At 38.2% G+C, this 60948-nt stretch overlaps 1 protein-coding gene and 1 long non-coding RNA gene across 7 annotated transcripts; one reads left to right on the forward strand and one right to left on the reverse strand.

Moving 5' to 3' along the window:
• Positions 1-5780: 5780 nt before the first annotated feature.
• Positions 5781-42493, reverse strand: LOC112179809. 3 transcript variants are annotated; one of them, XM_024318289.2, is made up of 8 exons: positions 41383-42492; positions 41113-41169; positions 39971-40495; positions 37697-37828; positions 18370-18468; positions 7503-7550; positions 6990-7411; positions 5781-6595 (listed from the first exon to the last, which is right to left on the reverse strand). In XM_024318289.2, exons 1-8 carry the CDS (start codon positions 41708-41710, stop codon positions 5975-5977), a joined length of 2232 nt encoding a protein of 743 aa, XP_024174057.1. In that variant the 5' UTR covers positions 41711-42492; the 3' UTR covers positions 5781-5974. The 3 variants fall into 3 exon arrangements, with proteins under 3 accessions (XP_024174057.1, XP_040367096.1, XP_024174059.1); XM_040511162.1 differs by lacking the exon at positions 37697-37828 and having other exon boundaries at positions 41383-42493; XM_024318291.2 differs by lacking the exon at positions 7503-7550 and having other exon boundaries at positions 41383-42493.
• Positions 42494-42934: 441 nt separating this feature from the next.
• LOC112180883 lies at positions 42935-44789 on the forward strand. Of its 4 annotated transcripts, XR_005804155.1 has the most exons (7): positions 42984-42998; positions 43079-43109; positions 43206-43272; positions 43506-43593; positions 44045-44233; positions 44410-44462; positions 44755-44789. It is a non-coding gene; the product is annotated as an uncharacterized LOC112180883 (long non-coding RNA). The 4 variants fall into 4 exon arrangements; XR_005804153.1 differs by lacking the exon at positions 43079-43109 and having other exon boundaries at positions 42935-42998; XR_005804156.1 differs by lacking the exon at positions 43506-43593.
• The last annotated feature ends 16159 nt before the right edge of the window (positions 44790-60948 follow it).

Raw genomic sequence — 60948 nt, forward strand, 5'->3', positions numbered from 1 at the left:
ACCAGGTAAGCGTAGCGAGAGCATCCGCTACTTATCTATACACACCGATCGGGTCGTCATTGCGATTGCTCACAGTCCAACCGGTGTAGCTAACCCTCCGGAGGTTAAGGGGATCGAACCCAAGGAAGTCAATGCCACCTTTCGCTCTTAAGCCATCACATCTCTCACGATTTGGTGAGTACGCATTGCATTTTAACATAACCAAACCACAGACTTAACACGCATCATTTCTAAAAGCGTAATATAATAAAACCACTAATCAAGGAGAGTCCCGAATCCCCTACCTGGATTCTGATGCTTTCTTTCACGTACTCCGAGAGTCGCAAACCTTCCATTCCTCGGGTAATTGGAGTCCTAAGTTCCGACATTTCGACAGTTAATATATCATTAAACTAATAATTGAAATCTCAACGATTAAATAAATCGTACAACCAACTTTTCCTGTTTTGACTAGGAGTTGACCAACTTTGACCTTTGTTTGACTGACATTTGACCAATCGAGACAGGTTCGATAATTATCTCAATTACCGAACATTTACTTGAAATTGCAATATCGACCAAGTATATGTATTAAGTGCACCCCATCAATGGCGAATCCAGAAAATTTTTTCAGGTAAGGCAAGACAATGGCAGGTTGAAGGAAAAGGGGAAGGGAGGAAAATTAGAGGGAAGCTATAGATTTTGGAGGCAATTGTGAAAAGTTTGCCCTGGTTTTGCCCTATTTTTGCTATTTCCTTCAACAATTCACTAGATTTTGCCATATTTCTGTCAATTTCACATACCTTGCTTATACCAAACTTGTATAGACTCAAAAATCCAGTCTAGGCAAGTGCCTAAGCTGGCCTGTATGTGGATCCGCCGTGCACCCAATTTACTAAGGCTACCAAATATATTAATTTCTTTTCTTTACTATCACTTTGACATATGCATAGGCAACGGAGAAAATCATCTCAAATTCCCTAATTTCATTAACAAATGATCTCAATTCATTCAACACTTAACTTTACGTCTATTTCAAATCGCATAATAAGTCGACAGAATTACTTTGGACACCCAACACAATTTTAATCTCAAATATGAATATGGTGTACCCAAAACACTAAGGACACCCAGGGTCATAACTTGACCATTAAATCCTCATAACCAATTCAAAACTTAAGGCTTTAACAATCGACTAAACATCAAGCTTGCAGACCGGAAACAACTCAAATTACCATCTTTCACTACAGGATATGATTATCATACAAACACCAGCAATCAACTACAAGGAAATTTCCCAGAATTTCTCCAAAGTTTGTGTTCCGGGTCGGAGAGGTGTGATCCTCTCTTGAGTTTCTGGATCATTCCACTGATCCCAGGCCTATTTATAGGCTCCTTCAATTATTTTTGGACGGCTGTGATCAAGCGGTGGCTAATAGATGGCCACGATTGCACCGTTGATTTTCTTTTATCTTCTAAAATCTTAAAAGTTCGGAAAATCACGATAAATAGCTCGGATATCCGGAAATTTCTCGAAAATTTTCACGAACTCATCGTGTCGTGTACTTTATGATCCAACTCTTGAATCGAGGATTTCACTTTGTGAAAATTTCTGAAAATATTGTAGAGTATTTTGATGTTTATCGAAATCGTTAAAGAATTTATTTTACGATCTTCACTAAGCTCGATACATTTTTCCGGGGCTCACAGTATTAATTGGAATAACATATTTAAGGAGTAATGTGCTCAACGAAATTGGTGATGCCCTTTCCAATTTTCATTTGGAGTGCATAGAAAGTCATAATTAAGAAAAGTTTGTAACACGACAGTTTTCCTTACAAAACCAGGAGGACAGAGATTTAGAAATAGTACCAAGGACTAAAATATCCTCGTTCTTTGATATTTTCTCAAAATTTCCGTTTTTTACAAGCACCGATATTCATTTGGTGTTTTTTCGATATTTTATTTTTAGTTGATTATGCAACTTTTATCCAAAATCTCAGTAACATTTCCATCTATATTTGATATTTTCTCGATATTTCCATCGAAAATTTATTTTTCCGAACTATCGATATTTCTGTCACTTTTGATATTTTAGTCATTGAGAAATACTAGATCATTGAGAAAAGTCAGCTAACTATTTTAATTGGCAAACTTCAAAACCAGAAATGGAAGAATCGAGAAAATAAATTGTTCTGTTGAGAATATATATCTTAGTGACCCAGGCAAGAGCGGCAGGCTCTGGTTCGGTAGAGAGGCGAACCATGCATAGAGAAAACAAATGTTGAAAGAAACTTGGTACAAGATTTAATGTAATACATGAAACGGTATTTTATAGCAGACATTAATCATATATATATGAGCTAATCACTATGCTTTATATATGACTTTCACGGTCTGAGACTGCTCAAGCTTCTTAAAATTCAACTCTCTGATGGCCTTGAATTATATTTCGTACAGACTCTCAAAATGGTGGAAGTTATTGTCCTTCATCGAACTTCCCATCTGATGAGGTGCTTGTAATACTAAAGGTGATTGAACAAGTTTTTAAAGGAGTAAACCTTAAGTTTGTAACTTAATGGAAGGAGATATCCCCAGTGGTATCATCACTAAGAAATTAGTGGTTAATCAAAGAAAAATTTGGCAACCTACCTGCTATTGGAAAATTTAGTTGATGGATGCTACTTGAGTAATTATATTTTGATTCTCCTACAAAATCACACGAATATAATATATATTAAATATAAATAATTATAATAATATTACTGCCATAATAGATTAAATAACAAGGATTATAGAACTTATCTCTTGGATTTATAGGTTTCCAAATGACATATTACTCAAAAAGAGTTTAAGGTTGAGGAGTGTAAAAACTTCCCTTAAGAGTAGATTTCGCCCCTCGGAGACAATGTCTTGGTGTAGCAAGTTTGTAGGGCCCTACCCTCCAGGGTACAACAATTTCGATCCTTGTAGGTGTACACTCACAATATTCGCATCGTATCGAACAACTTGAAACTTTCTTTTGGAGGAATAGATAAATTAAAGGAAACACATGAATATTTTGAGCTCGGAAAGGAAACAAAGGAGATTGAATTTCTTGTTGTATATTTTGATTTGGAAAGCTAGAGATTATATTGGGCAAGGATGATTAATGTAATAACAATTTGCTAATAGCAATTAAGCTTTGTAACTTATGTAACAAAAATAAATATAATGACATTGATTAGGAAAAATCAAAAGCAAAGGTATCAAATAAGAAATGTACCAATATAATTGCAGAGTTAACCAAATGAATAATCCAAACTGATGAAATCTTTGTAATAATCACAATGAAAGAGAGTTAATGACATAAAAAGAATTAATGACTATTACTATCTGCAAATAAGGTTCAAAGGAGGTTTCAAAAATAGCAAGTATTTTGAAATAGGCCGGGGCCGTGACCACTTACCTAATTTTAGCCCAAAAATTGCCCACTTACTCTACCAAGAGTTTTTTAACCCCATTTACCCAATCTAACAGTGTTTGACAGTATTGCCCTCATTTTAATTAACAAATTACACTCATATCTCTCTCTCCTCCCCCTCATCGATTTCTCTCTCTCTCTCTCTCTCTCTCTCTCTCTCTCTCTCTCTCTCTCTCTCTCTCTCTCTCTCTCTCTCTCTCTCTCTCTCTCTCTCTAACCTCGTCTCAGGCTCTCTTTCTCTCCCTCTCTCTCTAAGCCACCACGCCTACCACTCCACCGTCGATATCGGCCTCCACTGCCGCCGCTCTGTCCCACCGTCGGACCACCAGAGGATGACGCCATCCAACTCCACGATCCCAACCCCTCTGGGCTTCGCCGGTTTTGTTCGTCAGATGTCCGGGAAACTCTCCACGCCGGAATCGGGTCTGGGCTTCGCCAGTTTTGTTTGTCAGATGTCCGGGAAGCTCCGAAGCTCCAAGCCGGAATCGAGTCTGGGCTTCGTTTGTAGGTCTCGGACGACGTCAAAACTGTGGTCTATTGGGGGGCAATAGACAGATTATTGCCCCCCAATAATTTCTTAACTGTGGTTAATTAATCACTGAAATTAGAGTTTTGATAAGTCTTATGTTGTTTTGAGTTTATTAAAGTACAATAATCTGTCAATAATAGAAACTGGTGATTTTTGGGGTGGTCTATTGGGAGGCAATAGACAGATTATTGCCCCGCAATAATGTCTTAACTGTGGTTCATTTATTACAGGTCATTTCAACAAAATGCTGCTAGATTCATTAACCAACATAATTTGGTTTATTGGGGGGGTCATAAAAAGTTTATTGCCCCCCTATAATTTTTTTATAGATGGTCAAAAGTAACTCAGTTTGGTTTTGAATTAGTTTACAAAAGTACAGGTATTCAAATTCAATACTTGGTGAATTTAAGTCCACAACGAATTGGCTTTTTTTCACACTCTCCACTTCACTTGAACCGCTTCACCCTAGGCCTCCCGGGTAGCCTCTTAACAAGAATAAATGCACCTAACAACAAAAGGATCACCCATATTCATGCAAAAAATAACAACACAAATATATTATTGCCCAGCAATAAACAGATTATTGCCGCCCAATAATATATCAGAAATACCAAAACACATTAGAAGCAGTCTTTAACACAAAGGAAAATATCACTGAACACAATTATAGAGACTTTATAACAATTAAGACACATTATTGCCCCCCAATAATATCGACTCTGATTGACGATTTTGCCCACAATTCCAGTCGTTTTGCAACAATTCTGGTTGACCGTTTGCCTTCACACTGATTTGACTCTGAATGCAACGACTCCGGTTGCAGCACGGGACCGGAGATACAATCAAGTTGCGATTTCCGTGATGATCAGTCGCCGGCGAGTGAGACAGAAGCAAATCGAAGACGTACCCGATTCTACTGGTGGTCATCGATTCCTTCAGAAGGTCCAACATGGCCTCGCCGAGCTTCTCAGCGACGAGGACCGTCGGCTTGACGTCGAGCCTGGCTGCAGAGAGTACGACGACGAGTTTCGGCGTGGCGATGGCGAGAGCCGGCGTCCTGGGCGACCTGCTGGAGGGATGGAGGGAGGGAGAGAGAGATCTGACGTCGTCTGGAGAGAGAGAGAGAGAGAGAGAGAGAGAGAGAGAGAGAGAGAGAGAGACTCTCTCTCTCTAAGTGAGAAAGAAGAAGAGGGCAAAAAAGTCCCAAAAAAAATAAAAAAAATAAAAAAAGAATTAATTGGGTATTAGGGAAATAATCCCTTAGAGTGCTTTGGGTAAATGGGGTTAAAAAAATGTTAATGGAGCAAGTGGGCAATTTGGTGCCTAAAATTAGGTAAATGATCATTTCCCCTTTGTCTGAATAAATTCCAACACCTGCGAGCATCAGTACCATTTAAAGCTTGCGGTTCATGAATTGGATGGCTGCCCAGGAGGCTACAATCTTTTACGCTCCCATCATAAATTTACTTTAGAAGACAACAGTACTTAATTCTAACCTGATTTTCACCCTCTTTTACCATTTGGCCCAATCCTACGATTGGAAATTACAACGATTGGAAATTTCACTTCCCTAGAAACACTACAAAACATAACAAAACTAGTTACTTTCATAGACTGCAATTCATTCATTGCATCCCCCTCCCCTACCCCCCACCCCCGGAGATTCGGAGCAGCTTATGAGACTCCCCTGTTTGGCTACATTAGCTAGCAAGGCTAAAAATTTATGAACATTAACACAATACATTGTTCATACTGTTAAATGCTTACTTGTAGCAAGTTAAATTAAAAAAGCATACATGGAGAAGAATGTGCAGGAAATCAATTGGTTACTAATAAGTAATAACCAATTGGTTATTAAAAATATTTATAATACCTTATTACCAGCTCTCAGCAAGTTCATTACAGAACGGCTGTTCGATTTACCAAAAGATATATAAAATATAACTCCAAATTGACATTGGATTTATTAACTCAGTGGCTCGTAGTAAAACAAACGATTAACATCAAATCTTCAGCCAAGGTTTGACTTTTCTATCAAATATTCCTGGTCCATAAGTAGACATGAAAGTCTCGATGAGGAGAGGAAACTGCATCCAAGCAAATGAGGACACTGGCACACTTGCAACCAAAATGCTCATAAGAACGATCCATGAATATTTCCCATGAAGCATAATGATAAGGGCACTAGAAAAAGTGACCATCATAGCAGCAATAGCTAGAAAAAGGGTGAAAAGGCCTATCATTATTTTGGTGGGCAAGGATTTGAGAAAATCATCTTTTGCATAACGCGACGTGAGGATTCCCAAAAATATAATTACCGAAGTTGTGGAAGAAATGAGTGATATAGAATCTGAAACTATAAAAACCATGAACAACTTCTTATCTATGAACACCGGAATGCCTGTGTCACCATTATTTCCACCAGGAACTGTGAATGCTACAGCAAACATGATAGTGACAACGAGAGCAGCAACAACTGTACAAGAAGTTGCCGTTCCTTTCATTGACATTTCTGCCTCCTCCATCAACTTCTTGTGATTTATGGTAAATAGTTCACCCGCTGGCAAATTATTTACATTATCTCCCAAATCATGCATCTCAGAAGGTACCATACTTTCCACTTCCTGCAATTCATTGAGAAGAAAGTTTATGAAGTAACTAATTATTAATTCTGTTTGCACAGAGCACACAAATTAATCTTTGCGACACAGTAAAGAACCAATTGCACACCTTTAAAGACCATTTTCTATTCCAAGAGAGGATCACGACTCAACTATTTTGTGAATGATCAACTAGTTGAAATAACATGATTGATTCAACTTCAGAGTTTAACAAATGATCAATTTGGAATTGCTCAACGCCGCCCCCCCCCCCCCAAAAAAAAAAAAAAAAAAAAAACCCCCAATTGTAGTAGTCCAGAACCCAATATTTTCCACCAAACCCTGCCTCATTTATGAAATGTGTCCTAGCATGGTAGTAATGTTGAAGCTACACTACATCAATTTATGGGTACCTCACCTTAAACCATTGAAGTTCTCTCTGCATTTGCAAACTTGCACCTTGAATATGATTTAGCTGTGATAGTGGAGATAATTGACATGCACTAAATAGCATGGTCTTGGTGGAATTCGTTCCTCCAAATCCAAGCCATTTTCTCGTTTCTTTCTCGAGACCATAGATAAGAGAATAAATTTTTTCTTGGCGGCATTCGATGGCATAATGGAATATGGGGCCTTTTGTTTCATCATAAATTTCAAATAAGAGACGTTTGTTTACCCCACACATATGTCTAACAAACTCAACATGCCCTTTCTCAATAGCTGCGAACATTGACTTTTTAACAATGTCATTATTTTGACTTCCCACAGCTTGGCCCATCCAATGTAGAAACTTAATGATTTGGAGATGTTTAAGTTTCATTTCATATACAGTATTGATTCCTAGGTTGACAATGAAAAGATATTAGTTATGTTTGACAAGAATTGATATTCACATAAATAAGAATGAAACAGCAATGTGGACATTACATACCCAAAAGTTTGAGTAGACCCTTAAGAATTCTTCTAAATAAACTCATCACTGCATTGCAAATTGAGATATGTCGATGAAAGACATTCAAAGGAAATGCCAATTATTTAGATATGTAAAAACAAAATGTAAGTTAAAAATTAAACTCTTCCAAAAATATTGCATGAATACATTGAGACATAATTATAGACTAGCTTCATATAATAGTATACAACTATACGTCAATATTAATATAAATTGATGCTATTCAGGCTCATTTTTCTTTTCAAAAACTATTGACATTCTTTTTTGTGTCTAAATAATGAAGAGGAAAGGGAGTATGAATATCACCTCCCTTAACCTAATGCTGCAATTTAAGAAGAAAAAGAAGTTGCTAGTTTATTTTCTATTGATGATGTATGGTTAGATGAGACTCTTGCTATTATTCAGAATGTTCTCTATGAAGATTATTGTAATAGTAATTCTGTAGCTCGGGGTTCAGGTTTTACGTCCCCCCCCCCCCCCCCTCGATGCAAAATTTTAATTCAATAAATGGAACCGGGCGTGGGGCTGAGCCTCCCAGCTAGGCTGGTTTCCAAACCCTTTCAAAAAAAAAAAAAACTGGTGGATTTCAGGGGTTGTCTATAATACTGGAATGTTTATTATATAGTCATTTACATCTAATTGAAACAAAATTACAACTTAATTGAACCAAATTTACGACATTGACAGCAAAGTTACCACTTTCGTTTTACACCATTTACATATAATTAAACCAAGTTACTACATTGACAACAATTTATTCATAAACTTGTAAAAATGTCGTAGGTGGAGTAACTATCTCTAATAGAAATAAAATTAGGGGCCGAGACCAATTGCCCGATTTTAGACTAAAAATTGCCCACTTACTCCACTAAGAGTTTTTTAACCCCATTTACCCAATCTAACATCTATTGACAGTTTTGACCTTATTTTAATTATTAATTTACACTCATCTCTCTCTCTCTCTGTCTCACACACACATCCGCCGTCATCTCTCACACACATCTGCCGTCTCCTCACCAGACCACCGTCTCCTCACCTAGACCACCGCCGACACCTTGATCTACCTAGATGTGCGTGAGTTCCTCGGAGACTCCGCCAGCTGCGGCAAATCCTGCGACCGTAGCTCGTCCATCTCCAAATCCATGTCCAACGACGAGTCGCTGGACGCTCTCTGCTTGTGCAGGAACCTCCCTATCAGCTTCGATGGCGGATCCTCCTCCTCCTCCTCCTCAGTCTTCGCCGCCGTCTTATTCTTCCAACCAAACTCAAATTCCCCCCCGGAGCAGACATTGCTCCCGTCGTCCTTCCAGAAATCGATACTGGACTCCCGCCAAATCCCGGTGTTGAGTTTCGTGGGGTCGGATTCTGTAGTGGTGGAGGAAGCGCCGCCCTCGTCGATCTTGACGAAGACCTCCCGGCGGTTGCACGAATCAACGACACTCATTGCATGTTGTTCGTTGTGGTGATCCAGTAGAATGGGGAGCTTCTCATGGCTGCTGTGGTCTGCTTCGGCAGAGATGTGTTTACTGGAGCTAAGAGATTTGAAGGATTTCTTGAGTGAGAAATCCATCCCAGGCTGACAGCTATAGCAACTCCGGCTGATAAAATACTCACTGTTATTCTATAATATTATAATATAAAAGTGTAACGTCAGGGAAGTCGCTGGTGTTTGGAATCTGAGATATGATAAAAGAAGAAGGTCTGGTTTGAATGTTCCTAATATGATTATTAGGAGGCAATAATATGAGTATTGGGGGGCAATAATATGATTATTGGGGGGCAATAATATGCATATAAATTGATCAATTGTGCCTGTAGTGTATTAATTTTGGTTTTGGGAGTTTATGCAATTCACTGGAGGGAAATAATATGATTATTGGAGGCAATAATATGATTATTGGGAGGCAATAATATGAGTATTGGGGGGCAAAAATATGGTTACTTGGGGGCAATAATATGGTTACTGGGTATTATTAGGGGGCAATAAATTCAGACGCCGGAATCCGATCACCAGTCCCGTAGCCGGATTCCAGATTCCTGTCATTTGTTGCCGGATTCTGTTCACTGGTCGCCGAAGACCGCGGCGGCCACTAGTCACCGTAGTACAGCAAGGTGGAGGATGACTTCTCTCTCTAAGTGAGAAAGAAGGAGAGGGCAAAAAAGTCCCAAAAATAAATAAAAAGAATAAAAAAGAATTAATTGGGTATTAGGGAAATAATCCCTTAGAGTGTTTTGGGTAAATGGGGTTAAAAAACTGTTAGTGGAGCAAGTGGGCAATTTTTAACCTGAAATTGGGTAAATGATCATTTCCCCATAAAATTACCCAAAAAATGACTCTCCTTACTACAATGACAACAAATTTGTTCCCATATCTTTAAAAGTGTGTATCACATACAGATGTAGGTACCATAGAATTTTCCGTGGATTTCATATATATACAGATCCTATCTAGAGCGGAGCTCTACTTTGAAATTAACGTGTGAAGTTCGAGTTTTGGGTCACTTTTCGGTCGCATATCCATATCTCGACCGTTCAATCTTTAGGTACTAGTGTATAGATCATCGTTAAGGCATTGATAACTGCCTTAAATCTAGTACGGTTCAGGTTGACAGATTCAGTCCGTCTATTGGTTTAAGCTAGTTAGATAACTTAACGATCATCATTTTGGCTGAAAATTTGCAGAGATGATCTATACACTAGTACCTAAAAATTGAACGGTCGAGATGTGGATATGCGACCGAAAAGTGACCCAAAACTCGAACTTCACAAGTTAATTTCAAAGCGGAGCTCCGCTCTGGATAAGATCTGTATATATATATATATATATATATATATATATATATATATATATATATATGGAATTGTTTTGTTCTTTGTAACTCGTGAAAAAAGGGTAATTATTTTGTTTAAAGTTGGGTCTTTTTCGCTCATGGTGTCTGTAACCATTGATTCTAGCAAACTTATAGTGGATGATACAAGTTCTTATCGTTTTTATCTTCAAGATTTGTATCTACTCACTACGAGCATGAACTCAGAGTTTTTCTTGTTTCGTTTGGTACACCTATTACTACATGCTTTTTCAGTAAGTAGATTTTTTTTTTTAAGGAAGCGAAATAAATAACTCCTCTCCCTTATTCAAAATTTTGTTAATATAAAAAAAAAGTATAAAAAGGAGGGAGGACTAAGCCAAAGGCACTCCTTGGAACACAAAATAACATAGAAAATACTTTTAGTAAGTAGAAGTTTGTGGGGGTTGTGAATTTTGTCATTTCTATAGCTTTTTCAATGTTTTCACCAGGAGGTATTTGTTGAGGGTTTGGCCTAGTGGTCTGAATCTTCTTTTTTTTTTTTTAGAGAAATTTATCGGTGTTTTTGTTGGAATTATGACCTATTTAAGCGTTCTTCTGATGTTATTTGTTTCGAATATGACTTCTTGATAACTAGCTTGAAACTTTGGTTTGGAGCTTTTGTAGTTTTGAATTAAAGGAGTCTAATGGATCATGTCGTGGTTAGAGTTGCGTGATTGGCGATTGTCGAGTGTCATCCGAAATCAGTTCGAGTTAAATCTTACTTCTTTGATGGAGGTCTACGAAGGTGGTCGACGTTTGCGTGGGGTGCTTCAGATTAAAGAATCAACCTGAAGGTTGTGCAGGCATGACAGATTCTTCATCTTTGAAGCAAATTAGACACAGTGCTTCAACAACAGAGTCAGCGACAGATGTCTCCAGGGTTACACCCTATATACTGCCTGTGTTTGCTACAAGGTCTAAAACTGTTTTGCATGTAGAATGGCCTGATGATGAAGCTCAAGTGCATCTACACTCCATACTGCCTATTTTGGATGACAGAACGAGGAGGAGGAGATGGGAAGTACATATTTTAGGCTTGAACCTTTCAAGCCCTTTGGTGATTCGGGCTTAGATTCCCAAGTCAATACTTGAGAACCCCTTTGAAAGTCTAAATTTACTATTTAATGGGTTGCCAACTAATTTTTTGACTTCCTGGTGAGGTATATTTGCCCCAATGAGTGTGGCGCTACCTACAATTCTTATGTAGGAAGAAAACATAAGGGAGTTATACTCGAGCCAATCAATTATAGGGCCCATGATTTCATAGTGATGTTTTCATGGGCTCTCAGGAGAGTCCAAATATTGACTTGGGCTCAAGTAGTTGACTGATCATACCACTAGTCCTATTGGAGGCAAATGTCGTGATCGGCCTCCCAGTGAAAGAAGAAAAAAAAAAAACCAAGAAAACCAAAGATGGTGAGCCTGTTAAGGAAGGAAAGAATGGAAGTGCTCTAGGTGTAAAGACTCGAAAACTATATTTGAGCAAAAGGTTGATCATGTCTTGAGTTCAAAGCTTCTTATGGGTATTATTTTAGGTACCCACATGTACCGTCTATATAAAATTCATATAAGAATAAGCTGAATTGTTTATATTGTCACTCTATCTGCCATGCTCGGAGGAACAGGCCATAATGTGTAATTTGTTGTCACCCCCCCCCCCCCCCCCCCCCCCCCCCCCCCCCCCTACACACACACACACACACTTGTTGTAAATATTATTATTGTGTGGCTGTCCACATAATAATTTTGGGGTCATTTTATAATATTCACTAGCATGCACACACACATACACATTTGTTGTAAATACTATTATTGTGTGGCTATCCACATAATAATTTTGGGGTCACTTTGTAATATTCACTAGCTAGTACCTTGATGATGTAATATTAAGAAAGTTTGTGAGTGATCACCAAGTTAGTGTGGTCATCAAGTAACCCAACCCCTACTTAAAGGGAACTAATGAGAATAAGAAGACACACTTCTTTCCCCATCTATTCTACTCTCTTCATATTCTATACTTTCTAATAAGCAAGTTATCTCATTTGATAACACGCTATCAGCACGAATATCTCTACCGCTTTCATAAACTCGATGCTGATCAAAGAGTCATATCGTGCAACATTTTTGCTTTCAAAGAGTGCTCACGATCTATGAGTTCCCAAATATATTTTACATATCTTTCATCTATAAATTCCTTTGTATGATGTGTGATTCTCTCTTGCTAAATTAATCTCAAAAACTATTTCATTATGCAACAAAATTTTGCACTCTTATCTTCTCAATCGGTTGAGGTAAGTAAACATTATTTATCATCTTGATTTATTACCATCTTTGTGCAATCTATATTCATGTCCTTATTCATTTAACAGAACCGGCTAGTCTATCTCGAACCCAAAGTTTCAAGTGCTAAGAGTTTGAACCTCAAGTTCAAACCACCAAAATTTACAACCAGGAGTTTCTAATTGGTCTATCTCGAACCCAAAGTTTTAAGTGCTAAGGATTTGGACCCCAAGTCCAAACCACCAATATATACAACCTTATGTTCTAATAATAAAGTCTCAAACCCGAAGCTTCGAGTACATGACTTATTCATTATCCATTGTTCAAATAGATATGTCAGCGTCAAACCTAAAGTTTCGAGTGAATTACTTCATTCACGAAGTTTAAATTATTTCAATGTCAAGAACCGCAGTTCTAACATTCATGGATTCTGACATATCTCATCTTTTTGGTATAGAAGATGGCAAACTTGGCAAAATTGAAATTTGTCGCGCTCAACATTTCCTGCAAGAATTACCTTTCTTGGGTCCTAGATGCCGAGATACATCTTTAGGCCTTAAACCTTGGAAATACTATCAAAGCGGGCAATACCGCATCCCAATAGGATCGCTGCAAAGCCATGATTTTCTTCATCATCATATCCATGAAGGACTGAAAGACGAATACCTCACTATCAAATATCCACTCGAGCTTTGGAAAGCCTTAGCTAAGCGATATACTCATCAAAAAGATGTGATACTCGCTTTAGCGTGCTATGAATGGACGCACTTGCGCCTTCAAGATTTCAAGACAGTGAAGGAGTACAATTCAACTCTGTTTAGAATTAGCTCCCTATTGAGATTGTGTGGTGAACAAATAAGTGAAGAGATGTTGCTAGAGAAAACATTCTCTACTTTCCACGGTTCAAACATGCTCCTGCAGTAGCAATATCGAGAGCATGGATTCCAGAAATATTCAGATTTAATTTCTTGTCTTCTTGTGTCTGAACAGAATAATAAGCTATTGATGAAAAATCATCAATCACGTCCAACTGGATCACAACCATTCCTAGAAGCAAATGCCACAAATTCTAGTGGGAATTTAAATGGACATGGAGAAAGGCATGGCAATGGTTATAATCGTGGTTGTAGCCATGGTCGTAGATGTGGCTGTGGACGACGTAGTGGTCGTGGTCATGGAGATCATAACCAAATTTGGGACTAAGAAACACTGCCAAGATTAACCAAGGGAATGGCCAGACAAGCAGAGTTCCAAGAAATAATTACAACAATTGTCATAGGTGTGGTTCATCTAACCATTGGGTTCATAAATACCATACACCCAAGCATTTGGTGGATCTTTCTCCCTAGAAGGGAAAAATGTGGAAACAAACCACATTGATCATTCTGATCCTTGGGAATCGTCTGGGCAATTAGATATATCTTCCCTTGATGTTTCAGATTTCTTTGCAAACAATGAGAGCCATGTTGATGACATGATTGGTGGTGGAGTTCAACCAATGTGAAGGCTCCAGAAGAGCTCATATTCGGTTGCCAAGTTGTACTCAATTATCCATTCAAGAGGCATTATACTCCTCCAGATCTGGAAGGAATCTTTTGAGTTTTAAATATATACGCTTGAATGGGTACCACATAGAAACCACAGATGAGAACAATGTGGAATATCTTTGCATTACTTCTAACACTTACAGCCAAAGGCGTATATTGGAAAGATTGGTTGCCCTCTTATCTAGTTCGCATCCAGTCCCTCATATTCATACACAAAATGGCTTAGCAGAAACTCTTATTAAGCATCTACAGATAATCGCGCACATTTTACTAATGATAACAAAATTGCCGACTTCTGCATGGGGACATGCCATTTTGTATGCGGCATCATTAATTCGATTGAGACCCATAGCTAACCATCAATATTCCCCATTACAACTTGTTTTTGTGAATCAGCCCAATATCTCCCATCTAAGAGTTTTTGGTTGTGCTGTTTACCTATTGCACCGCTACAACGTACTAAAATGGGCCCTCAACAAAGGATGGGAATCTAAGTTAGTTTCGATTCACCATCTATCATTAGATATCTAGAACCTATGACAAATGATATCTTTACTACAAAATTTGCAGATTGTCACTTTGATGAAACATTTTTCCAGCCGTTAGAGGGAGAAAAGACTGTTCCTGAAGAACGTCGTGAATTATCGTGGGATGTATCCACTATGTCTTATTTTGATCCTCGTACCGCACAAAGTGAAATGCGAAGTATCCTTCATCTTCAAGATGTTGCTAACATAAGGCCTGATGCATTTACTGATATAGAAAAAGTGACAAGATCACATATCCCAACGGCTAATGCACTTGCGAAGATTGATGCCCAATTGGACAAAATAACGTTGCGGCCAATGAGCTATATATTACACGCCTGAAGCATGGCAGACCTGTAGGTTCAAAAGATTCAGTCCCTAGAAAAAGGAGATCAAAGGCACATTTGAATCATAATGACATCGCTTTTGAAAACGTTGATGTAGGATCCACAATTCATGATTCTGTAATTATAGAGCAAAGTGTCCATGATGAGACACTAACCCTTGAAAAGGCTCAGGTATCTGATAATAACGAAATTTTCATAAATTATGTACACACCAATGAATTGCGGGATCAAAGATATACGATCGTTGATGATGTATTTTCATTTACAGTAGCCACTGAGATCGTAAAAAGGGATGAATTTAAATCTCTCTCTATCACTGAATGTAGACAGAGATATGATTGACTCAAATGGTAAGATGCAATTCAAGCGAAACTAGATTCTTTGAAAAAGCGCAGTGTTTTTGGACTGGTAGTCCAAACACCACACAATGCGAACCCTGTCGGTTACAAATGCGTATTTACGAGAAAGCGCATTGAGAAAAATGAGATTGCAAGGTATAAAGCACGCCTTATTGCACAAGGTTTTTCAAAAAATCCTGGAATTGATTATGATGAAACTTATTCCCCTATTATGGATGTTATTACATTTCGGTATCTAATAATTTAGTAGTTTCAAATAAACTTGATATGCGATTTATGGATGTTGTTACTGCATATCTATATGGGGAGTTAGATGCTGATATATACATGAAAGTACCAGAATAACTTAAGTTGCGGAAGCAACTATAAAATCACGCAACATGTACTCAATTAAATTAAGACGGTCATTATATGGATTGAAACATTCCGAACGAATGTGGTACAACCTTCTCAGTGAGTACTTGATTAAGGAAGGATATGTTAATGATCCTGTATGTCCTTGCGTGTTTATCAAGAAATGAAATTCTGATTTTGCAATAATGGCAATCTATGTTGATGACATGAATTTAATTGGAAGCCCTGAAGAGCTCACAAAGACTGCTGAATATTTGAAGAAAGAATTTGAAATGAAAGGCCTCGGGAAAATGAAGTAGTGTTAGCTCAGTGGTTAGAGCACCCACTACCTAAGATCGAGGTCATGGGTTCGAGTCACCATGGGGGTAGAAGTGAAATCCTTTGATCCTCTTTTACAAATATAATGAAAAAAAAATTATCTCGGCTTGTAGATCGAGCATTTTGCTAGTGGGATTCTTGTCCATCAATCAGCTTATGCTGAAAAAGTTTTGAAAAGATCTGGCATGGACAAAGCCCATCCACTAAGCACCCCAATGGTTGTTCGATGTCTTGACATTGAGAAATATCCATTCCTTCTAAGACAAGAAGGTGAAATTATCCTTGGCCCAGAAGTACTATACCTCAATCCTATAGGTGCCTTGCTTTATTTGGCACAATGCACTAGACCAGATATTGCATTTGCAGTCAATTTATTGGCAAGATATAGCTCTGCTCCAACATTGCGCCATTGGAATGGTGTCAAGCATATTTTGTGCTACCTTCGTGGTACAACGAACATGGGTTTATTTTATACATGTAAATTCACAGATAGTCTGAGTATTGTTGGATATGCAGATGCTGGATTCCTCTATGATCCACACAAAGGTCGTTCTCAAACAGGTTATGTTTTTCACTTGTGGAGATAGGACAATTTCATGGCGGTTGACGAAGCAATCACTGGTGGCTACTTCTTCCAATCACTCAGAAATTCTTTCACTTCACAAAGCTAGCCGAGAATGTGTTTGGTTGAGATCAATGATTCGCCATATTCGAAGCACATGCAGTCTATCATTAATAGCAAACACTTCTACAATCTTACACGAAGATAATGCAGCGTGTATAGCAAAAATTCAAGGAGGATTCATCAAAGGAGATAGAACAAAAATATTGCACCAAAGTTCTTCTAAACTCATCAGCTTCAGAAGCATCAAGAAGTTGAAGTTAAAAAAATTCGATCATATGTCAACTTGGCGGATCTTTTCACCAAATCTCTACCTAAATGTACCTTTTGGAAGTTAGTGAAAGGCATCGGAACGCGTCGACTTTCCAAGATGCTAGAAGATGCATGTTGTGATCAGGGGGAGCACCCAAAGTCATTCTCAATAGGACATATGCGTGTTGTACTCTTTTCCTTCGACCAAGGTTATTTTTACCCACAGGGTTTTTATTACCTGGCAAGGTTTTAACGAGACAACAATATGCGCGCCCAACACCAAAATTAATTTGTGGACATCCAAGGGAGAGTGTTGTAAATACTATTATTGTGTGGTTGTCCACATAATAATTTTGGGGCCACTTTGTAATATTCACTAGCTAGTACCTTCATGATGTAATATCAAGAAAGTTTGTGAGTGATCACCAAGTTACCATATGAGTGATCACCAGGTTAGTGTGATCATCAAGTAACTTGACCCTTATTTAAAGGGAACTAATGAGAATGAGAAGACACGCCTCTTCCCCCTTCTATTCTACTCTCTTCATATTCTATACTTTCTAACAAGCAAGTTATCTCATTTTATAACACCATTTCATTTGTATATTCTTTTAATCTAAAATTTTTACATAGAGTTTCTAGGAATACTACGAAAAATTGTGTACTCTTAAGTCAAGCAGTGTGATAGTTTATGGAAATAACTTAGATTCATACCAATATGAACCTCTGTGTCCAAACTCTCTCATATTTACTGATATTTGGTAATCTAAATATATGATTTAACCATTTAAAAATTAGATCAATCTTTAAAGATCTTTGTAGAAAAAATCAATCTATAAGAAGTCATTTACGCATTCGATTGCATCAAACAAACAAACAATTCTGATGAAAGTTAACAGCCTCATGATGAACCTTCCTAATTTCTTTAATTCAATCAAATGAGTAATAATTTTTATTTACATAGATCTTCTACATAGACGATTTCTAATGATTGATTTAGCTTTTGAACGATTAAATTATAAATTTAGTATGCCGGATGTATGCAAATAAGAGAGAGTTTAGAACACAGGTTTATATTAGTATGAGCCTAACTATTTTTCATAGTTTACGTAATATGTACAACAAAAATGAGTTGTTTAATTTTCAGGTATAACACTTTTCTCCATAATGTTCACATGCTCAATAATTGAGTAAGAATATTATGTTCAGCCACCATTAAGATCTAGATCCATTGGTGAAAATTATTAGTATTTAAGTATGAGTTATTTTATTTTCCATCGTTGGATCGAGATCCAATAGTGGTTGATCATAATTTCAGTGCTCAATTACTGAGAAGGTGAACATGATTACTACTTTCTAGTTAAAATATGAAATATTTAACATCAACATACCTGAGCAAATGCGATTTGTTTTACCTTGATCTTCCTTTAAGTTGAAAACATTTATGGAAATACCAAGACTGTTAACATCAACTGCTTGTATATGTATACCTATCAAGAAAGGAAAGTAAATGCTCAGTTTAAAAAAAAATTACACACACACACACAAAAAATTAAACTATTTGTTTTTTTTTTCTTTTTAATTATTACCAAAGTGGTTATCAATCTATTAACACGTAGTGAGGGGCAAACATTACACAATAATCCGCCTTATGAAGGGCCTGTCAGAAATGAGGTACTCCTAAGAGCTCTAGAAACTAGAACTCTACGTAAAGATGTCTTTGATAGCAACTGAACCCAAATAACCAAGAGAACATGACACTATCAGGAAGGGAACTGGATCAGGCCAAATTCCCAACCCAATTTAATGAATTTATTCTTAAAACTTATGAGACATCCCTACATAGAGTGGGCTCCCCCAGAAGCATCATTTCTGGGCTATAGGCTAAACAGCCCAAAACCCAAAACATACAACTAAGCCCACAAAAACTGCAGCCCTAGCAAAGTCTCACGATGGATGACTGGAGTCCGACGACCGGCGAAGTCTCTGATGACTTTTCTCTCTTCCAGTCTCTCTCTCTATGTGACAAAGGGAGAAAGGGTAAAATTGTCCCAAAAATAAACAAAAAACAATTAAAAAAATTTAAAAAAATAAAAATTTAATTGGGTATTAAGGCAAAAAATATGTAATTTGTTGGATAAGTGGACAATCTTATAACATGTTGGGGTAAATAAAGTTAAAGTAGTTGAAATTTGGGTAAATGAATATTTTCCCTAAGTTTAATGGTATTCTCTATTCTCTCTTTTCAAATTACATTCATTTGCTATTTCTTTACTTTTTCAAATTTAAACATAATACCATATTTATTGTAAATAATAAAGTATAGATAATATATTAAGGAATTTGTTGGAGATACGGTAAATATTTTTTTTATTCAAGTCCTTATAAAATGGATCTTTTAGCGAACTTGTTGAAAATGCTCGGAGGGAGAAAATAAAAATTCAGGTATACAAAAACTCTAAAATTATAGAAAATTGTTTAAGGCCATCTGGTTTATGTGTCTGGACCAAACTCTAATGACTTGTCTAAGTTGTCATAGGATTAGTCTTACAGATCTCCTCGGAGATATCCTACTCATTGTATGATTCAATTTCCATGTAAGACTCATATTCTCTGTTTGTAATCCTCTATATAAAGAGGCCCCTATTATCAATGAAAGTACAACTCATTCTCTCCCAATTCTTGAATTCCTAAAACAAGTTATCAACACGAATCCCTAACCCTGAACCCCTAAATTCATAACCTTGAACCCTAGCTGCCTCTGCTATACACCTTGAAACCCCTAATCCCAAGAGTCCAGAACCGGCGGCAGAACCACCAGAATCGGTCGCCGGAAGTTCTGAATCGGTCTGGTTAGCCTAACCGGTTAGTCTCGCTGCGCACCCGCACGCCTGCCTCTGTGCGCCCCTCCCACTAGCCTCGCTACCCCTCTACAGCAGCCTGGCCTAGTGCCCCCGCGCACCCCCCGCCTATTGCCCAACCCCCCGCACTTCAGGTTAGCCTCACTAGCCTTACTGCCTGCAAGGTTAGCATTGCCAGAGCCAAGCATCCTCGCCTGTAACCCTAGAGCGGCCCCAACGCGCCTGCACCCTCTGCTCTTCTCTGCACGCATCTATCAGCTCTCGTGCAAGCACGCACGCATGCCCGCCTAACAGGTTATCTTCCCCTAGCAACCTCCAGTTGCCTTCCGGCCGGTTTCCGACCACCACCACCGACCAGTGACTTTTCTGGCCATCTCCAGTAGATTTTTCCGACGACTTTTTATAAAAGTTACTGTTTTCAAGTAATTTACTTTCATTTCTTTTCTCGGGGACTTTTGACCTCCCTTCTTCTACCTCCCACTTCTTTTGTGGGAAGACTTAAGCCAAACTGTGAGGGTTCGTGTTATCTCCAAGCTTGGAGAACATACAATCGACCACACATATTATTATTTCGATCTAATCCAAGATCTCTTGGAACTAAATTCCTTGGGAGCGATTACGCTCAGAAATTTCTGTTGTTTTCGTAGCTATTTCCGCTCCGAAACTACCCCTTTTTTTTGTTCCTTTTTTAGGATGGGTAACTTGAACAAACTGGACTTTGCTCCATTGGGACAACTGGCTATGGATATCACAAGTGGGTTCGTGATGTTCAGCAACATCTCAACGCCCAAGGAGTCCTGGATACAATTCTTGAGCCTAACCAGGACGTGCTAACTATTGAGCAAGCTCAAGCTTTGGGAGCAAATAGAGCAGCCTTGGAGGCAATAAGGTGAAAGCCTTCATCCTAATGACTCGTCATATGGATGATTCGCTTCAATACTAGCATCTGAATAAAGAAGATCCCATAAGGTTGTGGGTCTCACTCGAAGAGAGCTTTGGCAACGTCTGTGACTCCTTGCTTCCTGACCTAGAAGTGCGATGGCACAATCTATGCTTCTGTAGTTTCAAGACAGTTCTTGATTACAACTCGGAATCACTCCATATTAAATACTAATTACACACATTTCTATGCGCGTAATTGCACTCTAAATACTAAAATTAAGCTAATCTTTAAGTCAATTATTATGTAATTAATCCATTTTTAGGTAATAAGCTGAGTTGTGGAAATCATGATAAAATGAGGCGAAATTGGAGCAAATTGGATTTTTCCTACAAAAGGACGAAATAGTCAATGCAGATCAACCGTTGTCAATATCATCAAGGAAGCGGAATCCAATTGCCTCTGAGAATTTCTGCAGAAGTATTTTGAGAAGATGAAAAAAAAAATTGAGAAGGAAAGAATAATTAATTAGACAAATGTCTAATTAATTAAACAAATGTTTAATTAATTAAGATTAGTTAATTAATCCAAGTTGGCACGTGGGATGTGTAGCAGCAGAATGAAGAAATGGCAAAGGCTTGATTAATATTAATCATCTGGATCAATGATCAGGTGACACGTGTCCTAGCTTAATCCCATTATCACCCACAGAGAAAGCCATCAACCGAATAACCTCTCTCCACTTTTTCTCTCGACCAGCCATGGACCAAAAGCAATTCTCTTCCTTGCTCTTAGAGACCAACGCCGAGCCATCTTCTTCTTCCTACCCTCTACCACCAAGACCACCATCTCTCTCTCACCTCTCATCTATTCTTCACCATTCCTCAATCAAATTCCATCATTTTGTCAATATTCGGGGTTTAGGTATAAGAGAGAGTATAATTTCAAACTAGTCATGCTCACTCTTTAGTGTAGTTGTGATTAGTGTTGGTCTCTCCCTCTTTTCTTAACTCTCTTCTTGCTTTAATTGATGAATTTCTGTGTAGGTATGTTGATGGATTGTGAGTAGTTTCTTATTTGGGTCTAGGACTAGATGCCCTAGCAATTTTTACCATGTAATGACATTAATTTTTGGTGCTTAATGAAAGTGTATTGTGGTTTTTGTTTATGACTGATGTAGAACGAATGGCAGTCCGAATTGAAGAACAGTTCGATCGTGCAAAAGGAGGAAAACCCAAGTTACTATTGCAACTTTGGCATTCGGTGTCCGATTTGCGATTGCTATTTCCGGAAAGGGAATCGCGCTAGGAATAAAACTCGTCGCTATGCCATGACGTGTGGACTTTTTCGGGCTCTCGGGGTCGTTTAGGGCCTCAAAACTGCAATTTACTATTTTTTAGAATTTTCGGTTTCCTAGTTTGTTTTGGATTTGTTTTATTTTTACCCGTGGGCTTTAGGGTTTCATTGTTAGTCGCCCTAGGGTTTCTTTTATCATATATAAGCAACCATAAACGGCTGCAGAATCTATCTTTTATTCTATTATCAATCAAATTGAGAGTTTTCTCATTTATCTCTGGTAGACTCCAGAATTCTTATTTTAGGTTTATTACTTGTAAACCTAGGGTTACTATTCCGTCTGCGTCAGGTGGTATCAGAGCAAGTCTTCCATATCTCTCCTATTTACCTTAGTAGCAATGGGTGAAGTTACAAAAGCAAATCTTGATGCTCTTACTGCTTCCCTTACCGCAGCGTTTACCACTACCCTCAACACCGTGAACGACTCCGTGAATAATCAGATTGGAGAAATTCATGGATTGTTGGGAGGGAGGAACAACAACAACAACAACAACAACAATCGGAATAGAGGCGGGGAAGGAGGCTAGCGAGGTAAGGCTCCACGTGGTGAAGTTGTTGATAGTAATTCAGAATCTGATTCTAAAGAAGAAATTGTGCAACCTGAACAACAAGGACAAGCTGACCAGGATTACAAAGTCAAGGCTGAAATTCCTTTCTTTTCGGGCAACTTGGGTGTGGAAGATTATCTGGATTGGCAGCTTCAGGTGGACAGGTTCTTTGAGATTATGGAGGTGCCTGAACACAAGTAGGTTAAGCATGTTGCCTGGCGATTGAAGAGTACTGCTGCAGTTTGGTGGGATAAGTTGCAGAATACTCGAAAGAAGTAGAGGAAGAAGGAAATTCAAACATGGCGAAGAATGAAACAACTGATGATGGAGAGGTTCTTGCCAAATGATTATGAGCAGATTCTGTACAGGTTGTATATTGATTGTGTCCAAGGCACTAGGACTGTGGCTGAGTACACTGCTGAGTTCTTACGCTATTCAGAGCGTAATGAACTAGGAGAAACTAAAAGTCAGAAGGTGGCTCGCTATCTCAGTGGGCTTAAGCCAGCCATTCAGGATAAAATTGAGTTGCAAAATGTGTGGAGTGTGGCAGAAGCTTCAAGCCTAGCATTGAAGGCAGAATTATTAGAGAAGCCTTCACGAGCTTCTTCTTTCCACAGGTATACCTATCAAAGGAGCACAGAGTTGGTGAACTCCTCAGTTGGCAAGGGTAAGGCCGTACAGCAGAATACAGATAGTGCTCCTAGGGTTTCCAATCCTCCTTTTAAAGGGACTGGCGGTTCTAGCAGTTCTAGTGGTGCTCAAAATAGGGTCCCAAATCAGAAACCTAATAATCCTTATGCGAGGCCTACAATAGAAATTTGTTATAGATGCAACAAGCCTGGACATAGGTCTAATGTGTGTCCTGAAAGGAGACAAAATGCCCTTATGGATGATTATGATGAAGATGATGAAGAAGTTGGAAGAAGTGATGAATATGAAGGGTTTGAGTTCCCGGTGGAGGAGTCTCCTGAAAAGGTTAATATTATGTTGCAAAGGATCTTATTATCTCCTAAGGAAGATGGGCAGCGGCGCAATATTTTCAGGTCACTTTGTGCCATTAATAACAAAGTGTGCAATCTGATTGTGGATAATGGGAGCTGTGAAAATTTCGTAGCCAGAAAATTGGTGGAGTATTTGCAGTTACCTACACAGCCTCATGAGGCACCTTATTCTCTGGGGTGGGTCAAGAAAGGTCCACAAGTTCAAGTTGCTGAGTCCTGCAAAGTACCAGTATCCATTGGTAAGCATTATAAAGATGAAGTTCTGTGTGATATTATTGATATGGATGCTTGTCATATTTTATTTGGGCGACCTTGGCAATATGATGTGGATGTGACTTATAAAGGCAGAGATAATGTGATGATGTTTATGTGGAATAGTCATAAAATTGCCATGGCTCCTGTTTATCAATTTGAGAAATCTGGTGTAAAGAAGGGGGGGGAGTTTTCTGATCTTGTCTAGCAGTGAATTCGAGATGGAGGAAGCCTTTAAAAAATCTAAAGTTATTTGTCCAGTGGTGATTAAAGGGTTGTTGGCTGCAGAAAAGGAAGATATGATTATCCCTAAAGAAGTTCAGAATATGTTGGGAGAGTTTGAGGAGTTGATTTCAGATAAACTGCCCAACAAGTTACCACCTATGAGGGGACATTCAGCATCAAATTGATTTGGTTCCTGGAGCTAGTTTGCCAAATCTGCCCCATTATCGCATGAGTCCTAAGGAGAATGAGATTTTGAGGGAGCAGATTGAAGACTTGCTAAAGAAAGGGTTCATTCGTGAAAGTATGAGTCCTTGTGCAGTTCCAGTCCTCCTTGTTCCTAAGAAGGGCAATCAATGGGGATGTGTGTTGATAGCAGGGCCATAAATAAGATAACTGTGAAGTACAGGTTTCCTTTTCCTAGTTTGGAGGACATGCTGGATGAGCTGGAGGGTTCCAATGTGTTTACAAAGATAGATCTTTGAAGTGGTTACCACCATATTCGAATCAAGTCAGGGGATGAGTGGAAGACGGCCTTTAAGAGCAAGAATGGGTTATATGAATGGATGGTGATGTCATTCGGTTTGTCTAATGCACCCAGTATATGAGGCTTATGAACCAGGTTCTTCGTCCTTTTATTGGTTCTTTTGTCGTGGTATATTTTGATGATATATTGATATATAGTAGGACCAAAGAAGAACATCTGGTACATTTGAGGCAGGTTTTGGGAGCTTTACAGGAAAATAAACTATACATTAACCTGAAGAAGTGTACTTCTGTACCAACAAGCTGTTATTTCTGGGTTTTGTGGTTGGAGAAGAAGGCATTCAGGTTTATGAGGAGAAGGTACGAGCAATTAGAGAATGGCCAGCTCCAAAAACAGTTTCTGAGGTGCGGAGTTTTCATGGTTTGGCTACTTTTTATAGAAGATTTGTGCGAAATTTCAGTACCATTACTGCTCCTATTATTGAATGTTTGAAGAAAGGCAAATTCCAGTGGGGAGAAGAACAAGAAAAGAGTTTTTCTTTAATTAAGGAGAAACTTTGTATTGCACTGGTTCTTGCTCTTCCTAATTTTGACAAGGTGTTCGAGGTTGAATGTGATGCTAGTGGCGTGGGAGTAGGTGCTGTGTTGTCACAAGAGAAGAGACCAGTAGCATTCTTTAGTGAAAAGTTAAGTGAAGCTCGTCAAAAGTGGAGTACCTATGATCAGGAATTTTATGCAATGTTCTGGGCATTGAAGCAATGGGAGCACTACCTTATTCAGAGAGAGTTTTTATTGTTCACTGATCATCAGGCCTTGAAGTACCTTAACAGTCAGAAAACTGTAAACAAGATGCATGCAAGGTGGGTGAGTTTTCTGCAGAAATTTCCTTTTGTGATTCAGCATAAATCTGGTACTCTTAACATGGTGGCAGATGCTTTGAGTAGGAGGGCTTCTTTGCTAGTCACGTTAGCTCAGGAGATTGTGGGTTTTGATCTCTTGAAAGAATTGTATGAGGAAGACGTTTATTTTAAAGAGATTTGGGCGAAGTGTAGTAGCAATCATGCAGTTGTAGATTTCTATGTGAATGATGGTTATTTATTTAAGGGCAATCGGCTATGTGTTTCTAGTTCATCATTGAGGGAGAAACTGATTAGAGATTTACATGGAGGGGGTTTGCGTGAACACTTGGGCCGAGACAAAACTATTTCTAGCCTTGAGGAGAGATATTTCTGGCCACAACTGAAGAAAGATGTAGGAGCTATTGTGAGGAAGTGCTACACTTGCCAGGTTTCTAAGGGTCAGTCCCAAAATACTGGTCTTTATTTACCTTTACCTATTCCTGAAGATATTTGGTAGATCTTGCTATGGACTTTGTGTTGGGACTACCCCGTACCCAAAGGGGTGTGGATTCTGTGTTTGTGGTAGTTGACAAGTTTTCCAAGATGGCGCACTTTATAGCTTGTAAGAAGACTGCTGATGCTTCCAATATAGCCAAACTGTTTGTCAGGGAGGTGGTTCGTTTGCATGGAGTGCCCAAGTCCATTACTTCTGATAGAGACACGAAGTTCCTTAGTCACTTCTGGATTACGTTATGGAGAATGTTTGGAACAGCTTTAAATCGTAGCAGCATAGCTCATCCTCAAACTGATGGGCAGACAGAAGTTACAAACAGAACTTTGGGTAACATGGTTCGGAGTGTTTGTGGAGATAGGCCCAAACAGTGGGATTATGCTTTGCCACAGGTGGAGTTTGCTTATAACAGTGATGTGCATAGTGCCACAGGGAAGTCACCATTCTCATTAGTTTATACCGCTCTTCCTCGACATGTAGTTGATTTAGTGAAGCTTCCTAAAATTTTGGTGTTAGTGTTGCTATTAAAAAGGATGTGTAGACTGTTAGAGAAGAAGTTAAGACTAAGTTGGAAGAAACTAATGCTAAGTATAAAGCTGCAGTTGACAAACATCGAAGAGTTAAAGTGTTCCACGAGGGTGACGACATGATGTTGTTTCTAAGGAAGGAGAGATTTCCTGTTGGTACCTACAACAAGCTGAAGCCAAGAAAATATGGTCCTTTTAAGGTGCTGAGGAAGATCAACGACAATGCTTATGTTGTTGCACTTCCTGATTCCATGGGCATTTCTAACACCTTTAATGTGGCTGATCTGCATGAGTTTCATGAAGATGAGGTTCTTTATCCTGAAGAGAACTTGGGGTCGAGTTCTTCGGAGGTGGAGGAGACTAATGTAGAACGAATGGAAATCCGAATTGAAGAACAATTCGATCGTAAAGGAGGAAAACTGATGTAGAACAGATAGCGGTCCAATTTCAAGAACAATTGGATCGTGCTAAGGGTGGAAACCGAAAAGGGACTAGTAGACGTGAAATGGGCCTCCGGAGTCCGATCGGGACGCACTTTAGCTTTCCGGAAAGGGAATCGCGCCAGAAAGCAAACTCGTCGCTACGCCACGACGTGTGACCTTTTTCGGGCTTTCGGGATCGTTTAGGGCCTCAAAACGGCATTTTTCTATTTTACCCGTTTTTGGTTTTCTTAGTTATTTTTGGATTGTTTTCGTTTTTATCCATGGGCCTTAGGGTTTCGTTGTTAGTCGCCCTAGGGTACTTTTCTCTTATTTATGCAGCCGCAAGCGGCTGCAGAAGGATCTTATCATCTTTTATCAATATATTGAGATTATTCTCTTTTATCTCTGGTGGACTCCAGAATCGTTTGCTTAGGTTTATTGCTGGTAAACCTAGTTTATCATTCCGACTGCGTCAAAAACCCAAGTTACTATTGCAACTTTGGCATTCGGCGTCCGATTCGCGATTGCTATAGCTTTCCGGAAAGGGAATCACGCCAGGAACAAAACTTGTCGCTAGGCCACAACGTGTGGGCTTTTTCAGGGTCATTTAGAGCCTCAAAACTGTAATTTACTATTTTTTAGAATTTTCCGTTTCCTAGTTTATTTTGGATTTGTTTTATTTTTACCCGTGGGTTTAGGGTTTCATTGTTAGTCGCCCTAGGGTTTCTTTTCTCATATATAAGCAACCTTAAACGGCTACAGAACCTATCTTTTATTCTATTATCAATCAAATTGAGAGTTTTCTCATTTATCTCTGGTGGACTCCAGAATTCTTATTTTAGGTTTATTGCTTGTAAACCTAGGGTTACTATTCCATCTGCGTCAATGACTCTGCACAATTTTCGATGGGAATTTGTTATAGAAATTAGCCAATTTTATGACTAATTCTTGTCCTCATCATGAAATTTATTTAATTAGTGGCTTAATTTTATGAATGAGCATGTTGTCATGAGCAAATTGTTAGTCTCTAAAAATTGACGCCATTTTATGCATGTTAGGAGCCCTAGTCCGGTCTTAATGTGTGTGTGATGAGAATGTGAATGCCCTAACCCATATTTACATTATTTTGTACTATGAGAATGTGAATGCCCTAGTTCGGATTTGCATTATCAATCTAAGGCCCTAGTCCGGCTTAGAGTTAGGGATTGCGCCATTTTCCTTTTGTTGTGTGCCAAAATTGTGTTGTTATGGTAAATGATTGCTAGCTAGAGTGGATGCCTTAGTACCCAAATTTTTTCCATTGTTTTCCAAACCTTCAAATTTCTAGCACTTTACTTTTTTGCAAATTTTAATTTCCTAGTTTTTAATTTACAAAACCAAAAATCAATTCCTCCAAATATTTGGTCACATTTTTCATTGTAAGTACCATAAGGCCTTGAGCCTACCAATTTATTTTGGTGAGTTCTTGGCTACTTTTTGGGTTCGGGAGACCTAAGCCGTGCTTGTGTGAGACTTGGTGTCTCACTTACCCATTTTACAATTTTTCTTTTAGTTTAGCAAGTGACTTTTGTGATCCATAAACCATTGGATTTGAGTTAGTTGAAGATCCCCGAGGTACAATATTTCCGGGTTTAAATATTTCCCAATTCTTTGATGACCGTGTCCTTGTTGCGAGTAAGTTGCACTTTAGGCATCAAATCAAATGCTTAATGGAATTCTGTGGTAAAGAGATCACAGTGCGATGTTGATTGAGAGGACTCTCTCTACCTTCCCCGTCTCTGCTTCGATGGTTGCTAAGAACTATTAAATCGATGTTACTGTAAGACGGATCACAAAGTTTCATGAGCTCATTGGAGACATGAAAAGCATGACAACATCCTTGTGAAGAACTATAATTATAGACCCGTGGGAACATAGTCTATTCGGGAATCCAATTATAGTTGCGCCCCTTAAGGAACGCGCCAAGAAAGAATGATTCACAAGAATGTTCTGGTCGTTCTGGTCCATATTCTTGCTCTAATAAGGAAGATAAGCTCTAATATAGGCAGAGACGGAACCGAAGAGGTCAACATGGAAAGAGAAAGGGAAGCAACATCCTGGCCATGTTAATGGCGCCACCAACACTAACAGCCATCCTAATGACGCTTTCAAAGCACCTCAAGTAAGGGAGACTGAGCACAGAGATGTTTGTCTTCGATATGGAGCATCTGAACATTGGGCAAAGGCATGTGACGCATCCCAGAGTGTTGCAAACACATACAGGATGTATTGTGAAGCAAGGGAAGTAAATTACATGGAACAAGAGGATCAAGAAGGTGATCTTGAATTAAGGGTGGAAGACTTCAAATCCGGCCAAGATCAAGGGACTAGCGAATTTGAATAAAGTCTTCATTTTTCCAAGAGATGAATAGGCAATTGCCATATATTTTGTACTAAATGTCATTGGCTTAGTTTTTGTTCAACTAGGCTCATTCAAAGTGAGTATGATGTCTAGGATGGTTTTGAGATAAGTGGTACTTAAGCGAGCTTTGCTCCACCTACATCTCTCTACTCACTTGTTCATATTTATTTTGGAGTTACCGACAGAAGTAAATGACTACATTTGTTTTGCACTAGCTAGTCTTGGATTAGATTTTCTTTTGGTCAAAGAAACAATGATGTACACCGTTGGCTTATGAATAAAATTTCGAGTTCTTTTCATTATTACTTCATTTGAAATTCTGAGCATATTACTTTGTGACTATAATGGCTGGACCATTAGGATTAGTTTATGGACATGGAATATGGGCTATTCCTCTTGCCAAATGGTACCTTGATTACTGTCACATAAACTCTCTACGCTCCTAGGGAAAATAGAACCTTATTGAGCTATTCGAGCCAATGGATTCCATGCGGAAACGTATATAGAGAACTAAAAAAGTTCATTTGCAATACCTCTAATGATTGCAAATAAAGGCGCATCTTAGAGATACGTATGTGTCTCTCTAGTGGTTTTTATGCACCACAATTCGAGCCATTAAATCCAATACAATTATGAGAGAAGATCTCTTAGATTTAGACACATATTGGCTTTGTCATGACAGGATAGGTCATCCTAGTCATGATATGATGATCCGTCTACTAAAGACTTCATAAGGACATCTATTCTTTCAAGCAAAGCAAAGTAAGAATCAAAAGTTAATTCCTGGACTAAGTGTGATCGCCGTTGCCGCTGCCGCCACCGTCCACTATAGCCTAGGGCTAGCACAGTCCATATCCCATGACACTATAGATCGCGTCCATCATGGTGATGGCTCTCCAGGTGATGCTGCAATCACCATCTTTGCTTCCAATAGCGTTTCACACGCTCAGGCCTAACCAAAATCGTTATTGATTGCTTCTAAGGCCTCTTGGTCATTCTACAAAGCTTGTTCTTTAGGGAAATTAAGACTGAGACCGTCGTACGCAAAGGATAAGAAAATACTCATTCTGTTCTTACATAGAATCCAAGGGGATTCTGTGGACCGATTCCACCACCTTGCGGACGTTTAAATATTTTCCAATGTGGGTTGACTCGCAAACACACTGGTCACGTATTGTGCCATTGTCCATCCCATTCAGTCAATTTGACTTGATAATGCTAGAGAGTTTACATCGAATACTTTCAATGATTATTGCATTAGGACTGATGCTGCACATCATATTCCCATGTACACACCCAAATGGTCTAATGGAAACAACTACGATGGTAGCCCGGACATTGGTAATGCGCACTAATCTCCCTATATCCGCCTGGGGTGATGCAATATCGCATGCAACTATGCTAATTCATCTACTACCCACTGCCACTCAATCTATCTCTGCGTTACAGCTAGTGACTGGGTACAAGTATCTCGTACTTATGCATATTTGAGTGTACCATTTATGTGCCAATTGTGCCACCACAGCGCACTATGATAGGTCCTTACAGACGAATGGACAAATACGTTGGATTCGAGACTCCAACAATCGTCCACCACTTAATACCCTTACTAGGCGATCTATTTTCATCTAGATTTACCGATTGTCACTTTGATGAGACAGTTTTCCCTCGTTAGGGGGAGATGGAACGACAGGAATTGTCGTGGTCTGTCACCACTATGTCTCATCTCAATCCCCGTTAAAGTGACGAGATCACACATCTGCTGCAAGGATGGACGTCACTATGAGGAGACGTAGTACCACCCTACATGGAGAAGGCATGGCATCAAAGCTATAGAGAGTGACACTCTGGCGTCACAGGCCATGTTCCCAGTTAAGATGTGTGGGAGGCCTGTGGGTTTGAAGAATACTTTGGCATAAACCAATCCTTTGATCATCGACACTCAAAATCCGTCTCATATGAATGTTCCGAATTAAGATTATTATTGGGGGACGCCTAAACGGTAAAACTTATTCTTGAGAATATAGAGCTCTCTAAAAATTACACTAGTGTACATGAAATATGGATAAAAACTGCATCATTATAGATGATGTATTCGCGCATTTCGTTGCGCATAAGTTTGTTAAGTCCAATGATACAGAACTAAGCTCCGTTAATTGATGAATGCCAGCGTAGAGAAAATTGACCTGAATGGAAAGATGTGATCCAGGTTAAGATGGATTCTTTAGCGAAGAGGAAGGTTTTTCGAGCCAGTGATGCCCACAGCTCCTAACATAAAACTTGTTGACTAATGGGTCTTCGTTAGAAAGCGTGATGAGAAAAAGAGATGGTAATCTCGCCTTATGAAGCAAGGCTTCTCACAAAACGCCTTGGTATCGACTACCAGGAGATATATTCTCCCATAATGGATGTCATTGCACTCCACTACATTGTCAGTTTGGTACTTTCCGAATAACTTAACATGCAAGTTACGAGTGTGGTCACTACATATCTTTATGGGGATCTAGATACGAAATCTACATGAAGGTTCCTGGTGAACTTCATTTACCAAAGCGAAGTGGCTCTAGACCACGGACTACGTTTGTAATAAGGATGAAACGCTCACTAAAGTTACTACTTGATTAGGAATGGATATGTAAATGCCCGTACGTTTCTATGACAAGTTTCGGATTCTATCACGGTTCATGTTGGTGACATGTTCTTTATTGGAAGCCCTTAAAGAGTTAAGGGAAACCACTGAACACTTGAAATCTGAGTTTGAGATGAAGGACCTTGGGAGAACACAGTTTTGTTTTGGTTTGAAACTTGAGCACCTTGTTGATGCTTAGGTGTTTTGACAATATCAAGCCTTCAAGCATGCCCATGATTGTCTGTAGTCTTGATCATAAAAGGATCATCTTCGTCGGAAGGATGATGACGAAGATATGCTAGGGGCGGAAGTGTCTTGCTTAAGTACAATAGGCGCATTATTGTACTTAGCTCAATGCACAAGACCAAATATCTCATTTGCAATGAACCTGTTAACTAGATATAACTCTACACCAACCCGATGCCATTGGACTGGTGTAAAAGATAGATTTTGATACTTGAGATATACAATTAATAGGGGCTTGTTCTATCCCAACAGAGAGATAAGGGATTCGAACCCATCAAACACAAGGAATGTCGCCAACACTGGCCTGCGTCCTCTATTCCCATTTCAAAATGACACTAGTGTTTTGGAAGGTTTTGCTGATGCCGGGTACCTCTTTAACCTACAAAAAGGTCGTTCCAAACTGGTTATGTGTTGGCCATGGGTAAGACCGCAATATCTTAGAGGTCTACAGAACAGACCCTAGTTGTATATCTTCGAACCATGTAGTGATTATTACTTTTCATGAAGTAGTTCATGAATGTATATGGATTGGATCCATAATTGCGCATGTTCGGAGCAATTATGGTTTGAAGTCTACCACATATGAGCCTACGAACATTTATGAGAATAATGCTGCTTGCATTGAACAAATGAAGTAAGGCTACATCAAGGGCAACAACACCAAGCATAATCAACAACAACAGACTCTCCTCAAAATCAAAGTGAACTAGGTTCGACCTAAGGGCAATGTGGCAGACTTGTTCACTAAGTCATTGCCCAATTCCACTTTTGAGAAACATGTTGGTAGCATCGTTTGTGGAAGTTATTCGAACTCTCATGACCGTAGTCATCAGGGAGAGATGCAGACATCAGGGGGAGATGCAGACATCAGGAGGAGATGTCTACATGTATGGTCTCGAAACGTGAAAGGTGTGTTGTAATATTTTTCTCCTTCGACCAAGGTCATTTTTGTCCCACTGGGTTTTTGTTACTTGGCAAGGTTTATGACAATGCAACAAGAGGAGTACCACATTTGGGCAACACAAGGGGGAGTGTTCAAGGATATCTGGTTTATGTGTCTGGCCTAAACTCTAATGACTTGTCTAAGTTGTAATAGGGTTAGTCTTACAGATATCTTCAGAGATATTCTATTCATTGTATGATTCAGTTTCCAGGCAAGATTCATATTCTCTGCTTGTAATTCTCTATATAAAGAGGTCCCTATTATCAATGAAAGTACAATTCTTGGTTTCCTAAAACATTTGGAAGTTGTTACCCTCTTCTCTATTCCCTCCTCCAATTAGATTCATTTTCATCATCAATTATTTGATTCCATTTTTCATTTCAAAAAATAGTATTACATTTAGTTATGGATAATTACTTGTAGAGAATATGATAGAAAAGCTGTTGGAGCTATGGAAGAAAAATTTTAGGGATTTTAATTGTTAAAATACGTATAATTAAGAAATTTTTAGGAAAGTTGTTGGAGATGTTTCTATAAGTTGACTATGCATAATAGTTTTCCATCTCTAATTGTCAAAAACTCGAGAATGTTATTGCTTAAAGTTTGTAAACTAGATGAAAAAACAAAAACAAATTCTTGCTTACTTTATATTTGAAAAATTTTGGTATATGATATGAAATATCATATCAACAATTCTAATTATTGTTTCATCAAATGAACTAAAAAATGGAATGGAATGTATTACTCTTCCCTACTATTTTGTAGTGGGGTGTAACGAGGCCACTTTATACTCCTTGATGTAAGTTTGTTAAGGTTATAAATAAAGGGATGTTCTATTCATACCTCCTAAAATGGTATTTGGTCCTCCAACAATTTTTGGACGTTTTTAAATCCAACTTTGCCCTTCTAAAAAACAAAATGAAAGATAAAAAAAAAAAATATATATATATATATATATGCACCTTCTCTTAGGTGCAAAATGAAACAAAAAAAACTGCAATTTACACGAACTAACCGAATCTGTCAAACCGGAACCATTCTTCTTTATAATAGTAAATTGCAATTTTGGATGCTTTTAACGATCATCAATTTGACTGAAAATTTATACAGATGATCTATACATTAGGACCTAAAAACTGAACGGTTAAGATGTGAAAATATGATCGGAAAGTGGGTCAAAACTGGAAATTCATTTCTTAGCTTAGGAACGGACGTCCGCAGCCAAGAAGGGCTGTGTGTGTGTGTGTGTATACGAAAATGTTCTGAAGAGGACATCTTCAACCCAGAAAAAGTGCGGACGTCCCTCCTTTCTCGGCGATCAAGCTCCGACGGCGGCTCGCCTCTTGCTGGACCGAGGCTACATGCATCCCAGACCAGTTTGCAGTGAAGACGAAGGCCAAAGAGATAGAGGTCGAAGGTCTGGGCAGCGTAGTCGACTGCAAAGTGATAGTCAGATCAAGGTTGACTGGAAAGTGGTTACCGGCGAGTCCACCCGACTGGAAAGTGGTCCGAGATGTTCAGAGGGTTCGTCCGGCAACCGCAGCGCAGTCATCGCCGCCGTCCTGACGCCGGAGGAGGGACGTCCACACTTTTTCTGGATTGCGGACGTCCTCATCAGAACGGTCCTCTATATATATATATATATATATATATATATGAAATTAAAGTGAGAAGTTTGGTGTTTATGCATGGTCACTTTTCAATCGCATATCTACATCTCGACCGTTCAATTTTTAGGTACTAATGTATAGATCATCTTTGAAAATTTCAGCCAAATTGATGATCGTTAAGGCATTGATAACTGTCTTAAAGCTAGTACGGTTCAGGTTGAACAGATTTAGTTCATCCATTGGTTTCAGCGAGTTAGATACCTTAACAATCATCAATTTGGCTGAAATTTTGCAAAGATCATCAATACATTAGTACCTAAAAACTGAACGGTTGAGATGTGGATATGCGACCGAAAAGTGACCCTAAACACAAAACCCGCACTTTAATTTCAAAGCGGAGCTCCGCTCTGGATAAAATCTATATATATATATATATATATTTCCTTTGGGTTTAGAATTTTCTTACAAATTAAAAAAATAATAATAAATAAAAAAAACATCATGTTCTAGTTGATCAGATGTTTGGTAGTCTTCTATTGAATAGTTCCTTAGAGTTCTATAAATGTTTACTAAATGACACTATAATGACAAAATCATCTAAAGTGTTCTACAAGACCCAACGAATAATACAAAAATGTTCGGTAGACCTTCTACTGAATAAGGGAAAAAGATGCAAACAGTACCAGACCTTTGGCCCATTAGTAACTTTAGTACCTGACAAAAAAAAAATATCACTTTGGTACCTCAAGTTCGAACCATGACCCAACATTAGTATCTGGACCGTTAACTCCGTTAAGGAGACTGCCAGCTGTCATATTTGAAAGGGTATTTTCGTCTATTTGTATCTTAATTAATTTTTTTTTCTTTAAGCATTTTTTCCTCTCTCTCTCTCTCTCTCTCTCTCTCTCTCTCTCTCTCTCTCTCTCTCTCTCTCTCTCTCTCTCTCTCTCTCTCTCTCTCTCTGCAGATCAACCTACAGATTCCTCATCCTTCCACTCAATCTCTTCTTCTTTCTCTTCGTCCTTGTTCAGCTAAGTAAAACAGAGCTAGTGTCAATGTGAAGAAGAATTGAGAAACCCAATCCAGATCGGATATGTCCGAGCAGAGCCCAACCACCACGCAGCCACGATCCCTTCACGATGCCGCCTCCGACCTCACCACACCAATCCCCACCAGCGATCAGTCCTGCGAGGGACAACCCGAAACTCGACCGCCGCCGCAGTCTCCCCCTTCCTCACTGCACAAGCCACCGCCGCGATCTCCCGGATACGAATAAGAGGACGATCTCCCCTAAACCCTAAACCCAAATCTTTACATCCAAAGCCCCAACCTTTCCCCAATTCCCCGCCGTTCCCTCAAAATCAATTTCAAACGATGCTCTGCCTCGTCGTTTCGATCTCCTCCACATCAATTTCATGAATTTCTTCCTCTTCCCCTAACTCCCCAATTTCACCAGAACCCAGTTGCTTTGAAACACCAGCAACCATCCTCCTCCCCAATTTAGAGTTGAGTACCTTTGGGTTTTGGGTTGCTTTTCGCCGCGTTTTCTGACCTGGGTATCGAGTTTCTTCGGCAAAATCGCCCCGATTTGTAGAAATTGGACTGCGAAAACAATTGTAGGGGCGATGATGAAGAAGACGATAGTGATGGGGATGTTAGGAGGTGGAGGCTTTCGTGATTAATTGGAGGGAAGACTAAGCAGTTGCGTCCTCATATCTAATTTTTTTTCTTCTTCTTATTCATGCTTTCTGGATTTGGTTGTTGTGTATGAATGTTTGAAGTTTTTTTATGCAAAGATTGCATCTTGGTTTGAGTATTTTTGGGTTGATTTTAATGGAATCAAAGCTTCCTTTGGAAGTCCGCCGACTGTTTATGTTCTAAGGCATCAATGGGTCTATTCGTGTGAGAAGGCCAAGCAGGAGCTGGATTATAGTCCTAGACACTTGAAGGAAGGATGAGGAATCTGCAGGTTGATCTACAGAGAGGGAAGAAGAAGATAAGAAAGGAGAGAGAAGAGAGAGAGAGAGAGAGAGGGGAAAAAATGCTTAAAGAAAAAAAAAATTAATTAAGATACAAATAGACGAAAATACCCTTTAAAATATGACAGCTGGCAGTCTCCTTAACGGAGTTAAGCGGAGTTAACAGTCCAGATACTAATGTTGGGTCATGGTTCGAACTTGAGGTACCAAAGTGATATTTTTTTTTTGTCAGATACTAAAGTTACTAATGGGCCAAAGGTCAGGTACTGTTTGCATCTTTTTCCCACTAAATAATGTCCTAATGTTCACTAAAGTATCACTTAACAAAATGCAAACTACAATATGTTACAATTTAGGAATCATATAAATAATGAAATCTGATGATGAATGCTGATAAAAGTGTTAAAGTTTACGATGAATGATGAGATTGAGAATGAAGACTTGGTATATGTAAAATTGTATTGTTAGATGTAATAAGTACAATAAAATGTAATGTTAACAAAAAAAAAATTGTCCTAAGTGGTAATTTTGTATTAGGATACATTGGTTTTTCATTTACACGTAGGGTGACAAAAAAGATTTGATAAGGTAACAGTAGCCGCACCATTTTCTAAATTTTCAACTTCAACAAATCCTCTATCCTCTCTCCTATTATAGGAGATCCTTAAATTTCATATTTTCATTACCTATTTTTATTGAGGAAAATATTGGTAATGCCTAACACTATGTCGTAAATGCTACTAATGACTTAAGACATTAAATAACTTTTGCTATTATTAATCAATCATAATTTTTTATTATTATTAATCAATCATAAATGGTACATTTTGGTACCATTGTAGGAGTGAGTTTTTGAATAGGGTTAGCTAAAGTAGCTTTTAGGTCTATTTTTGAAAAAAATGAAGAAAAAAAAAAGATAAAGATGCTCATGTTACTCTAAGGGATCATGAATGAATTAACACTATATAGTTTGAAGAGACAAAAAATGTAATAGTAGTAACGTACAGTTGTAAATCCATTTTTGCCAGCGTGTGAGTCGTGTTCCACTTAAAAATGCAGAGCGTGTTCTCGCCAATGTTAACATGGATTCTCCTATGGCCAAGGTTGGGCAACATTGAAGCAAGTTCCATGCAATATCTGAAGTACATAGCCGAGTGAATAAAGAAGTTATGTATACTAACCTCTTAGCACGCACCAATATATGTGTCAATTGTTTTTTTTTTTTTTCGTGCATATTTTTCTTTTCGTATTTCTTTTCTATATATTTGTTAGGGAAAATCGTCCGTACAGTACCTGACCTTTGCCCCATTCTAAACTTCAGTACCTCACATTCAGAAAATATCAGAACGGTACCTGAGGTTCTGACCCCGACCGAAGAATGGTACCTGGAGCCGTTAGCTCCGTTACAGAAGCTGACAGCTGGCATATTTTGATAAGTAAATGACCAATTTACCCTTTGTTTTTTTGTTTTACTTAATTTTCTTCATATAACTTCCTCTCTCTCTCTCTCTCTCTAAACCTCGCTCATCCACCCGACTACAACAAACCCGAACAATGGGCTCCGATGACCTCTCCACCGTGTTCGCCGCCACTGACGATGAGAAGTACAAGTTCAAGAGGCCGGAGACCACACCGTCCATAAATATCCATCGTTGTATTCCCAAGTAAACATCAACACCAACATGATTTTCTTCCACATACTTTCACCATAGAATCCGAAATTTGCCATTGACCCAAGTGAATACATGCTAAAACAACCTTCACCATCGTCACCGCATCAACCCTCACATTCTCCATTACTTTCATCGCCTCAAAAAGACCCAAAACCTCCTTATACCTACTACACTTACTATACTCACATATCAAAGATTCCACCAAACCAAATATATCTCACGCATTTCATCAATCACTTTCTGGGCACAAACCAAATCACCACAACTCGAATACATATGAACCAATTCCATTCAATGACTCCAGTCAATCCAAAATCAACCAACTCTAGAAATCCAAAGAAACCCAATTGAAATCCGAACCCAATTCTTAAGAATCCCAGGTCAATTCTGTAGTGCATTTTCGAAATAACTGTTTTGCACAACCTAACCTGCAATTTGATTGAGGGTTCAACTCTTTCTCACAATTAAGGAAACTGCAATCCAATTTGCACCAACATAATCCTTAGAAGCTGCAATGCATAAATTGGAAAGGAAAATTAGGGAAACAAAATTGCTCATAGAAGATGAAACAGAGAGCCTTCAAACTTTCTCACAATTTCCTAAAAAACTCACTTCCTGCCTCACTGTTCCAATTCAAACCCAGCAACATATTGATGGCAATTATCTCAACATCGCGTGGATTGATCATCACAGTACCCAATTCTTTCTCCCTCTTTCTCATAGCTTCCAAATCGACTTCTAAGGTGGCAGCAATGGAAGCCATGGCCTTCTGGAATCGTGTCGAATCGACCTGGCGATCTTCGACTCGGTCAGTGAGCTTATCGAAGGCTTTGCTCTGTTGCTGCAAGTCCTTGGAGTCCTCGATCCTATCAATTCCTTCTTCGGGTCAGTGAAGGTTGGGTCCGATCTGAGAGACTGTAGTGATATTGGTGGCTCCATTGAGACCGAATTGAGATTTGGATTCAAGAGAGAGAGAGAGAGATGAAAGTTGATGTCAGAGTTTAGGTCGGTGAAGGCTGATTCCGATCTGAGAGACGGTGGCGAAGTCTGTGGCTCCGTTGAGACCGAGGAGAGTTGAATGAGAGAGAGGAGGAGAGTTGAATGAGAGAGAGAGAGAGAGAGAGAGAGAGAGAGAGAGAGAGAGGAACAGTAGGGAGAAAGAAAAAGAAATAGAAAAAGATGAATTAGATTAAAAAAAAAAATTGGATTAAGACATGAAAAGACGAAAATATCCTTCAATTGTCAACTTCTGTAACGGAGCTAACGGCTCCAGGTACCATTCTTCGGTCGGGGTCAGAACCTCAGGTACCGTTCTGATATTTTCTGAATGTGAGGTACTGAAGTTTAGAATGGAGCAAAGATCAGGTACTGTACGGACGATTTTCCCTATTTGTTATTTATGTTTCAAGTAAGTTAAATCTACATAACAACAAAAAAATAAGTAGGGGTTTTGTTTAAAGAGATTTTGTTAAGTAAATTTGCTTTATTTGGTTATTGAAAATCTAACCAACTACAGAAAGCTTGTGTTTAATATTAATATTTGAAAAGCAGCCAAACGACGGTCTTAAAAATGCATACCCAACATTCTAAGAAAAAATATACGTACCCAACATTTTCAGACGCCCAAAACATTCGCATAAAAGACAAGCGCCATGGGGACCATTTTGTGGCATTAGAGCTTCTGTTGGAGTGACTGAATAGAGATATCGACCCAATTCCCATTTGCTCCAAACACAAGCCTCCACAACTGGAATTTTACCACTAAAAGTAACAGGGATCCAAACTAATCTGTCGTTCTTTTCAACCATATATTTTGCCATCTCGATCGCATCTCTTTCGACCTTGCACTGCCTTGCAAGGGCACCCAATGGTGTGGCACCAATGTGGCTTTTGATTTCCAAATCTTCCGGTGTCATTAGCTGCACCAATTCTTTCACAATATGCACATTCCCATTCAATGCTGCTACAAGAAGAGCTGTGCTTTGATAATATGGGTCTGTTGCTCTTAATGCGTTGTCGGCATCTGATCCAAGTCCTAAGAGACACTCCTTCGCATTATCCCAATCACCATGATTCACGTAATCGAAGAACGGTTTATAGCGATCAAAGTTGTTGGCATTGTTCTCGCCAGCTGCCATTTGTGCATATACAGTCAAATTGCTATAACTAAACTTGAGTTTCAGAACAATGCATGCACGGCTATAATTAATTACTCCAATTTGAATAATCTCTTATCAAAATGAATCTTAAAGGACCTTAAAATCTTAAATATGAACGGGATGATGTCAATAGATCGGAATGAGTAGGTCATCTGGAAATTATAGTGCACGTCGGTGCACTGAATCCTCCCCCTCATCTGTGCGGAAATTTTTGCTTTTATTTTTTATTTTTTGAATAAAGATATTTGGACCGGGGAGAGGTGGAACGGAAGACCCAACTAACATCTGTGTCCAAAGCTAATTACAATGTTAGAGCAGTCACATCCCAAGGGCTTAAAATTTTTCACTTTAAAAGTACACAGACATTTGGCAGTCGGGCCTCATGAGGATTTTATTACCACCGTGCGAACATTTTTGCTAAATCTGCAAGTTTTATTGTATATACAGTCTCTAGTAAAGATTTTTTTTTCAACGAACTCTAATAAATACTTGAAAAATGAGGATTTCATGAGATGTTTTGAATTAATCATTGTATGTAAAATTATAAATGACCAATGCAAAAGAAGTAAAGAACAAGTTATAAAAGTACCTTGATCACGGGCCTGCCCAGCAGCATCGATTGTGGTATCTCTCTCGTCGTGTCTCTCTGCGCGCAAATAAAATTATTCTTGATGTTTAAATATCCTAACTTCTTACAATCAATGTTGGGTGTGTATAACTAATCATGCCCACGACCATTTAATTCTTAGGTTCAAATTTTGCTGAATGCAAATTTCAATGAGAAAGGAACATATATAATTAAGAGCTTTCATTTTTCCATAATTAATCCTCATTATCAAAACCAAGGGAATGAGCATACCTGTTTCTTCTATTTCTGACCTGGGAGGTAATTTGAACTCTTTCTCCAAAACTTCCCATGCTTCCATGGCTGTGTCAATCTCACAGATAAGAGAAAACATCTCAGTCCCGCACGAAATGTTAATCGCATGTAAAGCCTCGGCATTCTTCTTCATCCACGCCTTGTTTTCTGCTTCAGCATCTGGTGTAGGATGCTTCCCTTTGACCACATCCCAAAGGTCTTTGGACACCAAGTATGTCCTCACCCGGGAACTCCAGTGTTTATAGTTATGTGGGTTAAGAAGTTCGGGAACAATTGCATTACAGGTAACAGTGGTAGGACTTGCCATGCTCTCTCAATCTCTTAATCAATGCGTGTTCATTAATATTCGGGGTCTTGACCCCGATGCCCAAAATTTGGCCGACGCCGATTTCCGCTGACGACTCTCTCTGTCCGACGGATCGCCGATTTCCTCTGAGGACGTAGTCCAGGACGGCCAGATCCAGCCGGTGTATCAGATTTTCAACCGATATCTCCTCTTCGCCGACGCCTACGACGGCGATTCTTCCCGCCAAAAAGAGGCTTCTTCTTCTTCTTCGTCTCTAAGGCCGCCACTGAAGAAGCTCTTCCTCAAAGACCGCAACGCACCTTCGATGTCGGCCTCCGAATCCGACGAGCACGAAGCCGTCCAGGAGGAAGCTACTGCGAGTGGTCCAGAAACGCCAAGGGGGGAACTATAATTACAACAACAGGGATCTGAAGAAGGGGAAGGGTGCTTCTGGGTCTAGGTCAATGTCTTCTTCTTGGGCTCTGGCTGATCCTGAGTTGCAGAGGAAGAAGCGAATTGCTAGCTACAAGATGTATTCTGTTGAGGGAAAGGTGAAGGGTTTCTTTCTGTGTTGTTGTTCTTGGGCGTATCCATGGTGATGTAAAAAGGGTTTCTTTCTGTGCTGAGATTTCACGAAACGGGTCGAGTGAGGCAAGTGGCAATGTGAACAGAGATGAAGAATAATGCAAATCTACTCTCAGATTGAAGTTGGGCGACGGTCTAAAAAATTCTGCAGGGTAGCTTAGCTAGCTTACACGTTCCATTATTGTGATTTATAGATCAGACCATTAAAATGTTATTGATTTTGAGGTCTATTAGTTTACTTAAAGATCAGCAGGCCTCGACCTCACATTTGGAATATTCAAACAAATTTTGGGTCTTTGATTGTATAAATGACAGTATTATCAATCATTAAATAGCGACACGCTCAATCATTTGGAATATTAAAAAGGATAATTTCATATTTACTATATATCAAAGATGAGTTCACTGTTCACGTTGGTACTGTTTATGAACAGTAAAGTGACGGTTCTGGCCTCCTTTTTCCGTAGACTGTTCACTCGGTTACTGTTCAAGACACAGTGAAGTAACGGTTTTACCCTCCTTTGAGATTTATTTATTTATTTATTTATTTTTTCGGCTTTGTATAGATCTTATCTTCTTTTCTCTTCTAGAGTCGATTGTTGTTGTGGATCGATTTTATCTTCTTCTCTACTCACCAATCCTCAAAAGAACAACAACCTGAAAACAAAAACAGACACAGAGAAATACAGAAAGAGAGACCTGAAGGATTGACGACGAAAACGAGGTAACGTCGCCTTTGCACTCCTTTTTTCTCCCGTCATTGTTCTACAGGCTTCTCATTCCATTTGTTTGCTTTGTGCGAAGAGATAGAGAGCTCGATTGTTGCTGCAATCACGTAATCAACTGCGCCAGTTTGTAAATTTCTAAAATTTCGCTCGCATGTTGGTTTGGTTTCTAATTGAATGGGTTTTGTTTTATATCGGTTTTGCAGGAACAGTGATCTTACAGCCAAGTACTGTTCGAGATCTTCCATCAACATCAATCTCCATAGAAACTAGGTTAGCATCATCAATCACTATGTTTCACTTTTTTTTTTTCCTTGAATCACAGATCTGATAAATTTTGGCCCTCTTATCTCAATTGAATTTGAGTTTGTCTTACTTGATTTCATGGATTTATTTTGTGATATTTGATCAGATTAGTTGGTATTGATTGTTATTAATCTTTCTTTTGTTAATTAAAGCTTATCTGATTGAATTATTAATGTATACGATTTCGTTTTGTTTTGTAGCCTGGGGTTTAACCTTTCAACAATTCCAAGATCCAACTTTTTTGGAGATTCTGAAGGAAAAGGATTCGGTTGAAAAGAAATAAAACATGTTTGGTTTTTAATCTGACCCATGTTTGTTATCATTTAGTGAATTTTCACTGGTTTCCATGAGTAAAATATTTTCTTCTACTGATGACTGATAAAGTTGTGAGTTTCTGTTGACGTGAAAGGTCTATTACAAGTTCTATATACTTTAAAGTTAGCAACTGATGTACGAATATGACTGAAGAATGAATTAGAATCCTTCTTATTTGAAATATAGAATGTAGGAAGTTGTTCTTACTTGGTTTCCATGACGATTATTATATTATCTAAAGAAACTAATTCATATGGTTGTTTCAAATATAGAATGTAAGAAGCTGTTCTTATTTGGTTTTCGTAATCACCAACTATTCTTTTCTGTTGTTATCTTATCTATGTTTTATGAATTCTTATACGTTTCTGTATTCAATTGGTGTATTGATCCAGCTAACTATTATGTGCTTGGTTTGCTCTTACAGGTTTGACACAAGATCAGTTACTACATTTGCTGAACAAAAGTTCTCCAGAGATGGTATTCAAGTAAACACAGGTCCCTAGGTTGTAAAAGTAGCTGCTCCATTCTAAAGGCCGATCTCCGATACTGTTTGCATGAACAAAGATGTAGTTAAGGAATTTGACCCTTATTTTATTCCCCAATGTCTTTGCAGGTTTGTGTTTTTTCCTCTCTTTGATATTATTGCCTTGCTACATCAGTTTTTAGCTCTGATAATTTGTGTTGAATGTTTTGGATAGTCTTTGGTTCGTTTTTTTATTTTATCGTATGCCATGTCTCATAACCAAAATAGATATAGAACACTGACCCTATGTCCTCTCCCTCTTTCAGAGCAAAAGCTGGCTTCAAGCTTGGCAGATAGTGTTACTCAAATGTCTCAAGATGTGAGTTCCGTTAATTGCTTCTGATGCTTGGAATTTGTTACATGCATTTGTTTCGGTGAACTCTGATATTGTTGTCTCTAGATAGATTGGGAAATAAAGGTTTTTTTTTTTTTTCCCTCCACAAAGGGATATAAAGGGTTTTGATGTTATAGTTAGTGGTGGGGATCATAATGCACAACATTCAGTTGCTTTAGTGAAAGTGAATCTTGCTACTACATACAGATATATATATATATATATATATATATATGGAAATGCGCAAGATTGATGATAGAGAGCTACATTTTTGCAGGTTGATAAGGTGAGCAATCCTGACAGCATCAGAATGGAAGCAGAAAGGAGATGATGTTGTATTGTTGTTTGCATATCAGCTCTGAGTGGCTAGGGCTTAAATGATTGCTGCAGTGCAATCCAGGCAAAATTGAAGGTACTTCAAATTGTTTTCATACTCTTGAGTAATGTGTGTGCTCTTATAAGTTAGAAGATAAGAATGTCTTTTGTTTAGCAGTACGCTAATGGTATCGGTGGAGAGCTTCACGAAGCACATTATGAAACTGTTTTACATCGGATTGTCCAAGGTGTCATCGACAAAAAAAAAAAAAATAGAACCATGACTCTATTAGCAAGCAGCTGTTCAAATCAACCCCTAACAAAAATCCAATGAGGTAATTTTCTATACTTACAGCTTTTATATAAAAGTTATATATTTCCTATTCTATTCCTATGCTTAAAAGTTGTATATAAAGCAATATCTCACAGAAATGAATTTGAAACGGTTTTTATATGTTTGCAAATGTTTGTAAGATAACTGGCCATCAATCATAATTATATGTGATAATTGAGATTTGTCTTAGTGTCGGATGTTATGTGTCTATTGTTTATATACATGCTTCATTTTATGCTGTGTGATTGTGGAATCCTTGAAGCCCTGAAGGTGCTTAGCTTGCAAGGATTTGCCTCAATTTTGGAGCCTAACCTCTGTAGAATCATGAGTCAAATTTTGACTATTTACTGATTATAGTTGAATTTTGGTCGAGACGAGATGCCGTCAGATGAATCTCTTCAATATGTTTATCAATTCAGTGAAGCATTATGTTGCTTTTAATAGTTCTGTTATTCAAATTCTCATGTCATTCTTTCATCAAAATCATGTAATGGAATCACTTTAATAGAATTTTTCTGGAATTATATTCTGTAAGGTTCTCTATTTTTTATTGATTTTTTTTTTCTCTGAATAGAGATTTAGAGACAAACCTTCAGGGCTGAAGCAAGATCGCAAACCTGTTGTGTTTCACTTTCTCTATTTAGACCTTTGGGGTGTATTAAAACACAGAAGGTCCTAAAATTCTTGAGATGGAATTACGTCCTTAGTTTAGTTATGGTCTAAACTCAGTATTTGTATTGGTTTAGATGGATTTAATTGTTTTGTACCAGAGGTAGTAGTGTGTGTTTGGGAATGTCAAATGAATTTGGAATATGTTATCTGTAGTGTTTTGCTGGCTTTGAACATTATCATGATAGAGTGGTTTAATGTCAAATTAATTTGGAGTAAGTTGTTCACAACGATAAATTCCGCAGCAAAGCGCGGGTAACATTTCTAGTGGTCAATTCATTCGTAGCCAACATGCCTCACTGTCCAACACGTGTATTGTTTTTTGTTTGCTTCAACATCTGATAAGGTAGTGTTCTTCTCCTCATCAGTTCCTTTGGAGAGAAGCACAACCATCATCAAGATCTTATAGGTATATTATGCGAAAGCGAACCAAGATTAAGAATAACGAAACAAAGTACAACTATACTCACACATTTAAGTTTTGGACGTGGGTCTTTTGTCCAAATGGAATGGCCTTCTCTTTTTATTTATTTATTATTTATCGTTAATGTGGGTTAATTAAGTATAGTATGCCCGACGCGAATCAACATATGTTTTACATCCCGTAATTCTTCCTTAGCCAGGCTATCATTAATATTCCTAGGATCAATACACAACCATTTCTTGAATCAATAAAAAAAATTATTGCGAAGCTAGTCTAGGGCTAGGAGGCTCAATTGACACTTTCTCAACATTTAGAAAATCCCTAATTAGTCTTAATTTTCAAAAATTTCATACAAAATTATCTTAATTAATTTTAATTAGTTTTAATTATTCTAGAACTTTAATGGAGTGAAATAAAAATTTACATTATTAATACACGTAATCCAATTAATAGTTTAATTCATATCCTTTCAAGGCTCTCTTACCTAATTAGTATATCTCATAATGCCATTTACGATTTTTCTTTTGTTAATATGCTCAATCGAAGTAACACATAATTTTTTCTAGGGTTAATTACATATAAGTGCATATTTCAATGTTTTTTTGTCATAAGGCCACCAACTGTTTTTTTTCCTCATAAGGCCACTAGATTAAAAAATGTATTAAATTTTGGATATAAAAAACCAACATATTTACATAACTGCCACTAGAGTAAAAAGTCAACAATCATCCTCTCTTTCTTCTCCGGCGAGGTCTCCAGCCAACTCCGGCGGGTCTCCGGTCAACCTCGGACCAACTCCGGCCGACCTCCGGCGACCACAAAAGCTACTGTCGCTGACAACAAAAGCTACTGTGGTGAGATTTCCGGCAACCTCCGGTGAGGTAGCAAAAGCTACTGTCATCAGCAAAAAAAGCTACTGGCAACTTCCAACGAGGTAACAAAAGCTACTATTATCAGCAACCAAAGCTACTGTGACAAAAAAAGCTACTGTTACCAAAAAAAACTTTTCTCCCCAAAACCATAATCTACTATCCCCACCAACAAAAGTTACTTTTGCCAACACCAAAAGCTACTCTAACCAACAACAAATGCTACTCTCACAAATACCAGAAAGCTACTCTCACCAGCACCAAAAGATACTCTTACAAACACCAAAAGTTACTGTCACCAACAACAAAAGCTACTATCACCAACACCAGTGAGCTACTCTTATACTAAAGAGCTACTTTGACCATCAACAAAAGCTACTATCACCGACACAAAGAGACCATTTGAATAAATCAAAATGAAAACAAAAAAACTACTAACATCAGATTGAAAATATACTAACATAGAGATAGAAAGCTACTGTTACTGTATTGAAAAACCACTATAACAGTCATAGAGACTTATAACTTGAAATCAATCAAAAAAAAAAAAAAACTACTGACATCAGATTGAAAAGATACTAACATAAGGGATAAAAACCTACTATCACTGTGTTGAAAAACCACTATAACAATTACACAAAGAACTAATGACCTGAAATCAATCAAAACAAAAACAGAAAAGCTACTAGATATAATACTATAGCCATAGTATGCAATTTGACAAAGGAAAAATCATCAAAACTAAACACAAATTGCAATCTCTGTCTATTGAAATATGCATGCAACTAAAAATTTGAGTGAAGAATATCATCGAACAGTTGGTGGGCATGGCATTACCTTCTGCAATTCGTCGAAGCACTCCTTAAGCCAGCTCAATCAGTTCTCTTCCAACTGAATCTCCAAAACCAAAGCATACTTACATTAACAATTATTATTCAATTCAACAATTATTCAAATCAGGCCATTCACATCATAAGCTTCCAAGTACAAAACAACAAAATAGCACACAATACTACAAATAAGATGGCAAAGCACTACGGTAAACGAGACTAGAGCAAATTAAAATTGGAAGTATCGTATCTGAGTCCAAAACTCTCCTCACAAGAAATTTGAACGAAAGAAACAATGAATCTCAATACCTACCTGCAATATCTGCCATATTTCCGTCACCGTCGTGGTAATCGTTAACCTGACGCGGCGAGTCACTATCTAAGATCGGCTCCGCTAGAGATATTGGAGATTTCACGGTTGACGGCAAACCACTGCAGGGATTCGACAGCTTCTCTTCTTTAAACTCGACCTCACCTCACTTTCCGATCCAACTGAAGTCTAATTGACTCGCACGAGGTCGAGTTCACAGAGAAACTAGAGAGAATCAGAGAGATCTGAGTTCACCTTCAGTGAGGTAGCTCCGATCAGATCTTCTTCATCATCGTCTTCTTTAGGCATGGAGGGGCCGTTTCGAGGTTTTGCATCGCTTTGATCGATCGGAACCTGATTTGATGAAGGCCGTAGTTCTTGGCCGCTGCTGCTGGATGCCAGAGAAACCAAAGCGAAGAGTTGTTCGTCAGAGGACGATAAGAAAGAGATAAGGGCTTTCCCCAGGAGAGAGAGAGAGAGAGAGAGAGAGAGAGAGAGAGAGAGAGAGAGAGAGAGAGAAAGTGATTAATCTGATATCAAGTAGTTTTCTTAAGTAAAAGGGCAAAATCGTCCATGACAAAGAAATTTGAGAATACAAGTGGCCTTATATGTACAAAAAAAATGAAATGGCCTTATGACTAATTAAAGTTTTAAAATGACACTTATGTGTAATTTTCTATTTTTTCTAATATACATCTCAAAATTTAGTGGTCTTTCAATTGAATACTAAACTTTAACTTTCTTATAGGACAAGAAAATTAAAGAAGGATCGTCTTATTCCTTTTTCTTTTTGGTAAAAGATTACAGTGGATAACTGAAAAAGAGTTTAATTCTTTAGTTAATAAAATTTGCCAATGTTAAATGAGATTTATGCCTTTGCCATTGGCGGAACAGTCTTAGAAAATTTGTAGGGTGGCTTCACTAGTTTGGGGACTAGTAGTTTCCATTGTGATTTATAGATCATAAAATTAAAATATTATTAATTTGGGGCCTATTAGTTTATGTAAAATCAGCAAGTTGAGATAAAGAAAGAATTTTTAAAAGACTAAGAAGGCACGATATAAATTGGTTTTTTTTTTGTCAATAATGAAGATTCATTAAGCCACAAGGGCAAGAGAAAAAAACAGCCAAAGGGAAAGAAAAGGCCCGAAGGCTAAACAAAAGGGAGAGGCGAGTGCCTTAAGTAGAAATACAAGGGGCCCTGGGAGGCCATCACTTCTCAAAATAGAAATCAAAGAGGTTGGAGGCCTGTTGGCCCATTCCTGAGAGCACAACCTCATCTTGGCAAGCTTAGCCACATGATATAAATTGGTTGGCCTGGTCGGATATGGTGTCAGCTTCACAATTTGGAATATTATACTATATATTAAAGGAGGGTGCGGGATTCACTGTTCATCATCGGCTTAGTAACAGTACCCGCTCGAGCCGAGCCGATGATTGAAATTACAATTTTGTCCTTTTTTTGTAATAATTTACAGCCTTGCCATCTGCCCTAAATATAAAAGGGAAATTCGTCCAAACAGTGTCTGAACTTTTCCAAACTATTAATTTTCATACCTATACTTTGAAAAATGTCATAATGGTACCTGAAGTTTTGGCCCCGACCCAATTTCCGTACCTAGCAACAGTAAAGTCGTCAAAGGCGTTAAATTTTGAGGGGTAAATCTGGAACTTCAGGTATTCTCAAGAGAAAATCTTCCAAACAGTGTCTGAACTTTTCCAGACTATTAATTTTCATACCTATACTTTGAAAAATATCAAAATGGTACCTGACAATTTAAGCCCGACCCAATATTCATACCTAGGAACTGTAAAACCGTTGACTCCGTTGAACAGTACCAGAAAAGTATGCCAATAACTACCGTTGGGTTCAAACATTGCCCCCCAGACCTCGAAGTCAAAGGTCTTCGTCTTACCTCAGTTGAGAGCCGCAGAACTCAGCTACCTACCTCAGTTTTCTATCAGGAGAAAAAATTGAACTCGGGTTCTTTACTCCTAACAGAAGCTCTGGTACAAGAAGATATGTTGGAATTCGCTATTACAGATCGAATCCACAATGTGAGGCGTCAACCACCCAATTATTCCCTCTCAGTGATGGCTTCGCCGGCAACGCGATCTTCTCCAGCATCTTCTCTGCTTCGATTTCAATCAAAAATCCCAAAACCCACAATCCAAAAAATCAAATTCAATTATTTGCAGCTGAAATCAATTTCAATTTTTCTTTTTTTGATGGGTTTAGGAGAAGACAACAGAGAAGAAGGAAAGAAAAGTCGTGATTAGGTAGATGCATGTGGAAATTTTGGTAGCTATAACAGCAAAAATGGTTTGGTTTGCAAGTGTTTGCTCGGTTTTAATCCTAGTTCACCAGATAATTGGAATCATGGAGATTATTCGGGTGGATGCACAAGGAAATTTCAATGCTTTAGGTTGGAATCCGACGAGTCTGATAGCAAAGGAATCTGAAATTTTGGTAATTCCATTTTGGGTCAAGTCTGGGTCCGATCTCTGTCGAAAATGGAATGGCGAAGCGATTCCGATCTCTGTCAAAACGGGATGTCGTAGTTTGGGCAATCTGCTAGGCAGCCTTGACGCGAGACCCTAAGTCAGGTTCTGGGGTGTCGGAGGACGATTCCGAATTCAGGTCGTCGATGTAGATGAAGGTCGGGTTCCGATCAAGTATGGGTCTGAGCACGGCTGTTGGCGGTGGTCTGGCATCGTACGCCGATCTTCCTGAGTTCTTCTGGATACGGGTATATGAATATTTAGATCTAGGTATACCATGTTGATATTGGTATTTGAATCTCGTATTGGGCATGGTAGTTATTGGCATACTTTTCTAGTACTGTTCAACGGAGTCAACCGTTTTACTGTTCCTAGGTATGAATATTGGGTCAGGCTTAAATCGTCAGGTACCATTTTGATATTTTTCAAAGTATAGGTATGAAAATTAATAGTCTGGAAAAGTTTAGACACTGTTTAGAAGATTTTCCCTTGAGAATACCTGAAGTTCCAGATTTACCCCTCAAAATTTAACGCCCTTGACGACTTTACTGTTGCTAGGTACATAAATTAGGTCGGGGCCAAAACTTCAGGTACCATTATGACATTTTTCAAAGTATAGGTATGAAAATTAATAGTCTGGAAAAGTTCAGACACTGTTTGGACGAATTAGTTTATGTAAAATTAGCAAGTTGAGATAAAGAAAGAATTTTTAAAAGACTAAGAAGGCACGATATAAATTGGTTTTTATTTTGTCAATAATGAAGATTCATTAAGCCACAAGGGCAAGAGAAAAAAACAGCCAAAGGGAAAGAAAAGGCCCGAAGGCTAAACAAAAGGGAGAGGCGAGTGCCTTAAGTAGAAATACAAGGGGCCCTGGGAGGCCATCACTTCTCAAAATAGAAATCAAAGAGGTTGGAGGCCTGTTGGCCCATTCCTGAGAGCACAACCTCATCTTGGCAAGCTTAGCCACATGATATAAATTGGTTGGCCTGGTCGGATATGGTGTCGGCTTCACAATTTGGAATATTATACTATATATTAAAGGAGGGTGCGGGATTCACTGTTCATCATCGGCTTAGTAACAGTACCCGCTCGAGCCGAGCCGATGATTGAAATTACAATTTTGTCCTTTTTTTGTAATAATTTACAGCCTTGCCAGCTGCCCTAAATATAAAAATTCTTCTCCAGTGTACGCCCAATTCTTTCCTTTCCTTTTCTCTCGCTCAGTCGCTCTCCTCGCTCTGAATTGTACGGAGCTTTCAAATTTCAATTGGTTTTTGGAGAAAGCTCAGAAGCTACAAGCTACAACTTGAAGGCACCAATTAAACAACATAGTTTGCAATTTAGCAATTACACTTCAATTGATGGGAAAGTTGTAAACCTAATCGAGAAGAGAAGGAAGAAGATGTATTTGGGTAATTGGGTTTTAATCTGAGAAAGAAGAAGATGAATTTGGGTAATCGGTTTGCAATTCCTTTTCTTTCTTTTTTTCCTCAGTTACGTCTAATCTATTGAATCGGATGGTTGGTTTTTGTGGTATTGTGGTTTAATTTGCAATGCTTTTTCACGTCTTCAGATATCCTAGAATGGTGCTCTAATTGAATTGCCAGGTTTCAAACTCTGTGCATGTATAAGTTTTTGTGCGGTTTTTTTTTTTTTTTCCCTTTCTTTTTTCCAATTCTCTGTTGACTCACGTTTAAGGCTTATTTGAATGAGTTGTTGATAGGCATAATTTGGCTCAATCACAACTGATGCTTCAATATGGTCTGAGGTGTTGCAGCTACTGGCCGAGGATTAAAGCAGATAGTGGAATTAAAGGTCAGCATAATTTCAATAAATGTTGACAGTCCTTAACAAGAAGGTTATTCATGAACTCAGTTCAGTTTTCTTTTTCCATCATGGATAAGTCCTGGAATGTAATTAAAAAGATGAACTTCCTTCTTCAAAACTTCTTTTCTGTTGGGTGCATGCTTCGATCAGCTAAGAAAGAAAGCTATAGTAAATGGAAGAGGATAGAGGAAATCTTATAATTAACTTTCCAGCTTTTAGTGCTTTGTTTTTGGTTTGAATTTCTATCTAATGAAGAAGGGAAAAGGTACTTTGCCTAGTCTTGATTCACTTCGTGGCCATCTAAGGACTTGCTGGCTTTAGCTCACAACTTGATTCATCTCCAGCAGCCTCTTTTAGACCTAAGTGGATATATGTGAAACTATAAGCTATTAATTTTCCTTTTGTTGCGATTCGATTCAAGGCAAATGCCACACCAGACTTTGCAGAACAAATTTAAAAATTCTGAAAATTCCATCATTATACTATGAAATAGTGGATTTAGCTCTAGCTAAATGTTACTGTATAGTTTGTGTATTTGAATGGGAAATAATCAATCCTTGAGTCTTTTCTTCTCTTTGGTAACTAAATTGTCAGATTCATTTCATTAGCTTGGATGAAAAGAAGTTTGATGTCAAAGTTTGATCTATGGAATTGGTGGAAGTTGATAGAATGCTTCTGTGATTTCATTTTTTGTTATTGTATGGACTTAGTGGCTTTAGCTCACAGCCTCACAACTTCATCCATCTGTAGCAGCCTCTTTCATTAAAACTTTAACCTTTTAATTTTCCTTTCGTTGTGAATTGTGATTCAAGTCAAGGTAAATGCAGTGCCAGATTCTGTTGTTTTTGCTTTGGCTTAACTATTATGGCATCTTATTCTAGCTGGAATGGAAATATCATTTTCTCCTAATTAAAATCTCGAAAGAAAAGCTAGGATTTTGTTCCTCAATATGTCCATATGTCCAACTTAGCCTCCGCCTAGAGAGAGGAAGCTTCCACCTTTCAAATCAAACTTGGAGAAATCGAGGTACATATCAGTTGCTATGATTAAAGCTTCAATCTTTTTACTGAATTTTGGTGTTTGGGTGTGGTCAGTTTGCTAATTTCTATCACTCTATCATTGTTACATATCTGGGTAATTGTTGATATCCACTTTTACTCATGATATGAATACTACAACATGACATATCTGCTCATAATTTTCACACTGAATGTGGAAGTATTTTAATTCTGTGAGCTGTGCCACATTATTGTATTTTGTTTTGTATACATTAGTGTGTTGAAACTGCTATTATTTAAAATGATGTGGCTGAAGCTCCTCTGAGTATGTTGAGTAAACGTAGTGTTTTTGCTTGAGAGCAAGTTCGGTTTTTGATTAGATCATCAAAGTTTGATTCTTTTATGTGTTTAGTGAATGTAGTGTTTTTTGCTTGAGGGCAGTAGGAGATAGTTTTCATTCTTATTGAAGAACTGTGCATTCTATCATTTCGTATCAGCAGTGGAAATTAGCCGGACTGTTTTTGTAGTTAAGAAATGTGCATTGTATCATTTTGTATCAGCAATGGAAATTAGCCAAACTGTTTTTGTAGTTATAATGTTTTATTGTATACTTCAGAAGAGTTGTGTTTGTAAGGATAATGCTATGACTTGCATGTCATCTAGCAATGTTGGATTCCAAGTAATTACTGTATATCTTCAGTGCAGTTTTCAGTCAGCATGTCTTTGCATGATACAAGCTTTTGCTTTATTTGCACTCATTTAACCTCAGGAGACAAGGATTGGAGGGTGATGAGCTAAGAAGGAATTCTGATGTCATGGAGATCCTAAAGAAGACAAGTTTCCAAAGGTTATTGGCTCTAGCGCGTTGAAAAACCCAGAAACAACCCTGGAGCATGAACTATTGATTAAAGACTGATTACAACTTAAGCATATGAACACATGGTAATGTTGTCCTCTTTCTAAATAAACTGGTTTAAATAGTATGGTCTAAATTTGATCTCTTAACTGATCTGTACTCGATAAGAGAGTGAACCAGAGACGAACGATGCAAGGTCAGATCCTTTCTATTTTCGTCAACTATTTTTTTTTTTTTGGAAACCTGAATAGCCAATTGAAAACTGAGAATTTGGGAATTTTATAGTGTTTAATTTACTGCTCTTGGTCTGTTTAGTGTGGACCTGAGGACGGTTGCTGATGACAAATTGTAGCCCTTTTTTATGGTTTAAAATTCCTTCATATGAAATCTTAGTAATGATGCACTTTTATAAAAAAAACTTTGATGTAGTTTCATTGCACTGTGTTGCACAAGTTGAATCTATATTGGCACGTTGGTATTAATTGAATAGCTTGCCTTTGCAGGACAAGGTTGCACCGATGTAATGGTACCCATGATCACAGGAATATAGCATTTCCGGCTTATAAAGCTTTTCAGGCTGTCGCGGTTGCTTTACATAATAGTTATTTTTCCATTTCCCGCCTGTTGATAACATGCCTGTGTATATCAATCAATTAGCGTCTTACAATGTCAATCAACTCATCAACAATGTCACCTCAGTTTATTAAAACTATTCTTCAATTCATTTCAACACCGGTTACTTATTTTTGTTAACCAAATTATATTCAACTACAATGTTTTTAAAAAATGAACAAGAAATACAACTTTTTGCCCCGCGGCATTGCGCGGGTTATTTTCCTAGTTGAAACAAATTGTGGGTCTTCGATTATATAAATCACAGAGTTTATCAATCATTTGGAATATTAAAAGGAGGAGCCTCCGTCATGCTCACGTAATTGATATTTTTTAGAAATTATGAGGGACAAATGAATAATTACAAACTATTGACACATGTCTTCTCTTAATATAACTCTTTTATTTGAATCTACCTCTATGATGCTTGAAACACTACACTAATAACACTACACTAATGACACGTGTACTTACTTGGAATAGAGAAATTCATGAATTAGATACAACCTGAATGAGAGAGAAAATGAGTTGGTACGGGGATGAATAATTTTGATTATGTTGTTTTTTGACCGTAAGCCAAATTGTTTACAATTTATCCCGGGTATAAATTAAAACTAGTAGGATTACTAAAGTGGCCAAAACCTTGTTTAAATATTAATAATTTGAGGCCTATTAGTTTATGTAAAATCAGCAAGTTGAGATAAAGAAAGAGTTTACAAAAGACTGAGAAGACCAGATGGAAGAGGTTGACCCAGTCAGATATGGCGTCGGCTTCAGAATTTGGAATATTGAAACAAATTGTGGGTCTTTTGATTTTATAAATGATGGAGTATTATCAATCATTTGGAATATTAAAAGGAGGAGTCTCCGTCATGCTCACATAATTATGATGGACAAATGAATTTTTGCGGACTATTGACACATATCTTATCCTAACATAACTCTTCTATCTGAATCTATCTATGATGCTTGAAACACTCTACACTAATGATACGTGTACTTACTTGGAATGAGGAAATTTATGAATTAGATACAACCTGAATAAGAGAGAAAATGAGTTGGTATGTTAATGAATTATTTTGATTATGTCGTTTACTAACCGTAAGCGATATTATTTACAATTTATCCCTGATATAAATCAAAACTAGTATGATTACTAAATTTAGTGGCCAAAACCTTATTTTACCAAAATAAATTATTGTCATATGTAAAACAATCGAAGCTCAAAAAATATTATGTAAGAATTACTTTATAGTTTTGTTCTTATATTATTATTGTCATACCTACCAAATGATCATGACTGATAAATCTAGTCACATATATAAAAGTTTTGCTCCTATATGGTGGTAATGTACGTAGTTGGTATGTTAAAAAAGAAAATCAAATCATGATAATAATAATCGATGATGATAATGGTGATGAAGAAGAAGAAGACGACAACAACAACAACAAAAATAAAAATAATTATGTAATATAAAGAAAAAATGAAAAGAACTAAGGATATTTTTGGTAAAAAAATTTCACTCAGGTGGATTCATTCATAATACTTACTCCCCCCCTAGTTATCAAATTCTTGGATATTCAATAATTAAACCCTTATATTGACATGAGACCCACACTCGTTTCCATACACGTACATGTATTTTTTTTTTTGGATAAACAGATAATTCCATTAAAAGAGGGCAATGCCTAGAAGCCTAGAGGGCAATTCCATTGAGAGGCATAATACACCAGAAAGGTACATTTTAGTATTTTACCCACCTCTACCTAGATACTTACAATATCAGGTACTAGAGTGATAAAACAGAACATAACTATAACAAAAACCAGAGAGCTAAGCATTCCCATTCCCAATGGGAGGACATGGTACGTAGTCCATCAGTCTTCAGAACTCCAAGAAGAGATGGTGGTGGCACATTTGCCCATCTGTGAAGACCCACCATCTCCTTGGCAAGCGCAACTGCAGAATGAGCAACTGTATTCGCTTCACGAGGGATCCATTCCCGGTAGATTTCATTGAGGGGAAGACTCCTCCTTCTAATTTCTTCAATCAGAGGGTAAGTCATCCAATCCCTGCTCCATTTACAAGATTTGATGTCAGTAATGAACTCTTGAGCATCCGATTCTACCATCACCTTTGCCAAATTGAGATCCAATGCAGCATTAATCCCGTCTAAGATGGCAATTACTTCAGCCACAGCTGTTGACCCACAGATGCCCGATTTGGTAGAGCTACCAGTAACATTACCCAGATTGTCTCGTATCATAACTCCAAAGCCACATGTAGATGATGGATCAGACCATGAGGCATTGCAATTTATTTTTTCAAACCTAGGAGGAGGAGGGGTCCACCTGCAAGATGCCATGGTCATCGGAGTTATATTGAGTGGGATAGGCATATTTACTTGCTAGAATTCATTTGCTAGATTAATCCAGCTGGAAATGGTGGCCTGGCGGCAGAGAGGTTTCCTCTGATATATGTACTCGTATCTTGCAACCCATATCTTCCAACAGATGAGGCTGATCAAGGTAAGCAATCTCTTTTTCTTTTTTTTTCATATGCTAATGTGTTTTGGTTGTATAAGTCCATTAGCCACTTGTGAAATGTTGTGATTCTTTGCTTGTTGATTCTTATGCCCAAAGAGGACCCGAACCATACCAACTCGACCCATGAACATAGAAGTAGAGTCTGTTATATTGATTCATCAAAATCACCACAGAGAGAAGGGGAACATTTTCTTCTGTATAGATTTAGTAGAGTAGGTATAGCTCTAGATAGTACTCTCTAAAAGAAGTTCTTAACTTTGGGTAGAGATTCCATTTTCCAAATCAGACTCCAAGTTTTTTTTTTTTCAATAGTATGAGAGGAGTGGTTGGTGCAAGTAGAGTTCCTGTGTCGATTGGTATGCAACCAATGGTAACCCGATTTAACCGAGTATATGCCATTCTTGTTCCAGGGCCAAATGAGCCTTTCAGTACCATGCCCATCCCCAATAGGAACAGAAAGAATCAGGTTAATCACCCTCGGTTGCAGTAGATGCAGGATGTGATCCAGAGACCAGACTCGTAGGTCCCAATCGATTAAGGAGTGAACTTTCACAGGCATAGTAGGAGGAATACTAGCTCCAAGGGATATAGTGCCAGAGTGGGGTGGTTGAAGCCAATTGTCCTTCCAGATATCAATAGACAGACCATTTATGACTTGCCAAGATGATCCCTTCATGATCATATCTTTTGCTTCCACTAGACTGGACCAACCCCACGAAGCACGGTGCCCCTTAGTGGCGTATCTGAAATCAACACCAGGAAAGTACCTTGCTTTGATGACCTTAGCCCAAAGGGAGTTAGGTTCTTGTAGTAACCTCCAGCACTATTTTGTCAATAGTGCCATGTTAAACTCTTGCAAATTCCTGAATCCCATCCCCCCATCATCCTTTGCAAGGCACATAGAATCCCAATTCTTCTAGTGAATTTTGTTTCCTCCATCATTGGCTCCCCCACCAAAAGTTTCTTAAAAGTGAGTTGATCTTGTTACAAATGGAGTTGGGGTAGGTGGGTATGGCAGTACCAACATATTTAATCAAAACTTCCCTTCCCGCCATAGAGAGCAGACTATGCTTCCAACCATCGATCGTTCAGCTGGCCCTATCCTTAATGTAGGCAAGAGCTTCCTTTTTTTATCTCCCCCATATTGTTGGGAGACCAAGATATATTCCAGGATTATCAACCACCTTTATGTTTAAGAGCTCACACATTAGTCTGGTAATCTTATAAGGGTATTGGGAGAGAAACATAGACTTGATTTGTCTAGATTGATCATTTGTCCAGAGGCTAGACAGTACTCCTTGAAAAGCCCGTCAAGTTGTGAGCAATTGTAGAGAGTGGCCTTCAAGAAAAATAGTGAGTCATCGGCAAAAAAGAGGTGAGAGATTATAGGGCACTCTCTCCTACGTTTCACCCCTTTAATAGAACCCATGGAGACAACTTTTGTGAGACAAAGCGAAAACACTTCTCTGAAAATGAGAAATAAATATGGCTAGAGGGGGGTCCCCTTGTCTGAGTCCGCTGCCAAGCTTAAAGAAGGTGCTTGGCTTTTCATTAAGAACGATTAAGAACAATACAGTGGCTACACAACTCACAACCAAGTTAACCCATGATCGCGAGAAACCAAACTTAATTAAAGCAGCCTCCAAAAATCCCATTCCACTCTGTCGTAAGCTTTATTCATATCAAGCTTGAGACCAAATTCATGGTTTCCACCCTCCCTCTGCAAACGCAGGTAGTGATATGTTTCATGTGCCGACATGATGTTCTCTTGGATTTGGCAGTTCGGGACAAAAGCGTTCTGGTTCTCATATATGATAGAAGGGAGAATGATTTTTAATCTGTTTGCTAACAGCTTGGATAATATCTTGTAGGAGTTGTTACAAAGGCTGATTGGCCTTGAATGAGTGTTTTCTCCGGATTAGGTGAGAGCAATGTGTGTCTTGTGGACAGTTTCCACCTTGATTCTATTTATGCTAAACTCGCCAATAGTTAGACTTGTAAATGAACCGGATTTGGATCGGGCGACCTAAATCCAAATCCTTTTACTAAAAAAAAAAAAAAAAATCGATCCAAACCCGCTCCGTTAACCCGCCAGATCATTGATAGTTCGATTCAAATCCGTATCCAGCGGATTAACGGATACCCGATCCACTAATCCGACCGGTTTATAATTTTAAAATTTTAAATAATAATATTAAATTTATATCATGATACCTCATAAGATATTAATAAAATATTAAAACAACATGAAGAGTATCACCAAAAGTAGAGTTATATCATGAAAATTCTTAATGCTTCTTGGAATCTTGGGTGATGGACTATGTCTTAGATTTCTGCAAAAACTTGTCTTCAAAATTCTTATTATTTTTATATTTTATAATTTTTTTTAAATAATAATATATTAATAAAAAATAATATTTTATTATTAAGAAAATAGACTGGATCATTAACTGATCGGATCGATCTAAATCCGTATTTGATATATTAAATAAACGGGTTAAGCGATTCGGATCATTAACGAATCAATGAATCAAAATTTTCGATCCAAACCTGTCCAATAGCCACGGATCTTGAGCGGGTTCGGGTCAAAATCCGGTTGATTTACAGGTCTACTAGTAGTCCTATATACCACCTTATTTACTATACACCAATACTTATGAAAAAACAAACCTGGGAATCCATCAGGCCCTGGAGCCTTCAAAGCACCCATCTGAAAAACGGCCTCCCTTACTTCCTCCATAGAAAAAGGGAGCAATCAGATTGTCATTCATTTCATTGGTGACAAGTTGCTCAACTCCAAGAAGTGCATCTCCCCAACCACGAGGGCCCTGACCTTGAAATATAGCCTTGAATTGCAGCTCAAATTCCCTTATGATGCTTCGCTCTCCAATCACCCATACATCATCGTTATTTTGGATCTTCAGAATTTGATTACGCTGTATCCTATTAATAGTAGTGAGGTGGAAGAAGCAGGTATTAGAATCACCCGCTTTGAGCCAACTAACCCTTGACCTTTGATGCCAGTATTGTTCTTCCAATTTCCATAGGGAGTTTAACTTGGTAGTGATTTCCAATTGCTAATCAGTACTAGAAAAAGGAGCAGTGGATTGTAGACCTGTTGTGAATTTGGCTCGTTGATATGCCTAAGTTGATTAGGATTCAAGGCAAAACCAGATGGGTAAATGAAGATTAGTGCGCACAGGAATTCTTCTAGTATCCTAATGGGTTTTGGAATAGGAAGAGTTATTCCTATTGATTTAGACCTGGACAGTGAGTTCTATTCTAGTTAGGAATAGGAAAGCTAGCTCCTTTTCCTTGTTCTAATAGTTTTAGGAATCCTAATGTGACATGTTTGTAACCAGCACCTATAATCTA

Source organism: Rosa chinensis, chromosome 7, assembly GCF_002994745.2.
Source record: "Rosa chinensis cultivar Old Blush chromosome 7, RchiOBHm-V2, whole genome shotgun sequence".
NCBI classification, from domain to species: domain Eukaryota; kingdom Viridiplantae; phylum Streptophyta; class Magnoliopsida; order Rosales; family Rosaceae; genus Rosa; species Rosa chinensis.

Bases quoted from the DNA above. Each gene is read 5' to 3' on its own strand.
- LOC112179809 (XM_024318289.2), bottom strand. From the start codon at position 41,710: ATGGCAAGTCCTACCACTGTTACCTGTAATGCAATTGTTCCCGAACTT. The intron at 40,496-41,112 runs GTACTTTTATAA...CACAAATGGCAG, and splicing joins TGGGCAGGCCCGTGATCAAG to CTGGCGAGAACAATGCCAAC. The intron at 7,551-18,369 runs GTATGTTGATGT...TTTGCAATGCAG, and splicing joins AACAAATCGCATTTGCTCAG to TGATGAGTTTATTTAGAAGA.